Source organism: Harpia harpyja, chromosome 23 (assembly GCF_026419915.1).
Source record: "Harpia harpyja isolate bHarHar1 chromosome 23, bHarHar1 primary haplotype, whole genome shotgun sequence".
NCBI classification, from domain to species: domain Eukaryota; kingdom Metazoa; phylum Chordata; class Aves; order Accipitriformes; family Accipitridae; genus Harpia; species Harpia harpyja.
The window spans coordinates 13,421,697-13,492,858 of NC_068962.1; the positions used below are offsets into that span (position 1 = coordinate 13,421,697).

A 71,162-nucleotide genomic window follows, 5' to 3' on the forward strand; every position below is an offset into this window, starting at 1 on the left:
CCAGGGCAGCTGAGGGCAGTTTGCTGCCAGTTATTTCTCCAGCTGAATATTCCCTTGAAACTACAAAGTAAGTATGTTTTCTCTTTCTTTTTCTTTTCTAATAGTGCCCATGCAATCTATCAGAATCTAAAGCCGCTGGTCAGCTAGACTTACTGTAAAGCCACGATTATATTACAACTACATGCAATTTGCACAAAAACTATCACCACACTAAAACTGCACCAATAATTTAGCAGTGCCGTGATCTTGCAGTTATATTATGCACGCAGTTGAAATTCTGTGCTGGGAAACTGAACCGAGGTCTTTATGAAGTAGGAAATTTTGACATATGCAGGACAGACAGGCCAGGTTAGATGTTTTCCTGCAGAGAGGACTCTGGCTCCATCTAGTGATTCTGTCTATAATTAAAGCAGAAGTCCAGCCTGCCCTCAAGCATCTATAACCAATGTTTTCACACGAAGAGAGTTATAATCCTTTGCCAGCATTAATCAGTGGATCTTGTAAACCAGATGAAAATTAAGCTTTGGGATTTGGATATCACGTTGTATTTGTCTGGACAATACAAGCATTGCCTGTCCCTGCACAGATCTCAAGTGAAATTTAGCGCTATGAGCTGGGTATCAGCAGGAAGCTGTACAGCCCAATGATTTTGAAAAAATGCCCATGTTTACATCTCCCTGTCTCACTTCTCACCTCCTGCCTTCAGTTTAAAATGGCTGGAAACATAAAAGCTCAGATTCTTAGTTTTTCCCTAATGTACAATTCAGCCACAGGACTAAAGGCTGGTGGACTACAGACTATTACAGATATCCAAGATGCCTGGGAATCTGTAAAATTACATTTAATTTTGTCCTCAAATCATCAACTTCCCCACCGACTATTGTTACTTGTGTTGGGGAGAGAATCTGTTTGTCCTTGACTTACTAGGGTCAGCTGAACAAACGGGGGGGGATCTGCTGGGGTTTCTTGTTCCGTCCGCGGGATAAGGCAGCTGCAAGATCACTTGCCCTTCCAGACCTGTGAATAAACTAATATTCTGACATACATCGCTACTTCTATTACACAATCTCACCTCAGGGCAGAAAACAGATTAAATGAAAGGATGGTGGTGGTACTGGATTTCCACAAGAATTATTCTGTATTTATTAAAAGCTAAAAAAAAATCTTGCAATTGCTTTGTAACAATGAGGCTGCAAACAGCCTCACAGTTAAGAGGGGAGGTCATCAGAACGTGGTTGGACTGCAGGTAGTTTTACTGTAATAATTGCTTACTGCAATGATGCCCCTTGGCCTAACTGAGCAAAGTCACGCTGCATTACTTGCTGCGTTCTCTCCACAAAGTGCTGGGATCTCACACGGACCAAAGCACAGCAGGCTGGCAGGAGTTCTTTCCCCGGGGGTGCCCACCTCCCGACAGTCAAGACATCTGCTTTGTCACATCTACTTTGCCCCACAAGGACAGCCTGTTTCACTCCCTCCCCTCAACCAAAGGAGACGGGAAGTGTGAAAGGCCGGCTCCTGCCTTTGGCGATAGCTCTGCTAAAGACTGTGAAGGGAAGACGACAGGCAGTGGTAACGCTGTGGAAGACAGCAGCCTCCTGAACCGTACGAATACCTGAAAGGAGGGTGTAAGGGTGAGAGAGCCAGGCTCTGCTCAGTGGTGCCCAGTGACGGGACAAGAGGCAATGCACACAAACTGAAACACAGGAGGTTCCCTCTCAACATCAGAAAACACGTTTTGACTGTGAGGGTGACCAAACACTGGCACAGGTTGCCCTGGGAGGCTGCAGAGTCTCCATCCATGGAGATACTCAAAAGCCATCTGAACATGGTCCTGTGCAACCAGGTCTAGGTGGCCCTGCTTGAGCAGGGGGCTGGACCAGATGACCTCCAGAGGTCCCTGCCAACCGCAACCCTGCTGTGATTCCTTGATGGAGCCAAACCTTCAGCAGGTTGCGCAGGACGAAGGATTTAGCACGATCTCAACAACGCAGATACAGGAAGCTTGTTAGAGAATATAAGTATTTGCCTAGCTGGAGAGGATCTCTGGTTACCTTCCTTGCCCTTCATACGTGATTTCAATTTCTTGAACTTAAATTGCTATAATTTGTCACATTTCCTTCTTTGTTCTTAAATTCAAGGCGTTTGAAAAATGAGAAGGCTTTTCTGCTGTCCATCATAAGCCTGTTTCCACAGGATAACACCAGAAATGGGTGGCGCACAGCAGCAGCATGAAAGTGTGAAAGTTCAAGAACTGCTACAATACTGTCGGAATATTACGGAGTAATGGAATCTCCTGAGAGAAGATACAGCAAGGCATTACAGTCCACATCTACGCTGTTTTTAGAAAGGAGATCTAGGAATGAACTATCTTCTCAGCCATTCCTAGATTTCCTCCCAAAGACACCACACTGGGGAATGGGGCAAACTGTATGTATTTTGTGTGGACACCATGAGAACCAGCTATGAGGAAAGAAACCTTGTATCACAAGTTCAGGAAAGCAGAATGGAAAAATATTTTAATGGACGGAAAACTACTTCATTTATTGATACAGGATCTGATGGCATCACTATCTGTATATCATTCAGTGTTGCAAATTCCACACTGCTTAGCTCAGGAAAAACACTAAAACTATGTCTCAGGTGAAAGGGCTACTATCAGCCTGGCATAAATACGGCCAGTAAGAACTGAGGTTTTTCTAAAGCTCTGGGAGACCGCAGAGCTCTTTTTCAACTTTGCCTTCTCTCCAGGGCATACTCTGATTGTCACAGTCGTAACTGTAATCGAGTTACTAAATGACAAGAAGGACAGTTATTCTCAGGGATAGGAATTACTGTGTTAGATATGAATTTCTTCCAGGTTATCTCACAGCTCCAAGTAGGAAAACTTGTGTTTTAATAACTGAATGTAAATGGCAGGTTTTGTTAGTAAAAAGGCAGCATCTTAAAATGATGCAATATTAACACTTTAAAACTTGAAAGAGCTTTATTGTAGTACCAAATTTTCTATTTCAGGTACTAACGAAACTTTTTCCTTACAGACGTCTGAAATTTAGCTCTGAAATAAGCTTTTCAACTCTAAACCAGCATCTAAATAATGATTTTATCTTCCGAGATGGTGAATATCAGCAACTTCCAGGTAAACCAATGGGATAAGCTGCTGCTCAGGAATGTTCATACTGCACGATTTTGCGTGTAGGAGCCACCTATTTATGGGTTTAGGTATATAGTATTATGCTTCTAGATTTGAGAATGTAATCCAAGGTTTAAATAATAAAACTTTTATTTGAAAAGTCTGTTCTGTATTTTAGTAATTTTAGAAAACTTACAGAAGAAATAGCTAGCACATGCCTAATTTTAAATTAATCTACAATAAAAGTCTATCTTATTTTCTTTGAGACTTAAAATAAGTTATTTTTTTATATAATCAATGGAATTATCAGTATAGATTTGGATAATAAATTGAAATGTTTTAGACCTAAATTGTCAATCGCACACAGAGAAAGACAGACAAATTAGTTCCTAAAGTTGAACTCACAGAAGCTTCCTTTAGGCTTAATTTGAGTTCTGAACATTAAGAAAATAGCAGAATTTGTGGGGTTTTTTGTTTGTTCATTTTAAAACAATGGTGAGACATTACCTAAGAATAATGAACTTTCATACAGTCATATTGGTATTCACTAGAAAAGACTGATACAATCAGGAAAAAATCTAGTTTGCTAGATTTTTGCTAGAAGGAAAAAAGCTTCAGATTCTTGTATAAATTTAATTGGTCTTTTGGAGAAAGTGAAATTAAAGCATATTAATGAAAGACTTCATGCCTTGGATATAGAATAGTAAAATCTCTGTTGATTAAATGGACTTGAGCAAGTTTCAAGATAAAACAAAGAAAAATTATTATTAAAACTTTAGAACACTTACAAAACAGGAAATATGCTATACGTAAGTAACGGTACACGTTAAAACAAGGAATAAAAAAAATGAAAATTAAGCACAAGGTTTAGAGGGAGTTAGGAACAAAATAATAATAAATCTAAAGCTTCGCATTTTGAATGAGCAAAAATAAATGCATTAACTTATAAATACCAAGTTGTACTAACTTCACAAACATCAAGACTTCTAAAGAACCATCTTTGTATAACATCTTCTGACTTTATACATTCTATTCAGAACATTCTGTCACTCTAGGAAACAGGACTCAGTACATGATATGATGCTAGGTTTCTCTCAGCACCTAAATTAAGCAATTGTGATTTCAAATATTGGCTTAGTATGAATTTTAACAGTTGTTTAACTGACACATACTGTTCTCCTTGAATTCCAGGAACAGAGTACATCACAGTTTTGGGAAATTCGGTATTTAAAAATAAGGCTCCAAACCTTACCAGATACCATCTTTAGCTTAATATTTTCCCAATATGGGTTTTAACCACCTAGAATTTCACTTATTTTGGCATGTTAGCTTTCTCTAAGGAGCATAAAATAATGGCAACAAAATTATTGTCAAAGAAAGTTGTCTTTAAAGTTATGTAAATATGACTTTTTTGCTTAATTCATTAGCAAGTATCTTCAGAAGACAATATGTATTTCAAATCCAGTTAGGTGGACATATGCATGTTTGTAAAGTGTTTTTTGATAAAATAAACAGCTACAAAAGCAAGAAACATCAGTGATGCTCTCAAAACTACAAGACTGATACAAGCCTCACTGCATACAATTCTGAACTCCCAAGGGGGGTGCCATCTTGAATAATCTACAAATAAGCATATAAATATAAGATTTATGGGGAGTACATACATTTGAAGTAACTAAGAAATATAAGTAGAAGTGTAAAATTGTAATACATACAGATAATTTTATCACGTTCTGGATTTCCTGGAAAAAGGGAAAAAAGAAACAGAAACAGCCAGCCATGACTTCTCTTTCCTTAAATCTTTACGAGCTAGCTAAAACAAACTCATCAGATTTAAAGTTAATAGAATTTGAAAAACTCTGAGAATCCCATTGATAAACGTCACAAATAAAACACAAGCTAAAATGTTTTGATAAAAACTAAACCCAATACTTCATAATATTAATGTCTCCATAAAGCTATTACTGTTTATAACAATGACATCGATGGGGGAGAGGGACGTATTATACAGCCCCTTTATTTTCAGTTTGAACCCTCTCTCCTTTGTCTTTTTCAAAATAATAAGTAGTGTTTAAATATTCAGAATTTACACATGAGCTAGTAAATACTATGAAACACAATTTTATGAATGAGAATAGGAGACAGACTGTTTCCTAAGTGAGGCCTAACCCTGGGATCAAGTATAACTGGGTATTCCTTTTATCTGTTTTTCAGAGGTGTCTGCTACCTAAAAATTAAGACCTACAGGATTGCTGAATGTTTTTAAAGCTATACTAACAAATATATTGAGCAAATACAATAACTAACTGTTAAACAAAACCCACAAGTCTTATTCCCAGTTTACTAAATGAAACTTAAAAACATATGTTCTAACTTTAGCCACAGGAAACTTCCAGCTTGTGACTTCCCAGTAGGTGGAAGTTGTCAGGTCTAGAACTTTCTGAAGAGAGACGACCTACTGTCTCTTAATGTTTCATTCCATCAAACATGATGCATACTTAGCAATTCATGACTCTAATTCATTTTCTTTACAAGAATAGAGTTAAAAGAATTACCCCATTTAAGGAATGAATCCTATTTGCCATGGGGAAAATATTTGATAGCTAGAGAATTAAATCAGTATGCAGTCCCTTTTCCCACAGACATAACCAGGTGAGAAAGACAATGTGCCTCTGTGAATAATTTCTTTTATAACTCTAGCACGAATTACAGACCCAGAATGACTTTCCCACAGTTACCGTGACTGCTTACAGAGTGTATAAGCATCAGCTATACTGATGCTCCAATGTAATTTTGCTGTGGCTGCACAAAACAGTCACAACAGACTCAGTAACTGCAATTTAAATATTTTAGTCTAAATACAAGTGATTAGTAGCTTTGCAGTTTCTGAAGGCCTATGAGAATACTCAAGAGCTGCTGCTAAATGCTGCTTTCAAAAGTACGTAGATGCTGATTTCTTTGGTATGATTAATGAAGTCAGTGGAGTGCAATAGAAACAGTAATACTTTTAACTACATCATGAATTATACCTGTCTATAATCAAATGAAGACTTCATAATGGTCAGAGGCCCACAATCAGTAAAACATGAACTATCTGTTTCCTGAATGTAAATGGCCTTAAGAATAGTTCTAAATTAGTTGTGAATTGGACCTGAGTGAGCACCATCAAGGAGTAAAACAAAGCTTGCAGCATTCTTTATCAAGTAGATGGTTGTATTATTTCATTTTACATATTGCATTTTACATTTGCTTTTACTTACTACATAGTTTATTTTCACAGGTGTCCCCTTTTGCACAATTACTGCATGATTTTCCTTCTATATATGGTCTTCTTAGAACGTTACCACTACAAAGGAAAAAGAAAAGTTTCATAGATAATTTTAAGTGATTTGTTAAATATCTTAAATCATTTGTTGAAGTAAATACACTGAAAATATAATAAATGCCTGATAATTCATTAAAAACATCAGAATAATTTTCCTTCTTTTAATTTTCATTGTTCTGTCCCTGTGAAAGAAAAGAATCTTAAAAAGCTATTATTTTTCTTATGGGAAAATACTCGGGCTTTTTATTCAAATTTTACACTGGTATATGAACTACTAAAACAGAATGTTCTGGATGGAGCTTCGTTTCAACTGAGGTAAAATGAGGATTTTAGAGTGGAAAATTTTAAAGCTGACACACTCCCAAATAGCTTGAAACCAACTATTTAGCAAAAAAAGAAATCTTATGAGCTTCATTCCACAAAACACAAATGTCCAAGAGTCAGTATGCACTCTTAGTGAAGACACTGGGACCCTTACATGCTTAAGTATTTCATCCAAGCAGAGCCAAAGTTTTTAAGTATAAAGATCAGCCCACAGTACTTCCACTGCACATTCTCAGAAAGGCTCCTTATACACATAACTGCTGAAAATGATAATGCAGATAACCATCATCCTGGCTGTCTATACTCTACTACTAGGTCATGGGAAACACAGTACCTAGTCTATGCTGCATCCATTCAAAAAGATGAAGCAATGCTAGGTTTCATAGCCTAATCCTGGGAACACAGGGGCAGATTTAGTCCCCTCAAAGGACTGTGGGCTATTATAGTTAGGTTGGTTTGTCACTCTACTCACCTCCATAGTGGGCACTCCTCAAAGCAGATAATTTGCACCAAGACTTGTGATAACGTTTTCAGGATTCTAAGTCTGTATTTACACCCTGTATCATCTATGTTTATAAAAAAGAGCTACCCACCAGACATACAGATGTAAGGGTTGGTATAATACTGTTGTACAAGTTGGAGGGAGAAGAACACACCGAAAGATTACCTGCAACTTACTTGCTACTATTCTTCTTTGAAATGTCTTTTATATACATTGTGCACAGGTACACTGTTGGCCTGAGTTTTATCCCAGCAGCATCTACAGTGGCATAATGCATAATGCAACCACATGCCCCAACATGCAGTCCAGGCAGTGATAAAATGGAATGGGGATCTTCTGATCCCAAGAATTGAACATAGGTTTTGACCTGGTCAGAGAACAGTGGCAAAGTAAGTTGTTAATATATGTATGTATACATAAATACCTCAAAAATAAAGTTACAGGTTAAGTAACATATCTTTTGGGCGATTGTCCACATATACATTCATAGCATGTGTGATTCCAAAGAGCAGACCACAGACTTATCTTAAAAAGGGTCTCAGAATCCAGAATAAGAAAGACTGAAGGACAAAACGTTGCTTCTAGAAGTTCTGGCAAGAGCATAATGCCTCATAAGGGTGTGAAAGCAGACCCACTTGGTGACCATGCATGTTTCAATTGCAGGAATGCAATACAAAGAAGCTACAGATGTTGCCTGAGCTGCAATTCAGCAAGTCTTTCTTGGTATCAAAGGCTTCCACTTTAAGTGGTAATTACACTACTACTTCACACAGTTCATAATCCACTGTGAAATCCTCTTTCAGAAGACTGATAGAACTCTCCGCCACAGATTGAGAGAGATGAAAGGCCTTGCCTTTTTCTCTGAGAGGCCTTATCTTGTTATTACAAATAAGTAAATCTATCTATCTATTCATCTATTTACAGATCAGTTAACACCAAGGTTGTAGAGTGCTCCCTCATTGAGAAGGCATAAGGAATGGGAAAAAAGTCACAAATTAACTTCTGGAGGGAGAAAAAAAGTCACTCTCACAAGGAGCTTCAGGTGGCTTCTGAAGACTATGCTACTTAAATGGAATAAAATATATGAGAGACTATCATATGGGCTTTAAATTTCACTTGTCTTGCTGGTTTAGGCAATAGAAACTAAAAGGCTGTCTCCATGAAAAGTGACATTATTATGTTTTATGTTTTACTCTTAAAGAGTAATCATTTAATTTAATTAATCATTACTACTTTTTCATTTGCTTCTGACAGCTAGCGAGTATTGAGCTGACATCTTCCATGGTTTTATAGGTGACCGCCTTTTCCCCCATGTGTATCACTTCATATTTACTTAGAGAGATTTCCATTTACCACTTTATTGACTATCCACTGAGGTGCTCTAACATTTTAACTCCCACAACTTCTTCAGGAGAAATTGAGTCCTAAAAATGGCAGATACAGCCACCTGTCGGGGACTGATGCCACTTATCTTTCTAAAGAGGTGGTGGAGACCTGGAAGGTCATATTCATGGAAAGGTACAATAACAAAAAGGCAATGAGATGTTATTTGTATTCCCAGCAGCATAGAAGTATCACGGATTATCATTTTTTCTTACAACAGAAGAACTGAGAAGCATCGAGTGAAGTTGGGAAAAGGAGGTAGTTTTTCCACATCTGTTGAAAGCCAGGACACATCTCTTGTTTTGAGGATGCCATGATCTGCCGAACAGGAAAATGGGGATATCCTGTCCCTGCCAATATCCATGACCTCAATGAATCCTCTTTTGATGTGAAAAGGTAAAATGACAGTATTTGGATTCACAGCACTTAAAACTCATGAAGTACAGGTACTACCTGTAAGACAGACTGATAGGAATATCTAAGAAGGTATCTTGCTGTTTAAAGGCATCTTATTCTTTTTAAGAGTGCTGGGATAACCTCAACCACTACAAATCCTAATCTGAAACCACAAATACAGCTGTTTGAATTCTGTAAGATCTGAATGTGTCATCATAAACTCACAACAGAAAGCAGTTATAAGGTTGTTTGCTCTAAAATAAGTGGAAACTTACAGCTCCAAAACCAGAACAGGTTTCCCCTTCTGCTAATGTAGACTTGTGATAAAGTTTCCTAAAGAGCAGTAAAACAGTAGCATAAATAAGAGCAACTGTTTGAATTGAACTGAATAAATCTTAGCAATGACATCTACGGTCCATCTGTCTCTGATGGTGTTTGGTATTTCTAACCACCTTGTAATATAGTCATCCTGGTAATTTTTATATACAATTTCCAAATGTGTGAGAGAAAACTGAGCATGAAGATGAAGATTCACCTACCAAGAAGAAGGTAGGTAGAAGAGATGAGAAGAACAGCATGACAAACAGAGCCTGGTAGCAAGCATGTGGCAGCTAACTTTAAGTATGAGAATGATGACAGGACAGGGCACATTCCAAAGTATGGTAAGCTTCTCTTTAAACAGGGGGAAGTATAGTCTGGGCATCTCAGAGATGGATGGTCCCAGCAGCAGACCTTCAGAAAAGAGCTATAAAAGGGCTACACTGTAAAACTGGTACACTGAATAAAGTAATTTTAGCAAGGTGGTCCTTAAATTGGTGCATCCTCAATTCTGAAAAGAAACTGCTATCCTAGCAGGGTAACTGAGCACTAAGGGTCCAAACTTCAAGGAGTCATGAAGGTCAAGTTGGAAAAGGGTGTTCTAGTATCTGGAGCGTGGTGATGATTGGTGGCAAGGTTAAGGTTTACCTATTTTTCCAGACAGTTTAGGAAAGCAAAAGGCTGTTAGATGATGCTCTGTCTACTCTAACTCCACTTGTTTCTGTGGTGACGTAGAGATGAGCATTCTTGGTATTAAGCAGTGGACAGAAGAACAATGGCATGTTAGACCTCATCTCAGACAGCTATTCAGCTTAGCTATCAGTTCTCCAGGATGTGCAGAACAGCACAGCAAACCAACATGGTATGTTGTTACAAATGAGAAAATTCTCAAGTGACAAGGCTTTAAAGACCACTGTGGATGTCAGTCATTATGCTGCACTGGCAACTGGAAACACTTCAGTTCAGATTTTAAAAAGAAAACAACAAAGTTCCATACCCCAGCAAGTTTCAAAATAACATTTCAAGTTCAAGTCCAGTTTTGTGGTACTGGAAGAGAGATGGGCAGGGCTCAATGAATTTTTTAGTTCAGGCTAATTTAACTCCCCAATAGTGGCCCAGGTTTGCTAGAAGAAAAAACAGTTGTCATGCAAGCTCACAAGCTCACAAGCTATGTTATGTTTTTAAAATGACAAACAGATTGCATATGCATGTGCTTGATTATGGACTGTGCATTACTATGAGACAAAATATATTATTTTAAAACTATCTGCCTGTTTTCAACCTCCTCCTGCTTTAGGAACAGCACTGGCTGGGACCTATGTTTTTTTAGAATATGAATTTAAATGTAAAATCACATTTTGCAGTTAGCTTTTTCTTGCATTGATCATTTACTGTTTTCTAATGCTTAAATAGCATTTGGTATAATCACAGCCATTAAAGATGCAAGAAATGATAAGTAATTTTATTTTACTCAGTTACACAGAAAGGAAAAGCAACTGATCTAACAACTGTGCTATTATTTCCATCATTTCTAAGGAAAAAAAAAATAGTGTAAAAAGCTAAAGTGCAATTGAAAAAAATCTATAAAACTGCAAGAGGTAATTCCAGCTCTGACAGCAGTTGCCTGCAGCAACTTTCTCATTGATTCTGTTTCATATGAAAAAAAAAAAATCAGTGAAGTGGAGCATGAGCTAATTCTGGGATTTGTTTGTTTAAGACTGGCACAGAATGAGATTTATCAGTAAAGCTGACAGATTAAAAAGCTAAGCAAGTACATGTTCTAATGCTCATGGCTGTCTTGGTAACTGAATTAGACAACCATCGTTTTCTCTGATTGCATTTACAAGGCTACCAATAAATAAAGAACCCAATTTACTTTCAGCTAAATGTCATTACAATTGCTTTCATTTTTTTATTACATTTAAACCAGCAACTTACCCTGGTGAATAGTTGCAAACAAAATTTACTGCATTTCGTATTCCTGCAACTTTCCTACATAGAGTAACAGCACAGCCTATTTTATATGAATTGTCCCAAACAACCTAAAAAAAAAAAAGCTTTTAAAATAAATTAAAAACTACACTCAACAGTAACCTAGTCTAATATCTAGAAAGTTTCCGTTATTTTCAGAGAGCCTACATAATATTTTCATTTGCAGCATCTGACCTTTTTACACATTTAAAAAAATTGCTGGTAAGCAAGCTTTTTAAGATGAACTTCTAAATATTCACCCCTCAAGATGAAGTGACCTACGCTGCAAGTTTCCACAATCTTCTACAGAACAAGTTCAGTAAGAGTCACTGAATTCGTGATAGATTCCATGGAACAAAAGGGAAATTAGTGGCAACTACCCAACAGCTCCTTAATTTGAACATTCATAACTTAGGTCTGCAAGAAGAGCTTCTCCTGTTGTGCTAGAAGTGGTCTGGCTGATAACTACTGTAAACTTAAGTCTGAAAGCTTTACCACTGCGCATTGTCAGACTAACGAGTGTTATCTGCCATACTTAAGAGAAGATGGTTTACTAACACTTACAGCCTGGGCATCTGTTTTTTCTTGGGAGCAGGAACTGGGAGGTGATTGTTCCCCTGTACTCGGCACTGGTGAGGCCGCACCTCGAGTCCTGTGTTCAGTTTTGGGCCCCTCACTACAGGAAAGACATTGAGCTGCTTGAGTGTGTCCAGAGAAGGGCAACCAAGTTGGTGAGGGGCCTGGAGCACAAGTCTTATGAGGAGCAGCTGAAGGACCTGGGGTTGTTCAGTCTAGAAAAGAGGAGGCTGAGGGGAGACCTTATCGCTCTCTACAACTACCTGAAAGGGGGTTGTAGTGAGGTGGGTGTTGGTCTCTTCTGTCAGGTGTCTGGAGATAGGACAAGAGGAAATGGCCTCAAGTTGAGGCAAGGGAGATTTAGGTTAGATATTAGGAAAAATTTTTTTACTGAGAGGGTTGTCAAACATTGGAATGGGCTGCCCAGGGAAGTGGTTGATTCACCATCCCTGGAGGTATTCAAAAAGCGAGTGGACAGGGTACTCCAGGGCATGGTTTAGGGGGCATGGTTAATGGTTGGACTCGATGATCTTGAAGGTCTTTTCCAACCGAAATGATTCTATGATTCTATGATTCTTCCTATACCTTCTGCATATGACTAACCAAATGGTACTGAATTCAGGTAAAAATGTTTAACTATATACCTAGAACACCTGGATGATCATACATTCCACTTCTGGAAAATTTAAAGACATAGTGGATTACTCTCGGTATCTCCCCAGTACGAAAAGTACAGGTCTCAGACCAACAGACTGATTTGAACATCCCCAAAAGTTCCACCTCTTCAACTGTAACTGCAAGAAGTGGTTATGTTCAACAGACATAACCTTTCTTCGAAAAGGACCTTAATGTTTAATGTGGTGTTACCTGAATCCTGGATTAAGGACTAAGCATTTCAGGGGCCTTCATGTAACAGCTTCACATAGCTTTTTGAGATTTCCACCATTTTGAGATTTCTGTGTCATGGTTCTCTTAGCAGGTCTACACAACCTATCCATTTATGATTTGTAAATTTTACCCATTTTCAATTTTGTGTCTGAGCCTTCAAGTCCATCATGGCTCCTGGATAATGCATGGCCTTTGATTATCAATTTGGATGACATATGTACTTTTACATGTTCATTGGTGTTTAACCCTGTCCTGGTTTCAGCTGGGATTGAGTTAATTGTCTTCCTAGTAGCTGGTACAGTGCTATGGTTTTGAGTTCAGTATGAGAAGAATGTTGATAACACTGATGTTTTCAGTTGTTGCTAAGTGGCGTTTAGTCTAAAGTCAAGGATTTTTCAGCTTCTCATGCCCAGCCAGCGAGAAAGCTGGAGGGACACAAGAAGTTGGGAGGGGACACAGCCAGGGCAGCTGACCCAAGCTGGCCAACGGGTTATTCCATACCATGTGACATCATGCCCAGTATATAAACTGGGGGGAGTGGGGATGGGGGGATCGCTGCTCGGGGACTGACTGGGCATCGATCAGCAGGTGGTGAGCTATTGCACTGTGCATCATTTGTATATTCCAATCCTTTTATCATTACTGCTGTCACTTTATTAGTGTTATCATTATCATTATTAGTTTCTTCTTTTCTGTTCTATTAAACCGTTCTTATCTCAACCCACGAGTTTTACTTCTCTTCCAGATTTTCTCCCCATCCCACTGCGTGGGGATTGAGTGAGCGGCTGAGTGGTGCTTAGTTGCTGGCTGGGGTTAAACCACGACAAACCCTTTTTAACTCTACTTGTTTTTTTCTAGTGATTAGTTTCCTTTGTAATTCTGCCTGAAATACTGCCTGAAATGCATGAACATTTTGATACTACTTAACTATGTGTAACACAAAAGGAGCAAGCAACATTAATCAGGGGAAAGAAAGCTTAGAAGTGAACATCACCCCAAGAGAAAAGTGCAAAAAGCTCCAGAATTCTATGTAGACAAGGTTGAACAGCAAATCTTAAAATGCTAGGAACTACCTTGCTACGTAACTTTTTATAATTTACTGTGCCAGAGAAAAAATGAAAAATATTTTCCAAAGATATTGTCTAGTTCTGATCTTCTAAAGATTTACTGCCCAATGAACAGCAAAACTTCAATCCTCCAGCCTTGCTTTTGAGTTTGTTACAGGCAGAACCAGGGGCACGAAACAAAAATTAACACTTGAGGGGAAATAAGTGAGAAAAGACATAAAAGACGTGCAAAAAGACCCGAACAAAAATGCTCTGTAAATGATTCTGGTAACTTTAAGTATTTTCATTTCACAATCCAAAGTCTACTCAAAAAGAACCTCGCAGCTACTGTTGTGAACGGTAACATTTTCACGCTAAGTATACTGCACAGTATTATCAACTGTAATTTGCACAGAGAGCAATCTAAGCATCTTTGAATACTGAGATAAGAATTTAAAGAGTCACTTTTACTAGATAAGATCTACCTGATGTTAAAATTATCATCTGTTTCAGATCAGTGAAATATTATGCGTTTGCTCATAGATGAAACTAATTCTACTGCAAAGCTTATTTTTTAAAGATGGGAATGAATAAATCCATTTAAAACATTAAGTATTCTAAGAAAATCTTTACTTTCTCAGCAGAATTAAGTTTGTCAGAATTACCACTGAGAAATCAGAAATATATCATAAATTGCCTCTTTTGTTGTTGATGCTCTTTTTTTTCCCTTCCTTTTTTACAAGATTTGCAAAGAATACAATTTACTTTGGCTGGGTTTTGTCCTTCTGTTAACGTTTCTATGAAGGAGTACCCACAGACATTCTGCAATTACTGTGATTACTTCGAACAGCATCTCCAAACTTACAGAATTCAGAACTGTGTGGCTTCGCAGCTAGAGAACATTAAATGATAAAGTTCATGTAGTACTGATACAATGAAACGAGGAGCGAGGCTTTCAGTGGGGCCAATATTGTGGACATGAAGAATGGATTATTATACAAGACAAAGAGGTGAACCAGTGCAGGGGTAACCAGCAGTACAGCCACTGCTTGAGATTACAAAAGACGGTAAACTGCCAGTCACTACAAATCATATATACAACCCTGTATTATTTACAGCCCCTACTGATTCATCTGGTAGGCACTATACAGGATATTTAACCGAAGATAACTCTTACCTGAATGTAATGACCGCAAACCTTAGTACACTTCTGCACTGCAAAAATATAGAATCTGACTTCATTATACCACGATTTAACAGCATCAGCAACATAGAATGCTTGATGACTTCCAACCCAAATATTCTCTCCAATAGATGTGAAATTAGGATGGCACTGATGTTTCTGACTTAAGTATACATTATGTTCAAAAATGCATTTATTTGCCCATGCCCTTGCAGTCCTTGCCAAAGCTGCATCCCAAGTCTGCAAAACATGAAAGGTGAAATAGTTGTGCAATGTTAATTTACAACCGGATCATAGATAATCAGACAAAACCAGTCAGGCAATAAAGTACAGATAGATATCGTATGCTGGAGTTTCATAAAGAAATCCTTTCCCTTATTTAGGCAAGTACCCGTGTTTTAGTTTCATTGACTTTTCCTGTTGCAGCACAGAAATATGAACTAATTTCATTAGACGAGTTTGTTTTCCCCCTTCACTGTTGAAAATTATAAGAGCACTTGCTAGCAACTGAAAAGATGTCTGAAATACACTTTTATCTTCAGATAAGAAATTACTGTCACATTAATTAAACATTAAACTTTTTCTGGTAATTTTTTTGTTGAACAGGTCACTAAGGATTTCTATTTGGTACATAAAAATTAATTCAAAGTAAAAATGCACAGCTCCTATAGATTCAGATGTATAAATATTTTAAGTATTTTTAAGAGAGCCCCAAGAAACAAATATTTACTCCTCCTACGATCATTTTACAAAGGCAGCATCATGAGGTAAACATGCCAATGTTTGGCCACTAACTCATTCTGCTACCTCTTCTTTGCAGTCTGCCACCATTAACAAAGCTTCTGATTCTTGAACATGAACGATCTTTGGTATTTGTCTACCAGTCATGATTGTTTTTCAGCATGTTTCCTCTACCATTAAAGTACCTAGTTTTATGTCTTATGTAAAAGATCCTGTGTTTTATTGCCTAGGTTTATTGGTGTTCGTACATTCCAGTTCACACTCAGTCTCTATGGCTGCCAATACGGTTTTCTCCCTAAGGTCTTTATTTTTTTCTAACCATATTTCTACATGCATACCTTTATTCATAATTTTTCCTGGTTTCCCTATTCCTGAGTACTAAAACTGGGTCTGGTGTCTTTCAGAAGCTTCTTCACTTCCAGGGTCATACCCCCATACCTGCCATTCTGGCTGCAAACCCACCCAAGCAAACGGCATTCTTTGCCATCAGTATCCCACCACAGCACGAGCGTGTTCCCAAGCCTTCCTCAGGGTACTCATCCTTTAGCTGCTCATTGCTCACAACATTTTCCTCTTGCGATATGAAGTGGACTAAACATCAAACATCCACTTTTTCTGCATCTTCTTCAGCTTTGCTTAAACTTCTCCAGCAAAAATTTTCACGTGCAGTTTGTTTTGGTTATGACAAGCAAAGATTCTTCCTTGCCACCAGAAATCCCCTTCAGCCCCAGGACTGCAGTTTACATCCTTCATTTTGATGAAGAGCCTAACTCTTCTGGATCAGTCCTGCTGCTGGACCACTGCTTCTTCCTAAGCAGAAACTCCTTGGAGTGAAACGTGAACATCGTCGGCTGCCCTGTGTCACTGCATCACGCCTGCTGTTCCGAGACTCACCTGTCTACAACTGACTCAACTCATTACCATATTTCCTATCAAATAAACGTGATGATATCTGAACACCAGCCAGTGATGCCAGCCTGGTCGCCTCACCCGGGGACTACCGAGAGACCCCCGGCCCACTCTCCCACCCCCCCGGCGGGGCTGTGGAGCCACCCACGCCCCCCCCGGGGCCTGTCCCTACCATGTACCGCATGTTGCTGGCAGCCGGCTGGACCTTGGTGCGGAGCTCGTTGTGGACGCGCACGCAGGCCTCGATGAAGGCCTGATCCACGGTGCTCGGTAAGGCGGGCGACCGCCCAGCTGCAGCCCTCAGCACCTCCCACAAGGCCAGCACCGCCACCCACGGCCTCATGGCCCCAGGTGCCGGGGTCTTGCGTGAGGGGTCCCTGCCCTGCACCCCCCACCCCCTCCCGCGGCTTCTTCCAGAACCTTCTCCGGCCGGGAACTTCCCGCCCGACCCTTGGAGCGGCGTGACGCTGGGGAGCCCGCTGGGGGGCGCTGCGCCGCCGGGAGGGGAGCGTCAGCCGCGCGGGCGCCTCTCCTTCGCGCTGGGCGGCGGCTCGTTGGTAGGTGAGGCGGCGGAGGGAGGAGGCGGCGGCCATGGTGCTGTCGGCGGTGCAGCAGGTGGTGGTGTCGGTGGTGCTGGTGCTTTGTGTCTTCGTCGTCATGCCCAGGATGTTCGGGGGAGGAGGCGGGAGGGCCGGCCGGTCTCCGCGGGGCGGCAAGGCCGGCCCCGGCCATTACGATCCCCGTCAGCACCGCAGAGGTAGGAGCCGTGGCGGTGGCCGCGGCGGGGTTGTGCGTTCCCTGCGGGAGCTGCTGGGAGCCGGTCCCTCTCTCGGGCGGGCTCGAAGGGAGCCCCCCGGCAACGGAGAGGGCTGTGCCTCGTCCGGCGGGAGGCGCTGGGCGTTGTACGCGGGCTGCGAGGGGGAAAGGCCGTGTCAGACGGCTCCGGGCCGGCGCCTGTGCTCTCGCCGCCTCGCCTTAACCTTCCACACCCCCTTCCCGCCCCCCGCCTTCATGTTCTGCTTCTCTAGTTCGTTACTGTGTGGATTTTTGTCTGCGTTGTCTTAAGAGCATCACTTTTAAATGCAGATGACGCCCTGTTACTGGAAGTGTATCTTATCAGGGCAGTTTGACGAGTAGCGCCTGCAGGGACAGGCATGGTTACTCCAACAGATGAGTAGCTGTGAGGTGTCAGAGGAAAGAATTCACCGCGTGTTAGAATTGCGATAAGGGAGCCAAGTGTTACTGTTAGCAAACGTTAGCACAGAATCGTATGAGATTTATCAGGTAGTGTATTGGAAAGAGTCCAAGATGCCTCTTTAGAAAAGATATCATTGAATGGGCTAGAGCCTTACCCCTTGTGAAAGCTTGAGTGGTATAAATGTATGTTAAACTGTGTCACTACGTCAGCTGAGGATTTAGCTCAAGGTCCAAAGGTCCGCTTCTGTTCTGGAAAATTACAAAAAGCCTGCTTTCTTGAGGTAGCTCTGAGATTCATTGGTGATGCCTTCCAAGGCATTGTAAACCAAAAGGTAGATAGTTGCTGTAATCCTCCAAATTACGTGTCTGTGGTTTTCCCTGGGAGGCAGAAAAAGTGAGGCTTGAGCTGCTACCATGTTCTTCCCAGCTGATGTCGAACTTACTGTGCTTCATAAGCTCTAGCCTGATCTGTTTTGCTTGATTACTTTTAATTTATATGGTAGCTGTCATTTCCTATAGATAAAATTCTTTTAAAACCAAACCTTGAAAAAAGCAACGTTTCACATGCCTCTGCTTCTACTGATGTATTGGCCCAGCACTGCATAAAATAAATTTCAGGCAGATCTGCTGTTCTCACCTGTCTGGGTTCTTCTTTTCTCCTGTTTGGCCAGTACTCACTCTGCTCTTTCTTCTGTGAGATAAATTTGGTGCAGGACACTGGACTCCATTAGGATTCAACGTTCCTCCTCTGTGCCAGGAAGGTGGTGTTTCCCTTGACCACATTCGTATTCCTATGACCTGTGGAAATTTTTTCATCTGTGATACTAGGTATTTTAGTAAATCTCCTCATTTACATTAAAAACAAATAGAACTGAAAGAAGGAAGACTACATGTGAGATCAAACGTGATTTCCAGATTCGTTAGTGCAGTTTTAGTAAGTCTAAACCTGCTTTTGTTGAAAGGAGAATGTCTGCCTGAACTTGAATTAAATGATTAAGGTAGCTTGAGTTCTGCTTCTGTGAGCCAGGGTGTTTAATTTTTTGTGTAACTGTCCAGTTCTGCTTCGAGTTCCAGTGAGCAAACATACAGCTAAAAGGTCTACTCCAAATGGGCATGTTGCAAACTGAGCAATGGGATGTGGAAGAACTTGCAGTGATGCCTGGCATGACTTGACTGCCGAGCTGATAGTAAATGTCGCTACAGTCAGGGTCATTCCTGGAAGTCTGAAAAACTTTTCTGGCTAACTCATTTTAGACAATTCTAAACCACTGTTCAAGATCTCTTATCACAAAGTACCAGCTTAGTTTAGCAGAATTAGATTCCTTTTTCTCTTGTATTTGGAAGAAGCTGTAGCCGAACAGTTGTTTCACTGGGAGTTGTAACTTATGTTAATTTTTTTCTCCACCTGATTGTGGCTGTCTCTTGCACACTTGAGTTATGTTACTGTAAATTCTTGAAATGCCACTGTTTCAGTATTAATTGACAAGGAGTGATTGGCATAATGGTCTTCCGTTTGCGAGTTTTTATATAATGTGAACCTTGTTTTACCCATACTTAGTTCTGGGATATTAAATTATGAGGAACTAAATGTTCAAGGGGATTTTAAGGTATAAGGCTAAGCAGTCAGTTGAGACATCAGTGTTAAACTTCACAGCTCCCCAGTCACCTGCTGTCTGTCTCTGCAAGCATCTGCATTCTTTAGCTGATAGCACTGTTTCTCATGTGCGTGTCCCATGACCCCAGGTTTAACTACCAAATAACCTAATTCCTAAGTCAAGCAATGACACTGGCTGTTTTATCTGCTGCCTGTTTTGGCAGGCAAATTACATGGAAAAATACTTCAGACTTCCAAGGTTGCATCTCTTTGCTATTGTGTAATCTTTCCCTGCTAAATATTTGATTTGCAGAGGTACAGCACTTCTAAGCCTGTGGGAATATCCATGTAACACTGAATTTACTGTCAAAATAATGAAAGCAGCAACACAGCATGTGTATTTCAACAAAACTTTTTATTTTCTGGGACTAGACAATTCAGTTTGTACTTAAATCCTTTCTTTGTTACAGAGGAAAAATACTAATTTGTAACATTGTTCTCAGCATTATTAATAGTTTCTCTGAATATGCTTTAATTTCAAGATGTAAGTTGTTTCTTGTTACGTCTACCTTTCTGTGGTTTGCTGTGGGTTTGACAATGTTGTTGTAAAGGAAGAAACTTAAAACTTGCATCTTAAAGAAAGATAGAAACTTAGTTTGAGGGTCTTTGCTACATAGATTTAACTTTGCATTCTATTCATGAAACAGTGATTTTTAATTTTTTTTTTTTTGTAACTTTATTTGGATGCAGGACTGACCACACCATCTTAGAATAGTGATGAACAAAGATGATCACACAAGAAGGAAACAATTTAATTCCAGTTGTGAAACTAATTGGACTCTTAATTTCCTTTCTAACTTTGTCTTCTTTCTCTCAATTTAATTTTTTAAGGTAGTCCTCAGACAGTTCATCAAGTTCACCTGAATCCAGGAAATTCTGAGAGTAATACTTATCAGAGTATTCAGCAGATGAGAAATGCAATGGAAAAAGAGATAAAGAGTGAGAGAACAAGAGGAAATGGTAGAGAATTAGCATTCACCCTCATGCCGTTGTATGCTCTTGGAGTGGGAGTGTTTGCAGCATACAAATTTCTTAAGGTAAGCCATAAGAAAAGCATTAAATTATTGAAATTAGAAGGAAATGTAACTGGTTTGGGTTCCCCCCCCCAATTCTGAGTCCATGTATGTGGTTGTCCAAAAGCCATTTATTGCTAGGTTTGACTTTGAATGTGAGCTCCAAAGTTAAAATTACAGCATATCTGATTCTTCCTAATGAAGGTTTCTGATTGATCTTTTTTTAGACACTTAAAGAAGTAAGAATCTTAACACCTCACCTCCCTTCCCCGCATCCCCTCCTCCCCCCCTCCCCCCCAATAAGAATCTGAGAACCTAAACAGTGCTGTTACCTGAGGTTGTAACTTAAGCCTCATCAGTATTTCACTTCCTTTTCATTCTTCAGAATGAGATTGAGTATGGGAAGGAGATAGACGACTCCTGCAGAGTAATAGTCTTAGATTAGCAATTAGATAGAATAGTGAGTAGTCTAGACCTTTTATTTAGGACTTCTCGTTTGGTCATGCAGCTGCAACATAGGCTGTTACCTGTGACATGTGATACCTTTTCTATCATTAGTAAATTAAAAAAGTAGAACACATGATCAGTTGTGGGTTTTTTGCTGTTGTTTTTTTTTTTTTAAATATCAGTCTTGCTATTTATTGTTTTATGGTAAGAGATGTTACAGCACTTGCAGTGCTGAGAGTGCACCTGGAACATTGTTGCTTGCCTTCAGGGAAAAAAAAAAACTTAAACCTGAACAGGACCGGAGACAGCATCTTCATTTCCATAGTCAGTTTCATATCATCTCGTATGTGAGAAAAATACAACAGCTTAGCAAGATGAACATAGAGGCAGACCAGTTTGGTTTTAAAAATTAATTAGTTTGTAAATAAGATTTAAACATCATAAAAACAATACTTTGGGTGTTAAAACTCTTTACACTTGTGGGACTGAGATGTAATTATTTCTATAATAGCATCTTTATTACTTTAAGAAAGAAGTTTTACCTCCTAGTTAATGATAGGAGAGTGGATCCAGTAACCTAGAAGGTTCCTTCTGTTCATTTTTGAAAACTGGAGTTGAAATAGCAACTGCTTTCTTTTACAACTTTTGTCAGTCATGTTGTCACTGCTTAAAATCCGAAGTGTTAGTTTAAGATAGGAAGAAGGCATGGCAGAATAAAAGTTTCATTAATGGAGCACATTTCTGTGGTTGCTATTTAATTTCAGTAAATTTCTAAATGCATTTTTATTCTTAATATACAAATAGTGATGAAGTCTTCTAACATGATTATATTTATTAAAGATGAAGTCACATGAAGAAAGTCTCTCCAAAAAGGAAAAAAGTACAGAAGACAAGGCAAAGGAAACGGGTAAGATAGCCATTCAGAATGCATATGTTCACCAAAAATGCATATTTCCTGCTGGAACAAGCTACATATTTTTGTTGATGCAGTCTAGCTAAATGAGAACCATCTTCTAAGTTCCTTACGTGCAGTTAGGAACCTACAAAAAACCACTTTGTTATTCTGTGTACTTGAAACACTTGGTAGAGGTTTGTTTGAAATCTCCAAATGGTAATATTCTTTAAACTAGCTATACTAATACAGGATGGTTGTCTGCCTTTTAATGTCTGATGTTTTTCTTACTTAAGACCTGTTCAATTTTCTTCAGTATAATAGGATGTTTAAATAGGATATAATACTCTTTAGAATTAATAGGGTATTTAAAAAGGATATAATGATCTGCTTTAAACTGTATTGATAGTGGAACAGTATGGATAAACAATTACAGAGACTGTTGAATTTCTGGGTCAAATTGGAGACCTGACAAAAACATTAACTGTTTGTAGAAGAGGCAGAATAAATGATACTCTCTTTTTCTTCATGATACGGAGCACTCTTGGCTGTCTGATTCAGTCTATTCTGCATGTGCCAAGAAGCAGGCTTTCCTTTGGAGAAACAGTCAGGCACATCAAAGTTGAGCTGTTTTCATACATTTTTTGCCCCTTGTACAGACACATTTTTAGTTAATTAAACAATTAGCAGCCTCTTTTGGTGTCTCTGTACACCAGAGCTGTAATCAGGTTCAGCAGTGATTTTCTACACTGCCTACTTGCCATCCTTGCGTGTTGCATTTTTCTTTCTTCACAGTTTAATAGTATTTTAGGAGGAGTTACTCCTCTCAACTCTAGTGCATTAAGTGTTGAATGTATTTGCGAGGTGTGAGTGGGCAAATTCATGACTATATTAAGTATAAATACACTATTTTTACCTCAGGAAGTCTTGGAACTGCATAGTTCTTGAAGCTGGGAAGGTGAGAGCCATGTTATCGCTCAGTTTCTGCCAAGGTGTTCTCTTTTTGCGCACTATTGGAGACAAGTTATTGAATGAGAAGGACTTTTGGTCACACGTAATAAGGCTTCTGTTCTTACCCTCACCACTCTGTTTTCATATTCTAGAATTTTATAGAGGAAAAAACCTTCCTGTTTTTGAATCTGCCCAACCAAAAATGTAAATTAGTATCGTTTTGGTATTGTAAATACATTTCTTACAATGTTCTCTCCCTCTTGCCCCCACCCCCCCGGCCCTGCCTCCCTCTTTTTTTTTGCTTTTGTTTTTTGTTAGAGCATCAGCTTTTAGAACTGGAGCAGCATTTAGCACAGACAGAGAAAATGTTAAATTCTTTATTGACTCAGTTGGATCCACTGTCAAACTGGTGAGTGTTTCTAAAACATCTCAGTTAGTATTGTTTTCTGTGAATTGAAATTCTCCAAAATGTTGACAGAGAGTTCTTAAAATGTTCCTTATATATAGGTAAGGAACAGTGTTTAGGAGCCTTCTTTAATTACTTATTGATTCTGTAGCCTTTTGCAGGTAATAGTTTTCTTCTGCAGTTCGTGATCTTTTCCACAGACATCTCCTGTCTCTTGTTCACCAAACATACATGCAAAAGCTCAGACTTACAATCATGCTACTGTCACTTAACAAGTTAAACTTGAATATTGACCAAGGAGACTAATACTGAAAAAACACTTAAGCTCAGTAGCATTTGAAAGCCCATGTGGGAATTAGATTTCTGGTATCAGAAAGAGTTTCCACCTTTTGATATAATTAGAAGACAAAACTAGTTATCAAGGTATGGCTGCTTATTTTTGTGTTTTGAAGTGTTAAGTGTTAACATTGTTAAGTGTTAACACTGTTAAGTGATTGCGTGTGTTTCAGGGAAATATAACTTCTCTGTTTAGTGTAACAAGGGAATAAGTAATATAACCTCCTTGTGGTTTTAGAGATGATCTTTTCTTAAGAAGCTAGGGCCTTACCCATCTATTGGAAATAAAAGTATCCATGCAGTCCATTTTGTGTAGACTGACATCCTTCATGAAGCCGAGTTTAAAACATGCAGAATTTAGTGATTGTTCCTTTAGTGTGCTTCTGAACTTAATGTGTGCTGAAACTATTAAGCAGCAAATTCACTGACCAATTTGCCTAACAAATTTCTAGTAGTGATGGGGAGGAGAGAGCGTAAACAAAATCTGAAATAAATGAGAAAAGCCTCTAAACTGTAAAGTTCTGTATTAGGCATTGTTGTACTAAAAATAAAATCACTTTGGATAATTGTTTCTTTCAGTACTCATTACTCAACCTTGGCCATTGGGGCTCCAGTGTTAGAATTCAGTGACTAGATTATTCAGTAGGTGTATGTGATGGGCTCCCCACTTCTCAAGAGACAGTTCTCAAAGAAAAGCTTGAGCTAAACGTATTGCTAACTTAACTAAGGTGTTTATCCACGGAAGGAAATACTGCAATCTTGAGCATTATTATCAAGCACTCACTTCCAAGGTAATCTTTCAGCTGGTGACATCTGTCTTTTTTTCTAGTGTTAATGCTTTAGCTTGTGAGCAGAAAGATGAAATAATGACACAGCTCCAATCAATTAGACGACTGATGAAAGAAAGTGGATTGGATAAATCAGAAAACAAGATGAAAGGTACTTTGATTTCCAGCAGGATGGATAACTAAGTAGTTTATATTTTAAAAGAATAAACAGATCTTACTATAATAATATTCAGCTCCTGCATCTTAGGTAATGTGTGTGGAATTAATTTTATTCTGGAGGAGTACCATTATTCCTGTTTGAGGTGTATCTAACTTCAAATTTTTGATACATCATGATTTTTTTTAAGAATAGGTGCTAAAAGACATTGAGCTAGGATAGACCACACAGTCATGTTCTGCTTTGTTAAAATGGGCTTCTTGAATGTGAGTTCCTTAGCAGTCTGTTAGTATTGGAGTAACTGTAGTCTGCGGATTCCCAGATGGGAACCTCTGAGGCAGTGGGTAATGCTTGCATAATGTACCAAACATCAAATTGTGTATTAGTTTCAACTGGAGATTTCCAAGAGGTGTGTAGTAGTCCAAGAGAAATCTTAAATGTTAAGAATGGTTCAGTAGAAATTTGGGGAATTTTTGCATTAGTTGAGTCTTAATAAAAGAGAGAAAACAAACAAATTCTGCTTCTAAACTGACCCTTGAAATTTTGAGCCTTTCTAGTAATTTAAACTTACTTTTTTTTTTTAATTATAAGATGTCAGCCACATTTGTAATGAGAAACTTGAAGATCTTATTCAGTCATTCGCTGAACATTCTCAAGAGAAAGAAATGGATGACAGAGAAGATGACAGTAATGAAGATTTGCTTGAGGATATTGATAATGATTACAAAATAGAAGAGCATGAATTATGTGATGAATGTGAAGTACATCAGTTTGAGCCAGATGTGGTAGAAGACCAAGAAATGATACACAAAGATGCCATTGAATCAGAAGAGATAGGATTGAGGAGACGTAATAGATACGAATGAAATCTGTATATGTAAAACTTTCAAAAGCTTATGAATTATTTTTTTTTATACTGTTGTATGCACTTTAAACTGTTTCAAATGAAGTTATGTGCACTGCTGTATGCTTTAAAAAGAGGGGTGAAATTCTGCCTGTGCTTGTATCTATGACAGTTCTGTAACTGACTTCAGTGGCAGCAGAATTTCACTCAGGATGTTTACATATTTTTTTCTATTTATTTTTTTTCCTATAAAAATATTTCTGTACTCTGTATATAATGCACTGTAATTATATCTGATGCTTCACTAAAATATTAGAGTATCTTGTAATTAAGACTATAAAGAATAGATGTTTCATAAATGTTTTGTAACTAGTAAGTGTGGTGCCACTTGAACTGTGACTTAATGAGTTCATTAAAGAGCATGCACTGATGAATTTAGCTCTTCGTGGAAAACTTTTTTCTAGGGGGGAATGAAAAGCAGTATGGGTTAAGTCTTAGGGATACATTCATAATCAAGTTTCTTTATTTGGAGAGAGAAACTTAGCCACAGACGCCATTTTAAAATAATTAGTCCGAGTTTTCTGTCTCTTCAGGAATGATGTACTGTTTTGTATGTAAGTTTAAACCTTAGTGCATTACACTGGATCACTTAATTGCTTCACCACCTGTCCCTGGTTAAGCTCAGCAGCTGCCTAATAATTAATTGATACCTATTAGTACTATATCCCTGTTTCATATTTATTTTAACACAATAGAATCTGGCCTTTTGATTCATTGTAATACAGTTTTTCTGACATCGGTATTAACAGATGTATTGCTATGTATCATTCAAGAACTGTGGGGTTTCTTTTTTTGACATGTTATACCAACTTGATAGTGGCTTTTTTAGGTCAGTGTTAAGAAAAGCATTTTCTTCCTTTGCCAGAATAACTTTTGTCTATATCTTTATTTTCTGCTAATTTTTTGTTCACCTAACGCACATGCCTATGGAACTGCCGCCCTTTAACGACAGGAATTACATTAGAGGTAAGTCTGACAGTACAATGCTGTTAAATTTTCTGTTTTATAATGGCATGGCTTTTAAGTAGGCCAGTTACAATGCCTGAACTCTTTTGCCATCTTTATTCTTGCAGGAAAATAACACGTGGATTTTTTTTTATGGAGGAAACGTACTGTAGTTGAAGGGACCAAAACTGTTACTGTGTCACTCACTGAAACGGAGCAAATTGCTCACTCTTGTGTGGAAACGTGGTATGTCTTTGTTTCTAAAAATGGATCACACAGGCTTGGAAGTAGCAGCATCCAGGAGTACATCCTTAGGGCCAGTGTATTAGTAGTTTCACAGTGGGATCTTTGCCTAACTTTGGAAAAGTGATTGACCAAAAAGCCAGGGTTTCTCAAAGAGGTGACAGATCTTTCCCCAAGATGGAACGGATGAGTCAAAACTGGTACCTGGCCGCAGTTTGCTTTTTAAGAATGACTGGCCTAGGTCTGGTCATTCAGGACGACTGGAACCGTTTAAAAAAACCGTGATTGCATAGAGGCTATCCTCCGAGAGTAAATCTAATTAAAGTGGACTGAAACTAACGTCAGAGCTTCGCTCGGAGGGGAGCGGGCAGGGCGGAAGGGGCAGCAGGCGCCCTGCCCTCCCCTCGCTGTCGGCGGCCGGTCGGTCCCGCTGCCCTCTGTCCGTAGGGCTTTGAGCTGTAATTCTGACCCAGGGCCGCCGCCGTTCACCCTTCTGCTGCTCTTGCGAAGTCTCCGACTCCAGCTGCCCGGGGGGGGGTGAGTTGGGGCCCCGGCTCCCTGCGACATGCCCAGCTTTCCTCACCGGCGGCTGCGGGGAGCGCAGGTGAGCGCCGGGAGGGCCGTTCCGGCAGGCGGCCCTGCCCCGAGTAGATCATTTCCTCAGGAGGAACGGAGAATTCCTCTTCCCGCCTCGGGGGAAGGCGGCATCTTGCCAAACCTCCCTCCGCGCCGCTGGACCCGGCGGGGCGCAGGTAGGGCGGGAGCCGGGAGCGGGACGGGGCGGCTGCGGCCGTGATGGCGGGGCGCCGTCACCGTGGGGACGCGTGGAGGCGGGCGCTTTCTGTCAGCCCTGCGCGGCCCGGCGGTGAGGGCGCTCCGGGGGGAGCCCAGCGGGGCCCCGGCCTCTCCTGGGCTGCTGCCGGGGAAACGCGGCGTTTCTGTGGAGCTCCGTCTGAGCCCGCGGTGTTTATTTCTCCCCTTAAAGCGTCGCACAGTTACTGCGGCGCGTTAACGGTTAAAGGCAACAACGCTTTGCTCCTCTCGCACCTTCGACTGGGAGGGTACGACGTTTCGGCCAGAGGCTTGAGGTTCCGCGAAGATGGCGGCTCTTCCTTTTAAGCCCCCTGAGGTAAAGGGGGTACGGCTAGCAGGCCGTCCGGTTGGCGAGCAGCTGTGTGGCCGTCTCCCGGCCGGCCCTGCAGCTGAGCGTCTGCCTGGTGAAGGAGAGGACACTGGGGAGTTCCGAGCTGCTCAGCAGGTAGAAACGCGGTCAGCCGTCGCGGATGGCGGGTTGAAAACAGATAAAATCTTCAAAACTGGCCGTGCGGAAGGAGAAGCCAGCAGAGCAGGAGATGGCACGCTGATAAAATGTCGCTCTGGAGGCCGGGAGGGCCCTGACGCCTTCCTGAAAATACCTGGTCCCAGGGCAGGGTGCTGTTGAGAGGCAGGCAGCAGCCGTACGTGAAGAGTGAAAAAGGTTGGATGTTGTCAAGGGATAACAAAGCAGTAACGCTGGCGTGAGAAGGTATCGAGAAACGTAAGGGAAAGAGGGAGTTAAACTCGAGGCAAAGACGTAAATTTGAACAGGAATCTGGTGAAGCATTGGTAAGGAAGGACTGAAATTAAGAGGCAGTGAAAAAGGGAAGCCGGCAATGTTTCATAGCTCGCCAAAAAGAATGCCCAAATTATTGGTGATAGACACAGTCTTTCTAATGCAGTAATGTTTTTTTACAGAAGTACTTATATAAAAAATACATGATTTTCTCAAATCAGTTTTCCACTTTATTCTGAAGGCTGTCGTTGAATTTGCATGGATTTAGAAGTTAAAGGAGTCGCTGCATCCCCTCGAAGGCAGGCTCAGCTGTCATCGAGGGGGAAGAAGAAATGTCAGGTATGTTAACAGAAGGCTTGTGGTTGTTTCCCTTCCTTACTTTGACATATTAACAAATATTTTAATCATACTTCAGAAGGTTCTTAGTTTGACATTATAATGCGTTCTGTAGAGAAGGGAACTTTTAAAGAAATTATTTTTGTCAGAAAGTGATAGTTCAGCATAACAGCTTCTCACATGAAGGTGAGAATTTCCAATAAAAACAGCTGTCCTAAAATAACTGATATTCTGGGTACTTAACTGGGGTGTGGAGAACTTGGGAAGGAACTAGCGCTTGCAATTAAGAGCAACAGAGGCTTGAACCTGTGCTGTGTGGTGTCTCAGGCCCGTGGTGAAACTGGTAACAGATGTGTCTGGTTTTGTTTTTCAAGACAGCAGTGAAGTAAAGCAACCCCCAAACCATAATTTCAAAAGGCACGATTTCAGATTGATGTGTAAGATGAATCTCAGTGCTCTGCATTCAGTACACAGGGGAATTTTGTTTTCCAGCTATTCCTAATAGCCTGTGTTTTGAGATAAGGAGGTGTGCAACCCTCACAAGATCACTGTAGCAGAAACTTTCAGGCTAACTTTTGAAAGCCTGATGAGTACCAATAAGATCTTGGATTCTGAGGGCCATTGTTTTTATTATAGCTAAGGTAAATATTAATATCATAAATAACAGTTGATTTTTCTCACAGATACTGTGTACTTTATGTCCATGAAGTAAATTGCTAATCTTCCCTCAGGCCCCAAGCACCCATTTAACTTCCTTGTTTGTTGGATGACCCCATTAGGAATTCTTGGAGTTTGACCTCCAAGTAGCTGTTTTCGTTTTTTTGTTTGATTTGGAATGAAAAAGGACCTTTTGTAAATGATGTAATATCTATGTTATATTGTTACCTTTTAACCAGACTTTTGAGAATGAAATACCTGTGTACAACAAGAACATTTGGGGCATTTAGTGTAGGTTGTAAAAGTAAAGAAATGTCCATTTTTCTCTAATCTCTCATCCCTTTTTTTCTTCTCTTTCTCGTGCCCCTCAGTTTCCAAATTTAGACGCCCTAGTCCATATGATTCTTGGTAGCTTTCAAAAATAAATCGCAGATTAAAATTAGGTTGAAACTATGTGCTTCACCCTGTAAATGTGGACAGTCTTCAGATTATTTTTGTTTGCTTTCTTCCTGATTCAATAACTTCTGGAAAAGGAATTACATTAAGACTTTAACATCTAGAATGTGGTATGTTCTTTATCTTATCACAGTTGAGATGATACAGAAAAATTATATACTTGTGATGTAATGCATTGCATTTTGTCTTAAGAATAAAGCTACACTGTGTTAGACCTCTTGACGGTTTTTTACATACTTGACCACAAGGTGGTGGTGTTTATTATGTGTGACCTTACTGGACAGAAACTATTTTTTTAAACCTGAATACCCTTTTTTGAATACATTAGAGGGTGGTGTTGCTGAACTATGAACTTCTTTTTCAGGAGCAGGCTACAAGGGTGTGTGGCAAGAAAGGACTTAAAAGTTTTGTGACTGCTCTCAAATCGTGAAAGGTGTTAGGTCGCTCCTGGAAATAGGATGTCTGCTCAAATCAGACTGTGATGCTGAGATCTCTGAGCTGAAGAGTGTGAAAACAAAGATACCGGCCCTGGTTCAGAACATCCCCGAACCACGTTTTTTGGTTTTTTTTTTCTTTCAGATTGGGAGGCTAGTTGGGGGAATTGTTACTGCGTGCTTGCCCCAGTCAGTCTTCCCTAGGGATTTGCTGTTGGCTGTTTTCAGAAAGCCATAGTACAGCAGATGGAGCTTTGGGTCGAGTCTTTTCTTCTTGCCACGTTCTTGCTCAGTTGAGTTTGGAGATCTGTGTGGTACACAGCCATGCAAAATAAACAGTGTGAGCACAGGAGGTGCCTACTCATCATCGTGTGCTGCTATATGAAAGCTGAGATGATACAGTTACACCAAATACCAGGGCTTCTTTGGGGTCTGAGCTAGCTCCTTGTGAGCCAGCTGGCTGTCGGTATTGTGGTTTTGGTTTAAGGGTTGGCTGAGGGCTTGGTTCCCGACCAACAAGGATGATGTGCCCTAGAAGCTTGTGAGCAGTGCTTGTACAAACCCTCAGGAGCATGGATTATTTTTAATGCATTGTTAATAGTTGATGTGGATGCTATCTGGATTCTGGATTCTTTGTGTCATGATGAATATTCAGTCTTTTAATCTCGTGATCTGTAAGAATCAACTTTCAATGAAAAGGGTTTATTTTTTGTCCTTTTGTTAGTAGCATCTCAGTCAAATATGTCAGACAGATACTTTAAGGCATTGATTTTAAATATTCCAGGGGAAGTTGAAAGAGAGAACTATGTATTTTAATCCTGATCGCTATAGGTGTGTAATAATGTGTTATTCTTTTAGGGCTGGAGACCAGATACACGGGCTACTCACGGTCCTCGCCCACCAGAGTAAGTCTGTTTCTATTTCTGATCAGTTTGTTTAATTGTGCATTAATAACACAATGTATTTGCATTTGTATTGATATGCAACTCAGTGTTCCATGAAATTTATCATCATAGGTTTGTTTTCTGTGGTTTATATTTAGAGTAGAATATTTGATGCATTATTTACATTGGAATTAAGTTGATTTACATTTGGTTGAGCTTAACAGTAGAGTTGTGCTCAGAGCTTTCATATTTATACCTAATCTTTCTTGAATATTTTTAATAGTCTGCAAAAGGAGAAAAAATTTTTTTAACTATTGGCCTTCTTTGCAGGTATTACAGTAAAAATTACAGAGAAACGGTTGTGAAGGGTTTTTACAAGCAATGGGAAATTTTGTACAGTGGTTATAAAATTTAAAACCTTACAGTGACTTTGGCAGATAAGCTGTTATTTCAAGAACCATGTTTGGTAGTTTAGGGCTTTTTGTTTACTGAAATGCCTTACAGCCAATGTATCTTTCTACATCATTTTACAAGTATGTGTGACCATGACCTTGGATTGTTCATATCGAAGTCAAAGAACTTCAATTTCTGTGTACTGTCAGTCATTCTCTAATGAAAACAGTCTGGAAATTAAGGAGCTCTCGTATTCCAAGAGCAATCTTGTTATAATAGGGTTGTTTGGAAATATTGGTAGTAAAATATAAAAAATATGTGTTCATGGTGCTCCGGAGTATACCTGGAGTAAAGGCAGAAGGCAGAGAGGTGCTTTGATGAATTGGAGATGTTTTCATTTCTTTAAGCAGAATAAAATACTGAAATGTAGTTGGCTTCCACTGTGTTAATCTCTTCTAAAAAGTTCGGAAGGTTTGCATCTGCAGGAGCTATTGCTTCCCTGTTGCCTCTCTGGTGACTGGTAATAGAGGGATGTTGACACAGACCTGCTGTAGAAGATGGGAATAAGGAATCCCTGATTTATAATCTTGTTGCACCAGCTCCCGTCGGGGAGCGACGAGAAGCCAGGGTTGGCTTGCTGGGAGTGAAGAAAGGCTTTGCGGGGACCCTTCGCAGCTGCCAGCATACTCTGCAACTGGGGAAGAGGAAAAAGCTCAGTGGCCAGTTCCTGAGCTGAAGCAAGAGGGGCTAATAGGGATTTGCCAAGTAGGCCATCTCCAGTTGTAGTGAAAATGTTCATAGCAGGGAAATTTTTGTGAAGGAGCTAATAATGATAACTAATAGGCAGTTTGCTTTTACTGTAACTGAAAAATAAGAGAACATATTGCTATTAAAATCGTTTTAACTTCCCGCAGGGTGCCATGCCTAGATCTAGGGAGGCTGCGAGATTCTGATGGAGAGGTAATTATAAATTAATTCTGTCTTGAATAGCTTTTAGAATTCATGTGTTGCAGGAGTTTATAAAAATATCACCCTGAGTATAAAACAACTACGAGTGCCTGTCCTTTTTTTTTTTTTTTTTCTGTAATTTTAGGATGGGGACTCTTACGTACCATACAGTAGAAGTTATCGTCGTACATGCCCTCTAGATCCATCTTCAGATTGGAGAACGTCACTACAATTGCCATATGCACAGCATCATCAGGGTCAACAGGTCAGTCTGTTGCTACAGATATCTTTAAAATATGCCTCTTTAGCAGTAATTAGAAAAGCATATTTAGCTTTATTATACAAGTTCTCTTTTTTTCTTTTGGTTAAACTCGTATCTCCAAGTGGTATTGGGCCAAAATATTTTTGGTAAAGTACTTTTTACTGGGAAGCCTCTAGAATATTTAAAAAATCCTATTTTCTTATATACCTTAGCTCTTCTTTGTTGGTCGATACACTCATCCTTTTCATTGTACTCATTTTTGAAGAAATATATTGATAGCTATCTTTATTAACAATTTGTCAAAGCAACTGAAAAATGTAATACTTTTGAGGTAGCATGTAACAAAATAATAAAGATAAGATCGATAGTAGTCAGTAAGTGTATGATTGAAGACCAAACCCAAGTTTACAAACAGTAAGTATTATTTCTATGGAAGAATAGTTACTTTTGGTGAAAAGGAAGCTTTTGGAGTTACGTGCAGCCACTTCATAGGTTTTTTTCTTAAGTTTCCTTCTTAAGTTTTTCTTAGGAACTGTGATGTTAACTTTGGAATTATGTTCAATTTGTCAGAGCACTTTTATTGCAAAAATTTCCTGATCACATACCAGCATTTTTTTTTCCCTGGATGACTAAGAAACTTAATCACCCCTAATCTTCGGTGCTTTATAAGGAAAATCAGTAGTCCAGATGCTAACATTCTGGTTTATACTACAGTACAGCACTGTTCAGGATCAATATCCACTATAACAATTTTAAGAATTAATTTAATTCCTCAGATACTACAGTTCCCTGAATGCAGGAGAAGTTTTCTTTTGAACTCTTATATCTGAATTAAATTTGAACAAATTAATGTGACAATTTTTTAGTTGATCATGATACATATTTAGTTTCTCTTTTCCTTTAGTTTAAACAGGTGTCTAGAAAATCTTGTCAGAAGAAAATAGAGGTAAAGTAGCTGAAAAAATACACACTGACAAAATAACGTTAGCAATTCAGTAGTAGAGTACCATAGTATATAGTCTGAAAATGTAGTATGTTTTAACTTCTTTTGTGTAACAGGAACTAGCTTATTGGAGAGACTATTTTTCATCTGCTGTCATTCCGTTAGTATTTCGAGTGTTTCAAATGTGATAATTAAAGGGAAAATGCTGAAGTATTGCAAACAGTAGTCTTCTGTTTGTAGTCCCTATATATTTAAAAGTTTAGATATCTAGAGCTTTAAACTAATTCAGGAAGAATGCTACCTACGCGGTTATTTTCTGTCATAATCGTGCACCATACATAATCATGGTAAAAATCTTACTAGTAGTAGTACATTTTTATTTGGTTAGGGTGCAGGAAATATCCTAACCTATCAATGTTACCTCTTTTTGGAAGAATTGGAAAATATACTGTTTAAAAATCCATTATTTCAAAAATATTTAACTTATGTAAAGCTAAGAAATACTCTAATGTGTTTAAAACAGAAGTGTAGCTAGAGGAAAAAACAATTATTAATTAATTTGTACATAACCTGTGCCCCTTGAAATGAATAACATAGCGCCTTGTAGGGCAGGACTCCAAGTTGGCTGGAGCCCAAAGTGAATCTGCCAAGATCATAATTTTATACATTTCCCTACACAACCAGATGGTTTCTCAACTTGAAAAAAAAAATTGCATTTAAATAAAACCTGAAATGGTTAAGTGGTTTTTTTTATATAATGGACTAAGAATGTATTATTTCTCAGAATATCTATGTGCCCAACATAGTATTTATGCATGTCTTAAGATGTAACTGTAAACATGTAACTACGGATAGGTTATTTCCTCTGTACTGCATTGTAAGTGTGCAGTGCAAACATACTGGAGTTGCTATACTCTTTTTTAGGTCTGGATGCCTATAATTTCACAGCTTGCTTTACCATTTTTTTAAAAGGTAAAAGTTCATACATATAATTCTGTCTAGCTGCAGGAAGGCTAACGGAAGGTTGGTATGGCTTTGTCTGTTTCTCAGGGTCTTTCTCCCTTTCTTCTCTGCTTGCCTTTATCTCTTGTTGCTTCCTTGCTGCCTTCATTATGTCTTAAATACTGAAGTGCTGAACGTGCAGGAATCTTATCTTCTGTTCACTTACCCTCTTTTGCTCTTCCTCTCTCTCCCCCCCCCCTTTTTGCCTGAATTTCCCCCTTCTTTTCTGTGGAGAAGATATTCAAGCAGTTCTAAAATACTTTAATGTATTCCTCTGAGCAGCCTTTATTTCTGCATTGCTTGCTTCTGGGGCCCTGACTGAGCATTCCTTTAGCAAGATATGTTCCAGCTTCTTCAATAACAGACTGTGTAAGTAAATCTTCCCAAAATAGGTCACTTTTGGAAGAATAATTTGAATATAGTCTTATCATTCAGGAATTAACCAGGGAAGGGATGTGGATCCTCTTTTGAAAGAGAAAGCTGCCCTTTCAAGAACATAAATCTTCTGGGGTTTTGAGGAAAATGGTTTTCTAGAACAGAACTGTTACACTGCTGTTGCAAGATGAGGTGTGTCAAGTAGAGATGCTAGGTAAGGCTGACTTAGTTTTGTTAGTGTTGAAGGAATATCACTTAAACATTGAAGGTGTTGGGAGAGAAAGAAGAACGGAGTCTTGGCTTTCTGTCATTGCTGCTGTTTCTACTGATCCAGCCTCCATTGTGTAGAGCACTGAAGTGGATGTAAAGTTAGGAAGGTACTTAGCTGGGTTCAAAGCCTTTTCAGCTGATGCTGTTCTAGGGAAGGAAGTCCCAGTACTAATACTCAACTGCCATCCAAGAATATTAGAACTTCTGATTGAAAATTCCATCAGACCATTTTTAGCCATCCAAAATCAAATGTCAGAATTCCATTTTTAGTGATCTGTAACGTTATCTTATAGGGCAGAACCACTGAATCTGTCTTGGCTTCTGTCTTTAAAAGTGATGTAAAACCATTTGGCTGTGTACTTTTTAGATTAAAAAATGGCAGAATATGAAGAACTCAATGAAAATTAGGCCTGAATATGCAGTCATATTTGCATTTTTTTCTTAATGTGAAGCACAGTGTCAAGAAGTTTCAGAAGTTATATGGGATGGGATTTATAATAATGCTGTTCTCATTCAATAGATCAGCCAGAGGCTTTTATATTGATTACTCTTTGCTTTAGCATTCTGTTTTGGAGCAGAAGACAATACCAGAAAATCTGCCATCCCCAACAGACAGATATAAACTGAAGTATCGTCAGTATGAAGCAGATATGAAGGAAGAATATAAGCAATATTCTCAGAGAATTGCAGAAAAGAAAAAAGACCACCTCCAGTGTCCAGAAGCTTCAATAAAGGTAGCTGCCAAAGAAGTAATTGCATTTTTAAATAGCAAATGTACGTTGGTATTTCATTACAGTGTTTGGAGAGGTTTGCATGTGTGTGTAATTAAATTATTCTACGTTTTTATTGTAAAGAAATAGAAATGTCTGATTTCAGCATCTAATGTTGAGTAGGAAATAAATATCGGAAGCTTCTTTCAGTTGTTCCAGAGTGAGAAACTGAGGTGCTCTGAGAATCTAAGTGTGTGCGGATTCTCTGGTAAGAAATGTAACCTTTGCCCTCAGAGTGCACCTCTAGCCTGAGCATGAAGATTAGTATGAGTGACAGGGAAGAGTTTGCAGCCTAAGAAGATGAGAGACAGCGGGAAGATCTTGCTAAAATGTTATTTCCAAATATAGAAATGCATTCTATATTTTTAAAATATAGAAGTATATTAATTATTCAATTATGAGTACATATAGGACTTAAAAAAGAAGTGAAAGATGTAATCTGTACCTGAGAGAACTATTAACACTGAAAATGGAAAGGAATATGGGGTTAAAATAATGAAGGATATTATCCGTACTTTTTGCTTTGATGTTGTATAAGATACAGTAGAGTTGGACTGCAAGCTGTATTAATTCTGCCAGGTTTCTTTTATGTTTTTAAATTAAAGCTAAGATGCAAATAAGGGAAGATCGGTGGGCAGAAACTGGAAAACAAAGGGGTGAAAAAACCCAACTTTCCTCTTGTTCTGGAAGAAATAGTGGAGAAGGGTGGTTGCACAGAACAAGATACATCATTGTAGGTGTAAGGAAACAGGAAACAAAAGTAAGCAACAGCTGTGAGGACTGGTCAAATGGTAGACTGTGCTGAGGGTAGATGGCCATTTAAGAATCTTAATGAAAAGTTATGTTTCCTCAACATCTGCATACTTATTGTGCTCATTGCTTTTCAGAGAAAAGGTTTGTGATGAATAACAATGACTTTACTGATTTTACTTGCTTAATGTTCAGTAGTTTGAAAAGGGAAGGTCTTACATAAGATGAAGATTATGTTTCACATATTGTTGTTACTGTTTTACACATATTGTTGGTAGTTTTAAAGGGGCTTTCTCCTCTTATAGTCATGCTTTTAGTGTTCAGATAAAACTTGGAGAACCTGCAAGTACCTATAAGTAAACATTCTGTGAGTAAAAGAGTTGAGTGAAAAAACCAGTTCTGTTATTTTGTTAAGTTTAGTTTTATGTTTGGTGGCAGTTAAGATTGTCAGTTCTGGGGATTTGTTGTAGTATTACTTTTTTTTTTTAATTATTCCACTCTTATGTACCAGTCTGACACCGTCATGTCATCTGTTTTCCAAGGAGTGGCTCCTTTATATGCTGTACTGCAAGCCCATCAAAAGGGTATTTACAGGAGCAGCGAAGTTAATCTGAAACTGAAGAAATAGGTGGCGAGTGTATACTGGGAGAGAAAAAGCAGGAATGGCTTATTCTGGTGATTTGGGGTTCCAGAAAGAACTTGCTAAGCACTAGAAGCTATGTGTGTCAGTTCTTATGACAGATGTTAATGTAATGTCTAGCAGAACAGTTTTCTGCCTTAGATATTACCACCACCTGATTAAATAAATAAATCAAACCCTTTTCAGATTTCAAGATATTTACTATTTTATCTTATTAGTGGAACTTGTAATAACTTTTCTTCTCTGAAAAGAAGCTGGTCCTAGAGGAGCATAGCTAACAAAACCTGCTCTTTTGATTTCTTTCCCATGTTCCCTCCTTCCTTACTTCTGTAAACACAGTCTGCTTTGTCAGTTTTCTTCATATCCTCCATGTAGGAGATATTTCTGTATTACCCTCAGACTGATTTACATATCTCTTAGACCCAGTTCAGCAGCATGCTTTGGCTTTTCTCTGTCTAGACTGTATTTAACTTCTTTGCTGGTCAAAAAGCAGCATCTCTGCAATGGTGAACTTTGAGCTATATGCATAATGGTGAATCCGCCGCTTTCTCTTTGCTGTTCTTGAGCAGAACAGAAAAAGGATGAGCTCTTGTCTTCTTCAGAGAGGTACTGTGTGAGCTGACATAGGCAGGACGCAGGACCAACCACAAAACCATGGATGAAATACAAAGAATAAATTTATTTTAGTTACCTTGTGAACTGGGGGATTGCTGAAGCAGCACCCGGGCCAGAGGCACACAAGTGGGAACACAGGCACCACAGACCTCGGTCCTCGCTAGAGGATCACTGAACCTGCTGTTTGCACCTGTTTTTCAGGGATTCATGCAGGTGTAGTTTACCACTGTGCGTTGATCTTTCCCACAGCAGGGCAGGAATCTCAAGCGTGTTCGATAGGGTGCCTCCAAGTCTATCTATGTTATCTAAACACAGATGTTCTACTTGTCAAACACACAAGACTAAACAATGATTAGTATGATATATGTATTTTTCAACACCCCAGCTGCAAGTCACTTGATCATGTTTACAATCCTCCTCGCCAATCTTCCATTATTTTCCCACAGGTACTAGCAGTCTACCTTCTCTGACTTGCTGCTGATTTTTCACAAAGCTTGTAGGAACACAGTATTTTTGAGGTTTTTTTATTTCAATGTGGTTGAAAGCTGGTAAGTATTCAAAAGATGTAAGGAAAGACTAGAGAGCAAGATTTGTAAGTTCAGTTTCTGTAGAAAGCTAGGCTTAAAAAAAAAGTATTTTTTCTAATTAGCATGAAGGGGAAGAAGTAGACGCTTTAAAAAATAAAGAAGAAAGAAAGAAAAGTACTTCTAAATAAATTGTTGAGGAAAATGTGTGGGGTTTTGTTTGTTTTTCTTACAATTAATTAGATTTGATTTATGAAAAGAATGTATTTTTGTGTAGGGTATACAGCTTGAAGATGGACATAAAGATGATCTTACAGCTCTTGATGAGAAAGCTCTCCTGCAACAATGCTACACAAGCAAGCCCTATAATATGCAGCACAGTATAAGGAAATCAGAAGCTGTAAGTATTTTGGCTGGTATTGTGCTGTTAACTGTCTAGACTTGTAGCATGGCTTCCCAGGTGTTCAACAGAAGTTAGGCCTCTGGTGATTTGGTCCTAGTATGTAATTGCACCCATTGAAATCAGGGGAGTTTAAACACTTGTTTCAGTGGGAGCTGAACTGAGCAATCCAGTGAGCACTTTTTTTTTTTAATCTTATCTGCAAGGCTTATATTTTATGCAGTAATGTATATAAATGAGAATGCAAATTATGAATAACAAAAATATGTACATACAACTAAGATTAACTGAGTGGGTGGAGTGAACCCGAGTATAGTGTTAGATACAACTCTTACTCTGACTTGTTTCTAGGGTAAACAGGCTGTTTTCCCTCATTAACTCCTGAAATGGAGTGTGTGATGAGAACTGGCTTTGTAAGCTGTATGGGCTCTGCTGCTGGTATTAGATTGGGTCAGCCACAGCTTTGGCTGAGTCTTCAAGGTCCAAGGATGGAGCTTCTGCAGCATCTCTAGGCAACATCTTCCTGTGATATACTACTCTCCTTGTGAAGAAGTTCTTCTTATTATCCATACCAAGCCTCCCAAGGCTCAGTGTGTAACCTTTGCCTCCTGTTATACTGTTGGCGGCTGTCAAAAAATGTTTGGTTCTGTCTTCTTTGTAACTTCCCTTTGGTTGTAGGATGTTTTCAGAACACCTCGTAGCTGCTGGTTCTGCAAACTAAACAAACCCAAGTTCCCTTAGCCTCTCCTTTCAGTTGCTTTGGCTCTGATCCTCTGTCAGATGCTTTCCAGGTTCCTCTCATCCCTATTGATCTTGGGAAGGAGGGAGACCTGAAAACTGGAAACAATTATGGCCTCACTAGCATGCGTAGAGGGGAATTAAAACTTTTCTTATATGGATGTACCCAATATGTTTCTTTAATTTCTTACATAGATATGACTTTTACTCTTTTTAGGACTGAACAATAGGAGTCTTGCCCACCTAAGGCTAAGCCTTGAATTTAGGATTATTTACAATGATGAAGAACCTTGAGATTTGATATTGCATGATTCAGTATTTGCATATGCAGGGATGGCTTTCAGAACTGGTTTTTGAAGGTATTACAGAATAGAGTTAACATTCTAACTTTCTCATAAAATACTAAGCCATGAGAAATTTTATGAGATTGTAAAAGTAAATAATTTTAATTTATTTTGTTTGCTCATCACTATGCACTGAATTTTGCATCATTGCAAACATTTATTTGATTTCTGGTCTCGTCAAAGTGAATGCGGATGTTGCACTACTGAGGTCCCTATTCATTTTCATGATAAGAAAATCTTTTCAGAAGGCACTTTTGTGAAGAACTTGAAGAACCTCCTGTTTGTTGTTTTTAGAATGAATTTAAAAATCTATACTACAGAGTGAAGATAATGGAAAAAAGTTTTGAAGTATTATTAGAGTAACTACTTAATGCTAAATCAAATAAGCTGAAAACACTGCGAAAGGGAGCAGTGCAGGACCACAAAATGACAGGTACGCTGCAGCTGGCATGCTTTAAAAGGAAGCCAGTAGGTGTCTGAGCAAGGTGTCACTGGGACCTTTAGAAGCCCTTTTGTTATTGATTAGCACTTGTGGTTGCACAGGCTGGCTGTCTCTTTCTAGGAGCATCTCTTAGGTTCTCTCAGGTTCAAGCTTCTGATAGTGGTAGGAATAATGGGAAAAATTGGAAGTAGTAACTGCATACATATTAATTCCTTTTGTTATACGTTGCCTCAATTGTTGGCATTTGATTTTAAGGTGTTTTAAAAATTTGCCTAAGAATACACAATGTTAAAATTTTCTTTTACTGTAATCATCACTAAAAACTCTATGGTAAAGTAGAATTTATTTTAATTTTTCTATAGTTTGGGATGAAAGTTCCCTTATTCAAGACAGATTATAGTACATGTGTGGTTCCAAATAGATGCTATATATAATAAAAATAGGTTTTTTTGGAAGAAGGTTGGTTTTCTCTGAATAATCATATTTTTTTTGAACAAGAGTTACTACTTTTTAACCAGTGAGAGCTGCTGCAAGTTCAATGTTTGCCTCAGCAATTTTGTAAATTCATGGTAGAGCTTTTGTCTAAGAGCTGAATGGAGTATGTTCCATGGAAGAGTACATTTAGTGACCTAGTATTCAATTGAAATTCAAGGTCTAAGGTTTCTTTTTTTAAAATCAGGTTCTTTTCAGCATGCTAGCTGGTTTGGCTCTATAAGCTGGGGTCCAAGGAATATGTTGTGTTTTAACAAACACTGCTCTGTATTATCACTGTGTCCTCTTTACATAATGCTTTTTAATATAACTGTTCTGACAGTTAATGGGCAAAGATTCAGTAACTCTGAGTAAAGCACCTGTAGTTCTCATAGGTGCAAAAATTAAATATGAAAGCAGACTAAAAAGCCCTCTATCTCCTATAATTCAGAAATCTTTTAAGGCTTACAATCAGTTTGGAATAAACACCAGCTGGTCTAGTGTTACATTATTTATTTGGGGTTTTTGGTTTTCAGTTTCCTGTTTGGTTTTGGTTTTGTTTTTTCCGGCTAGTGCCAATCAATATTTACTTGAAGGTTGTGAATTATACCATAACATCTCTGTGGAGTTATCCCTTACAGTTACCTGTTGTCTGGAACGAACTTTTGGTTCTTCTTCAGCCATGGGAAGGCTTGATCTATGTAGAATTTGGTTTGCATGCAAGAATTGTGTGGAAGAAATAACCAATCAAAAAAAAATCTTAATTCTTCAGTTTCAGAATACCTACAAAGTTGTCAAAAAGGTTGCATAAACCCTCTCAGTAACAATAATCTCTGTTTTCTCATATATAAAAATTTATTTTGGGGGGAAAAAAGGCAAATTTAAGGGCGGTGAAAAAGTTCAGGAATCTAGAAGATAAAGCGAAGAGAGATGCTGGGGCCTGGTTGTTGCCAATAGCCTCCATGCTGTCCTGGGGCATCCTCTTGCGCTTTGGTTTCTCTTTCTATGAAACAAATGATGATCGGTGCCTGAGGACTTGACAGTGAATGGCACAAGGTTATGGTTCAGTGTTACTCTAATAAAAATAACAATAAGATCATGTTAAATCCCCTTCCCCCTTAGGATGATCTTTCCTGAAAGGTTTTTTAGATTGGCCTGTCTCAGCAGAAAATTATTGTGGCATGCAGCAAATAAAAATTGTGCATTGAGACTAAGTCTTAAAAGAATTTTTTTGACTAAATATTGCTGGAGGTAAAGTTCCCTTCTCTGAGTTGGAATCTGTGTCAACCGTGAAACCTGGAATAGTGCGAGTTTCCTCAGGCTCTATCATACTTAAAGAATTTATTGGAAACAATACAGAGATAATGATGCTGTCTGTCAACAGAAATACTAGAATTCTCATATTTATTGACAACTAATATGCATAGACAATTTGAGTGTGTAACAGAGAATATTATTTGTCTATTTGTTATGCAAATAGAACTCTATTCAAAAAGATGGAAAAAAATTAGTTGTGACATTGGTAATTGTGACCTCTGAATGCTATCTTAAAGGGTAATTTATTATTTGAAGTGTCTGGTGTTATATATTTCATTTGCTCTTAGTCAGTTTTTCATTACAGGAGGATGTTGCTGCAGAGAGGAGAAAACAGGCTGTAGTAGAACAAGTGATGGTGGATCAGTTATCTAGGTAAGTGAATTTATAATGTAAAATTTCAGTTTTCCCTACAGAAGAATTTAGATCTGTGCGTGTGTGGCTTTTCTTGCCTAGGAGGTGTTTTGATCATCTTGTTCCAAGTCTTATGGAGTCATATGTAGTGTTAGTATTTGCAAAAATTCTTTAAATGAAAAGTCTTTTTTATTTAACTTAAAAGATCAGTTTAAAGTGCTATGTGTAAGTTAATTTTTTTCTGAGAATAATTTTTAATTTCATACTTGAACCTAATTTAAGGGCTTTACAATAGAACTAGTTCTCAGAAACAACCGTCTTGCACCTCAGCAAAATAGACAAATGCCTGCTGTTACAAATTACACTCCTTCAGTGTTTATTTTCTTTTCTAAGAATCTTAGCTGTATTACTATTTCTTTATTAATACTGACGCACATCCCGCAGGAGTAAAGGAGTATTATACAAATGTTGGACACGTAGGAAAAAAAGGCACAATGATGAATCGAGTTGATCAAGGTTGGACAGGAAGGCTCTCCTAACTTCATTGCTATCCCTTCAGCTCCAAGAAAGCATTGCTTCTATGTAGAAAGATCCCTTTATATATTAAGGGGGAAAAAAAGTAACTTACAGGTAAAGATCAGTATAGAAAAAACATCTTTCCTTACTATTATTCCCATAAACTTGTTCTCATTTTTAAGCATGCTTTAATACTTCAGAGGTTTATCCAAGTTGTCTGGTTATGGCAATATAGGATGGTACAAGCTAGGTTCGTATAGTTTCATGTTACCTTACACTTGCTAAAAATTATCTGTGGGTTGGTCTACAGCATGTTGCATTCTGTGTTTAGTTTACAATCTCTGTAGTTATCTGTATTGATATTATAGCCCATCAGATCTTAAGACTTTGAGGTTGAAATGTTGCACTTCACCATTTTATTTTTTGTTCCTGTTCCAACTGCAGTTTAAATGACCTATATTGTTTAAAACTCTATTAATGCTTTTACACTATTTAAAAGCTGAGATATCAAGGAAGTTGCATGAAGGAAATGAGATTGTCATGAAACACAATGTTAAATTCCAAGTGTCATTGTAGCAGGATTAAAAATATGGAAGTGTTCAGTGCAGCAATCCCCAATTTTCAAAGAAATGCTTGTCCCATGTCATATCTCTACAAACATGTAGGTAAAGCAGATGATTACAGAAATCATCTTAAAAATGCGCTGGTTGTATTGACGTGTTTCAATCCTACTGATGTTGGATTAAACATACACGTTTGTTCGTCTTGGATCATGCATGTTCATTCTGTGCTTAGGCTCCTTCAGCTGCTTTGCCTTATTTTTTCCATGTATTCCTTCTCCTACTCTGAATTCTTTTGTTGATGATGTCAAAACAATATTCAGTAGTGTTGCAGCTGCATCAGGATGAACTTTTAATTTAAAAAATCTGTTTATGTTCCCAATATGACTGTGCCAGTACTGCCAAACAAATTGGTATCAAAGAGCAGGATGTTAATTGGGGAAGATTAGTTCAAAACTGTTGTGTGGAAAAAAATCTATTAAAGGAAACACAAAGGTGTTTTGATTTTGTTTTGATTTTTTTTCTTAGTAGAGCCAATCTTGCAGTTAAATCAGTGTAACTGATGTGTGCAAAGATCGATCTGCATAGATCAGAGAACAAGTTTATAAAACTATATTAGCCATGCAAAATTATTTTTTTCCTTCCGATTGTGAACCATTTCAATAACGTTAAAAGAATCTAATGTATTTTAAAGGGTCTCTTGTTTACTTGTTAAACTGATACAGAGAATATCAAAATGTTTGGAAACCAGTTCATCTATTTCTTGTCTGCTTGATGGGACTTTGAGGTCCTATGGGCTTCCTAGGGGAAGTGGTAATGTTTTTGTCGGATGATGTCGCTGGCCAGTACTAGTAACTGTTGTCACTGATTGTGGATGGAGCTGTGGATAAAGAAAGTCAATGATGGAATTTTTACAAAAATAGTGGAAATGAGGGGAAAAAAAAACCCAAACCCCTTCGTAATCCTGATTTATTTTGTATATACATATATAAAATATACTTAAAATAATATGTATATACATGTAAAGTTACTACATAGTAGTACACTACCAGAATATTTTTGCATATATTTGATTTTGAGTAATAGACTTCAGAATTTGTAAAAACAAACAAAAAAATAAGGCCACGAATTTATGCGAGCTTAATGGGTAACTCTAAGATTTTATTGCTGTTCTTCTTGGGTGTTTTCTTTCCTGAGTAAGAATATCCAAGATCCGAGATTCAAACTTACTAATAGTCAGAGGGCTTCTCTCTGCTCTTCTTTCTGGTCAGAGCTGTTATAAGTGACCCAGAGCAATCCATGCGTGCTGATGTTTGTGAGGAAGCTCGTGGGCTTCTGGGACTTGGGACAGCACCAACGCGTTTTAGAAAAAGAATGCTTCATGAAACCAAGTAAGTTTTCTCTAGCGGTCATTTTTTTAGAACACACTTTCTGCTGTATTTTTTTTATTATTTTTGGCTCTGAGGTGTCTGTTTGCCTTTCCAGATGTTTTATTTCTGGCTTAGATCCACCAACTTCATGTGAAGCCTTTTTTGTAGCCTACCCATACTTATAATTGCCTAGTGGGACCTTTTTTTATGTGGATTCTCTGTGTATAATGATTGATTCATAGAATTTATAAAACCTAGGAGGACATTCTCAAGCTTATATTGATATTGTTCATCACAGGGTTTTGCCAGCCTTTTCTGAGCTGTTGAATGCTTGCAATCTTGTCATATCCTTTTAGAGATTCCTATCCTGAGGTGCATAAAATTGCATAAATATGCATCTGTAAATGCTAATGCAGTTCTTCACCATATAATCATACTTTTCTTTCATGTTTTGATTTCTGCTGCAATAATTAAACATACTGGCATTTAAGTGTCATTCCTGGCCTGTGAGCATTGAAATAGTAACTCCAAGGGCTTAAGAAAAACTGAGAAAACGTTGTGATCCATAAAATTAAATGAATCTGCAGGTCCAAGTTTTGTTCCGTTAATCTTTCTCAACATGCAGGCAAACATCTCTGCTTTGTGCATTTTAACATCCTGCTCTAAAGTCTTTCTAAACAAATGTCATCTTTGTATTCTTAAAAAAAAAAAAAAAAAAAAAGGCAACAAAACCAGTCTCAATCTCTTTACACCCATCACATGGACAAATCTCCATTTCTGGAACTAGTAATATGGCCAATATAAAACATCTAGGTGGGTAAAGAAGCTCCAACCTGGGTATTTTTGCAAGAAAACACATTGATTGGTGGAAGTATGGTAAGTGGTAGAAGTTTAATTCTTGATACAAGTGTATGTAAACAAAATATCCCATTCATAGCTATGCCTTCTGTGAATGTACTCTCATATGATGTAGTTACAGAACACTTTCCACATTATAACTCTGAGTTCTTTCTAATTCAACTACAAGGAATCATCTCCTCAGCCAGTTGCCAAGGATACCGTATTTCATATATTTTGCTGTTTTGAAACAGTTGATTTTTATGTAACGTTTCTCTGTGAGCATATAGGTGTTGTTAACATGCTGCATTATTTTCACAGAATAAGGACCAAATCAGGATTAACTGAAAACATGCTCTCTAACAAGCTACGTTTTGATAGTAGGATTATATCGAGGTAATCACAAGTTTTGTGAAACCTTTCAATTCTGTGAATTTATGAATGATGATCATTTTACCCTCTTGAAATTAATTGCACTGAACCTTTCTGTTCCCTGTTTAGAAAAAAGTATGTGCTGTGTGGGTATATATATGCATACCTGGATAATACACATTTTGACATGGCTGATGGATGGTGGCTTTACAGTCCCATTGTACAGTGTTAAGATGCATATGTTACGTTACCATCATACCCGTAGCTCTGCGCAGGACAGTTAGCACAGGGGCTGTGTAAAATAGTGCTCTTAGCCATTGTACCTCAGCTGATTAAAAATTAATTTAGTCTTGGGTTAGTATGTGGCAACCACTGTGGATGGAAAGGATGTCTTTGTGTCTTTGTAGCTCCTTGCATATTAAACTTGCAGGTTTAGGGCATCTTTGAAACTGTTCTGAATTGAGTAGCAGTGACATAAACATATTCTTCAGCTCTGAAAGTGGCGCTTTTTCTGAAGCAGTGAGCTGTATACTTGTTAGGCATAGCTGAGGATTCAGCCACGTAGCTTCAGATACCACAGTGAATGCAGTAGTCCTGGTGTAAGTAATCCTTTAGTTAATGAGTGAAAATGACATTGGTGTACTAAAACATGAAGCCTTGAAAGCTGTTTTTAACATTATGGAGAATGGAATGTTGCATTAGAATGTGTCCAAATCCAGAAGTTGAATTTCATGGTGGTTTAGAGAAAAGAGTCAGATACCTTTTTCAAAGAAAGAGATTGTACAATGTGCAACATTAGAAATAAAATGCATATTCCAAAATAAATGTTATTTATGTTTGGGTTGAATTGGATTTATATAGATGCAAAAACTTAAAGGTGCTTTTCAATTTTCTTTCTAGAAATGGTCGCGATGCTTGTAGAGAGTTGATTGGATTTTTTTTTGCATGTGACAGATCCCTTACTGTGTACGAATTTCGACAGTTTGGAAAAAATAGGTAGGATAAATTACTTTTTAAAAAGGTTTTAGAACCCATCTTCCCACTGTATCTAAAACTTAAATAAATTTAATTGTTTTAATAGCAGTTTTGAATTATTTCACAGAACAAACGCCTTGCCTTTCATTCAGAAGGGAGTTTATCAACATCAACGTGGACGAAGGAAGGGAAAAGCTTATGATCTTAGTGACTTCTATATTGTAAGTATTCTTCTGCTGAATGTAAGGCAATTTTGTTGGTGTTTTGGAAGTAATATTTAGATATTCAAGTTGAAAATTGTGATCTAGCTTTCAGGGAAGACCAAAAGTCTTCCCCTTCAGTAACATTTTCGAATTAAAGATTTTCAGGAGTTGATTATTTTGCTGTCCCACGTTTTAGAGATTTCATTTGTGGCTTCAGATTAAGCTGTAGTTTGAAATTTTCCCACTAGAGGACACAAGACTGCAGACAGTGCAGACCTTTTTGTAGGCAAAATGAACAACTAGGGAAGGAGAGTCCTGAAGATGAAGTAGATGAAAGTACTTGCTAAAAATTAATAATCTTTGCAAGGTCTGCTGGCATTTTTGACACAAGACAATGATTAAATATTTTTTTAAACATGAGGAAATTGCAGGTTAATTGCTTTTAACCTAAAGTTTGAAAATGTTTACCACCAGATGTTTAGAGAGAGCTTTTGAAACAATGGTAAACTTCATCTACTAACTAATCTGATGACTGACTACAAATCATACTGCATCTTCTGTACTGCTGTACTTCTGTACTGGGTTAAGTGTTCCTGGTTTATAAATACTTAAGCAATTTTTCAAGTAGAGTGTTTTCACTGGGTTCTTCACATATTCCTACAAATCTTAAGTTTAGAGCAAAAACCATGTTCAAATGAAGTATTGCAAGTAAAAGAAGGCAACATTAGTTTTTAGAGTGTTTTGTCTAATCACCTGCCTAATCCTAACTGTTTACATGTGGCTATAAGAGTTTCCACGATGAAATAGATTACTTTCTTTAAGGGTTAAAGCTATTTTTTAGAGACTTCTTAATTTTTTTTTTTTTAATTGTCATGTGTATCTTTGCAACCTGCAGATGGAAATGTGTTCTGAATAAAGATGTGTCTTAAAGCTGTCCAGAAAACATACCCTACCAAGTTCAATAGTTCTTTGGAATGATGTCGTATTTGTGAATCTCCATATGTGCAAGCAGGGTTTCTGGACTGACATTAGGATATACAAACCTCTCAGAAAGTCCAAATGATTGAGACACTTGCACAATAACAGTGTCTCTGTTGCCTTCCTAATTTATGAGTTCTGGAGTCTTTATAACCCAAGTCTGCATGGATATTACAGTTAGAGCTACTGCTTTTTTTTTTTTTTTTTTTATTCTTATTGGTATTCTTTGCTTTTAGTTTGCTGCTTTTCTTTCTCTCCCCTTCCCTATTCTACCAAAACAAAAAGCATCTTTAATTTTGCAAAATACATAAGGTGTGTCCTCTGTCCCCAACTTGGAGGGAAGGGGAATTTGTAATACTCAGAAGAGACTATACTGGATAATAGAACTCTATGCTACTAATAACATATTTTTATTCAATATTTATTTGTGAAATACAGCAATTTTAAAGAATAACATTATAATTAAACATTGCAGGAATGATTTGAACTTTGAGAAGGCTACTTTTTAGTTGTTTGTTTATCTCAAGTATGATTTTAGGTTATTGAAAATAACTGTGGAGGGTTTCCTCTAGTCTGAGAGAACTTCGCTTTCATGCAATCAGTGTGGCACCTTCTGTGACTCTTTTCTGTGGTCCAGTGAGTTTTGGATCCCATAAGGATGAAGGGACAAGAAAAATTGAAAAGTAGTGCCTGGCGGAGGGAACAACAATCTGTAGTCTCATGTTTCTCAGCTGTAGATCAGGCAACAGTAGGCCCTCTTACTAGACAAACCTCTATGCAGATAATGTGGATATCCTCTATGAGGATAATGTGTCATCTTGGAGCCTGCAGCTCTTTTTATTTAGTACCAGAAAGGCTCTGTTAAGAAGGTTAACTGACCTTAGCTACACCTTTCCATTATTTCATACCAAGGCTTTTAACAATCACTTGAAAGTCTTGCAGAATGTATTTTATGAAATACACAACCTAATTGGAAATCATTGTATGCTTTACCAACAGGGAGCTAACCTAACTTTCCAAAGTGTTGATCATAACCTTCCAGAAAGTGTTAAGCAGAACCCAGTTCTCACCCTTCGTGTGATAAGTATTGATGAAGCAGCTATGGATTTTCTAAAGTAAGTGCAGCTAACTGTTTTTCAAATTACCTTTCCTTCCTTAAGAAAAAAAGATTTTTTAATAAGAGCTTCTAACATCTTATACTGCTAAAAAAAAAAAAAAAACCATCTGTCTTTAGGCTGTTGTTAGGAGAAATTAGTAATAGGTGTTAGTGGATGTTCTGTAATTCAGTAACTTCCTAGAATGATAAGCAGGAATTTTAAAATAAGAATTAATTAAATTATGAAACTGTCCTCTTTGCTTTGTTTGAAGTCAGATGTTTTTATATACAAATCATATACTGAAACTTTTTTTGTGATGAACCAAAATACTATGTTTGGGGGAACAATGCTTTTTGGTTTTTTGATCAACTTTATTATTATAAAATCTTTTGTGAAGCTTATGTTAAAAGCTTGTATTGGTCACGGTAATGCAAGTGTTTGAACACAGGCAGGGGAAGGATTAGCGTTTTCTTTCTCTGTTTTTTCTTTTTCATTTTCTTTTTCCTTCCTCTTCCTATCCCTTCATTCTTCGTTCTTCCAGATATTGCACCCTGTTGAAGACTTCAGGCACTGGGACAGGATTTCTGCACATATTCTTTCAAAATAGGTTTCAGTAAATTAAGGTGTTTGCAGTCTGAAAGATGGGAATTTCTTTGAACTTTTTCAAATGGTTAAGTGAATGGTTAATCTTCAAGTATGTGTTTATTTTTGAAGGTAATATTCTCATCTCAATATCTATGCAGAAGTAAACTGTCTAGGGAATGAAGCATCTTTGTGTGGGGTTTCTGGCTTTTATTGTGGATGTACTGATTCTTAGCACAAATAAAATCTTGGTATAAAATTTATTGCACTGCTGTGTTGCCTGAACACAGAAGTTACCTAACAGTGTTGGAAATACAGTCAGAGTTTGATTACTCAAATTTTGGTGAGGAATGTTAGCTGATAGCAGATGTTACAAGGTAGAAATTTTCATAAAATCATGGAATCATAGAAAAAGGGACCTCAAGAGGGTCCCTAGTCCAACCCCCCTGCTCAGAGCAGCGTTTACTACAGCAGGTTGGTCAGGGCTGCATCCGCTTGGGTTTTTAATATCTCCGAGGATGAAGACTCTGCAACCTCCCTGGGAAACCTATTCCGGTGTTCAATCAACCTTACAGTAGAAAAGTGTTTTCTGATGTTGAGATGTGCCTGTTGCCTCTTGTCCTGTCACTGGGCACCACTGAGCAGAGCCTGTCTCGGTCTTTACTCCTCCTGTCAGATATTTATACACACTGACAAGATCCCTCCAGCCTTCTCTTCTCCAGGCTAAACAGTTCCAGCTCCCTATATTTCAAATGCTTCAATCCCTTCTTGACTAGGAACAGCAGTAACAGAATCTCAATTAAATACGTTGAGTATCTAAAGACTACTTTTGTTAGCACAACTTAACTGACTATTATTTTTCTTTCTGCAAGCGTTTAGACACATGAAGCTTGTTCTCAGTTATGGTAATATTCACTTTAAGGTCCCTTTACACTGAAAGCTTTGCAAAGGAGCAATGGTGAGCTAACAGTACATAAAACAATAAATTCAAACATAATTGGTTATAGAAATGTATAGTTGTATGATGCTTAGTGCTAATTGTTCCCTCTCTGCAAGGTTTCCTTGAAATAAAACACAATGTAGTTTAATTTCATATAGTTTATGTAAGACATATTACATCTCAGAAGCCTATCGTTCTGGTAAACAGCTTTTTCTTTCATTTGTTGCTAATCTTATACCTGTGAAATTTGGAGTTGATCAAATGTTATCTCTGAAGGCTCCAGAAAGAAGACCTCCTCACTGGGGATTTTGGATTTTCGGCTACCTGTGGTGGAACAGATTTTTTCTTTTTCATACTCTCTCTCTGTGTTCTTTCCATTAGTGACTAAATTTCAGATTGTGAAGTCTGTCTTTTTCTTCTGAATGGGGGTGTTACTGAACTCAGTATTCTCTGGTGCAAAACTCTTGAACTGAGTCCTCTTACCTCCATTACTGTACTCACAGAGAATCCTGTTCAGGTACAGTCCAAAAGGTCTATTGCAGGTTTTCAGGAGCAGCTATGCCCTGCTGTTACAAGCCATGAAGCTTTTGTTTTACATGTGTTTCAGAGAGAGTACGCTGTCTTCTGTAGGTTGTTGTTGACTTTCCAGTTTAGGTGGTTTGATACAGGCAAGCTTTTAGGGACTTCATAATGGGAGGTACCCAAAGTGGAGATGAAAAGTCTTAATAGACAGCAGAGAGGTAAGTCTTTGGCCTCAGAAAGCAGAAGGAGGAGTACTCCCTGGCAAAGCACTGGTGAGCAAGCAGCTCAAAGTTGACAGTAATGCTTTTCCATTTGCCTTCCTATTCTGATTAAAATAATTAAATAATTATAGGACCTTTTTTTTTTTTCTTCTTTCATCCAATAGGTTCTTCCACAGTATTTTTTATCAACCTTTATAATAATCTCTGATGGGGGCTTCTGGGAAGCCCTTCTCAGAAGGGAATGTGCCAGACAAAACAAAATTTAACCATAATTCCTAGATCACACCTAAGATATGCTGATCCAGCTTTTGGTCTATACCCTTGCTATTTCTCTTCTAAAGAGAGATTTGTAGCTACTTCATGTTATTTTCCTGAAGATTAGGACTGTCTTGAAATAAATTTCTGGAGATTTTATGCACAGGAGGAATTATCCATGATTAATGAATTAGTAGAGGAGCAGCTAATGGAATATTGTCAGAAAGGAATTTTTGCATATCTGCAGCTGGTCAGCAAGGACTTTTGTGCGTTCCATCTGAAACTCAAGCAATTGGATACTATGCTTGTAAGGGTAGTATAAGAATTAAATATAAAGTTCAAAATGTTTTTTACTACAGCTGTTTTGAATTCAGTAATATTACATGTAATTTCACCAATCAACACTGATTTTTATTACTTTAGATCTTCTTCTATGGAATTCAAGCAAGAGTGTTCCAAGCAAGTGGTCGATGACAGCGAAGTTTTCAAGAAGATTCAAGGTTTGTATCTACCAGAACCCATTTAATTTTATTTTCAGTACCTCTATCTTTATAGCTCAACACAAAGAACAATAGTGATGTTAGAAAGATTTTATTTGTATAAATGAAATTAAACAAAAGTTACATATTTATCAGAATATTATTAGACTGATACCAGCATAAATCAATCATAAGAATACTTTCTCCTTTCTCTTTTTTTAAATAAACAGTCTGGCTAAAGATCGTGGAGACAGTACAGAATAATTGTGAAAGTAATCAATAAAATGTTAATCTGTGTCAACATAATCTCTGAAAAATGCCGAAACATAATGCTGATCCTATGTTGAACTGGCATTAAATTAAAATAGTTATTGGCAAAATGTACAAACACAATCTCATTTCTTCCGTTAATTTTGTGCTAGATCTTTTGGAAATTATTTCTATACCTTGATACGGTGGGGTTTTTTTATAGTCTTTAATATTATGCTTATTAAAATATGTGAGTATAATTTGAGTAGTATATTCTGGAGTATGTAAATAAATTTTACCAGGTTCCTACCTACAGCCTTTAGGACAAAGGCATAGCTTTGTGTTTAAAATTATGGAAAGATGTTTATGCAGTGCTATGTATTATCTTTGTAACCTGTGGTCAACAAAAACTATTGAACTGAACAGCTTCCAGCTTGTAGAATCTCCACTATTTACTGTCATTAGCTAAACCTGTTTTAAGTAGGTACTCTTTGGTCATTAAAGTCTGCTTAAACATTTACTTTTAGAAAAAATGTTGGAATAACAATTAGGGATATTTTTTAATCTTCTAGTTATTCCATTTTTTCCCCTTGCATAATAGACACAAATTGATTTCTCAATTATCTGACTACATCTAAGGTTTGCTGGCATGACCTGGAAGAAGGTTACGTGTATATACTTCAAGACATCTTTTAACATACATCTGAGTTTGAACTTCACTGGAAAAAACTTCCTTCTTTCACCCTCCCCCCTATCTTGCTTTATAATTGTAGACACAAGTAATTTGAAGATATAATATGATAATAGCAGATGACTTCTGTTAACAGAGTATGCTGAGAAACCTGGACATAGCTGAAGTAAACCTGCTACCTAAAAAGTTTGATAAGGCTGTCATTTTTACCATAGAAATAGTTTTCTGCTTGTCATTTTGGAACGATTTTGCAGAATTACTTTTATTTGTTCTTGTTTCCACATGTATTTAACATGTCTGTGCAATGAAGGAGCAACTCTGTGTTCCATAATGGAATGTTTGTATTACCAAAGTAGCATTCCTAAGTTGCTTTGTATGTTGAATCATGGTACGTGATCAGTTCTAGCAGAAATAAGTGGTTTTATAATCTGAGCATGTAGAGGGCAATAGCCATTCTTCCTTTCCTTCTGTGATCTCTTTAAAAGTTTTGTTAGATGTTGCTGCTGCTTTATATGACTTCTCAAATGTTAAGAAACTGGTAGTTTCATTTGAACTGACATTCTCTCATCAAAGATAAAGGAGCCTGGATGCATGGATATGTCATTTTAACCAGCAGTATCATAAGTAGCTGCGGTTTTCTTTACTTTTATGTGAGCACCATGGCATGTGGCCCACTTTGGGTAAACATTGTGTCCTTTATTTCTCCAAATCCTCAGGTATATTCAGAGAGACACTAAGTAAAAGAGGAGTTCGGGTTATAACAGGCTTAGGAAAGTATTTCCGACAAGTAGAAAAGAACAGAAATGGTTTTCTCTCTCAGGCAGCCTTTAAAGAAGCTCTGAAAGTGTTCCATTTGGAAATGCCTGAAGGGGTAAGTCTAGCTGAAACTGTAATCATGGGTATTATCTTACTTTAATTTATGGAATCACTTCTTTTCTTTGCTTAAATCTATAGTTTAATAGCTGTTTTTTGCAAGATGGTTTTGGGGTTGGGTTTTTTTTCCCCTTGTGGTATATTGGCATTTATGCATTCAGGTCTATGAGAAATTCTTAAAAATAAAAGAAATTTAAAAACATGCAAACTTTTTGCATCATGAAGAAGCAATCCATTTTTTTCTTTTTTGGCCTTCTAAAAATAATTTAGATGATGCTATTTACTTATCTTGTTTCCTTGTTTTAGATATTATGTTTTAAAAATAGCCCACAGCTGTCAGAACTGCAAATAATGTGAATTATGGTCATCAGTGACCGATGATGACTTACATTATTTTGACAAATCTTTGAGTCGGTTTGGATTTGGAAGTTGTTTTTTTTGTGAGAATACTGTAATTTCCTCTTATAGCAATTGTTTTATTCTAAGGCAGACATAGTGAAGAACTTTGGCAAAATATTTTTAAATTGCAGGACTTTGAATCCTTATGGCTTATTCTTGATGATAGCAAGAGTGATAAGGTCGACTATGGAGAATTTACTCGTGCCGTGTTTGGAGAAATGAATGAATATAGGAAAGCATTTGTAAGAAAAGTAAGTTTTGTTGCAGATATTCTAAGTGTAGATATTTTGCAGTCTAACTTTGGAGTTACTTATTCGTCATATTCTGGTTGTTGCTTTTTGTTGTTTTTCTTAAATTGTGCATCTGGTAATTGACTTTTTACACTTTCAGATCAGTTTATTAAAATAAACGTAAATTGGAGGACTGCATGCTGTTCCAATGTTGAATTAGTTAATTTTAAACTCTAGAATTAATTCCTTTATTATTTTGAGTTTATGCATATGTGTGTTATTCTTACAGTTCAATCCAGTGTATAAAGCATCTGGCACCCTGAGACTACCTGTTCCAGAAGTCTGTTTCCTTATTTTGGCAGGTCACTATATCTGCGTGCAGATTTTTTTCCGTTAGTGTCTGAAATAGGAGACAATAGTACTTGCCTCCTTTGAGACCTACAATTAGAGTCATCATATTTGTAAGACTTCTTATGTTTGAAATGCCATTTGTTATATGTCTCTAATGTAGTGGAGCCGTTTGCAGTATGAAACACTGATTACAAACCAGCCAATAGAGTAGCGACTGGGTATCAAGATCAAGAAAAAATGACATGTACTTTCATACTTTTAATCATGGAGGATCTGACTCTCCTAGTCTTATGTATCAAGCACGTGTATTTGAGTAAACTGAAATGAAAGTGAAGCTGCAGTTAGCAGCGCTGAAGAGGCTGTGTTGAGGCCCCTGTCAGAATAACACAGGAAATCTTAATACTTGGAGAAGGCAGAAGGGAAGTGGCTTAACTTCTGATTCTAAGGTTGAGCTAGAAATTTTGGAGAGAAGACAAATTTTTTTGAGTTGGTGAGGGTACGACATTTGATGTGAAAGCTGTTGAGATAAAATAATCATGAAACTCCATAATCTACAATAATTTTCTGGTATCTGGTGCTTTGCATAAAATAGGTAAGTTGACATAATCCATTGCACAAGATCTAAAAATATGTGCTAGGTAATTAAGTATATTTGATCTTTTACGTCTTTACATTCTTTTTCTTTTTTCCTTATATGCTTATATGAAACTCTTTTTTCCTTATAGGCTTATATGAAACTAGATTTCAACAAAACTGGGAGTGTGCCTATGGTAGATATCAGGAAATGTTACTGTGCAAAGAAACATCCTCTAGTGTTGGCAGGTAATTCACATGAACAAAAAAAAAAAAAAATCTGTAACTACTGAAGTAATCCTGTTAGCAGAGATACCAGATCCAGAAACTGGTTGCAAATACAAACTGTTTTCCTGTTGGCTTAGACTTCAGCTGTTAAGGAGACCTTTTTTTCCTCTGATGACCTATAATGTGTTTATCTGGAATATGACTATAAATAGTAATGGAGTTCATATACACAATTTTAATACTTGCTTTTTATCAAGCTGCAAATACTGCATATATGCAGAGTAGTTCCTTCCCCTACCTGAGTAGTTCCTTCCCCTACCTGTGTAGGACTACATTTAAGCAGTTATTTCTCAGGTTTGGCGTGCAAGTTATCAGTGACACATTTGATATTAGTAATTTTCACTTAGGAGGATTACTCTCATTTTCATATTACTGTTTTCCATCAAAATAGGCAAGGTTTCCAACTGACACTGAATGTACTCAGCACTTGAAGTTCCTTCTGAATAAATTATTCATTTATTTCTGGGACAGGATTGTCATCCTTTACAGAGGAAACGTTGGTATCTTCATTATTTTTTCAGGATTCTCAAAAATGTTTAAACTCTGCCATGAAAAAATAGGAGTTTAAATATTTGTATGTCAGTTTCTAAAATAACATCTCCACGTACCAAACTAGTCATTGTGAAAGTCTCCCTAGTGACCTGACCCTTTGTTTTACCTATAGAAGAGAGGATGGTTTTTGTATTGCCAGTGATTTTAATGGTAACACGTGAAGTCACATGGTGGTATAGGGATGTTACACGTGCAATTTTTTCCAATGCTATAATGCTATATTTTTTCCATCTTTTTTTTCTCAATGCTATGAAATCATCTTGAGTATAATCTTTATTAAGTCACTAGAACACACATGCAAATTGCAGAACACTTTTCGAATGCAAACTTGCGTCCTAAGGTTTTCCTAGAGCTTTGAACTTGTATTATATTAATCATATGCTTTATTACAAATAACTTGTGAATTACCAAAATTTTAGTTTACAAATCCATTATTCAGTTTCTGCAATCATTTGAAGAAAAAAATCTTCCTGATCTCATAATTCATTGAAATTGACTGTGGCCTCATGTTTCTGTTGATACTTAATGCTATCACGTGCTATTAGAGTAAGGTGATTTCTGCAGCTGGTATTAAGTGAGCCAATGACTTAATTCTGAAATCAGAATATTGAATTTCTTCAAGAAAAAATTATTTGGAGGCTAAAATTGTAAAGTTTCTTGCCTGAATTATATAAATGCTATATATTCACTGATCTTGAAAATGTATTTAATGGAAAAATATACTTTTACAGGCAAAGCTACAGAAGAAGAAATTAAATCGTCATTTCTAGAAACATTAGGAGAGTCCTGCAGCAACACCAGTGAAGTGTCCTATTCTGAGTTCGAAGATTACTATGAAGGATTAAGTATTGGAATCATGGATGATGATGATTTTGTTAATATCTTAAGGAACTCTTGGGGAATTTAGAGTGGAAGATGACAAAAATGAAGAGGAGACATTTTCTAAACAAGGAGTGAGCTAAATAGGGAGGATTTAGTCTTGATGTGCATTACTTCATAATTAGTGTCTTAAACTGATTCCAGGGACTGAAAATTTTTGATGCTTTCAGAATAATACATGGCAAATTTCTTAGAGTGTCTGTTGAGCTATGCTAACCGCTCTTTTTTAATATAAATGCTGTTCATTCCTTTTCATTGGAAATAATAAAGGCTGTTCCCCATACCAAAAGGCATCATTTACTTGATATTAAAGTGGCCTATTTTAAAATAAGAGGGAGTTAGAATACTAAAATGCCTGAAGGAGTATATGCAAGAGAAAATTTAGTTTATGATGCATTGTGAGAAGCTTTAGATTTGACTGTATAAATATCAATGGCAGCTTTTCTTCAGAGTTTTCTTCTTATAAAAGTAATGTGTTTATTCTTATAATGTTCTTTTGTCTCATTTCTTGTTTCTTATACTGGTACTTAGCTTGAAAGCAAGCAGGTCATCCTTTTCCAATTTTGAGGATGTCTGCAGTACTGAAAGCACAGAGATGTTCACACCAATTAGTCCTTTGGCCTGTGGACCATCTTGACTGATCTTATTTTTTTTCATCTTGGTCAGGCATCTGAAGCTGAGCATTGAATCCCAAAGGTTTTAATAAGCACACATATATTTTGTAATACACTTCTTCTTTTCCTATATTTTGCTAAGTGGTTTTCAAAACAAATAATTTATATTTAAATATCTGGTTTCTTTGCTTTCTATTGCTGTGATTTTTTTTTTTTTTTAACTAAAACTTAACAATGATATCCTTTGTCAAACTGATATATAGCATTTCTTATCTACTCTGAAGGTGTAAAACAGAAAAGTGTAAAAAAAACCCACCACAACCACATCTGTCACAACAAAAATTAAACCATTAATTAAAATATTCCTTGCTACTTCAAATATTCAGCCAGATATGCTTGTCAATGTAATACATCTTGTTAATTCTGTGAAATTATTTGTGTTAAGAAATAGAAAATGTATTATTAATTAGAGAGAGAGAGCGCGCGCCTTTGGTTTCAATATACCTGTCATTAAAATTAACTGTATGTTGAACTGCATTTCTTAAGCCTATGCAACTAAAATATATTAGTTTCCTCTGTGCTTGGTCTGCCTGGTTTTGAATTTATAGTCTGTGGTTAACAGAACCTTCCTCTGAGATGGAATTTGTTTCCTAGGAATTTAAGGGCAGTGCTGAAAAAGGAATGCTGAAATGAGGGACTTTGGTCTCTCTGTGGCTGACTGGTTTATTCTAGATATAGCACTTTCTTGTTCTAATAGCTTCTGCGTTGTCATGTTTTGATTGTTTGTACCCTGTCCTCAATTGTAACTAGAACTGCAGTTTCTGCTCCAAATCCTCAAATGAGGGATTTGGGGAGTTTCTTTTGGGGCTGAAAAGTCTGTATTAGTTTACAGAGAAAGGCAAATTCTGTCAATGCTTATTCTAAGCAAGAATTCTGATGTGACTGATTACAATTTTCTTACTCCCCATCCCTGCTGGAATTTCTCTTGCTGGAAAGATTTTGTTCATTAGTGTTCTTGGAATTGGTGATTCTGAGAAGGGCAACTTCAGCTGGTTTTACAGGGATCTGCTTGTTAATGTGTTTGAATAACTGAAAAATACCAAGTGGCATTTTTATTAGTTTTTCAAAGAATCACCTGCTCTATTTAGACTTCTTCACTTAGGAGAGTTGTACCAACGTTATAAAATTGTAGCTCAATTTAATAAATGTGGAAGTGATTGTGAAATGAGGTATTGACATATTTCTTTTTGCAGTGCTTAATTTTTTTGTGATGCTTTTAGGAAGGTCATTCCACATTATCCTATGGAATGGAAAAATTGATGACAAGTGGATGTATCCTTAGTGGGCCTGCTTATCAGCAGAAGCCGTATAGGTCACATCTGCTGCAAATTAAGCGTTCTTTATTTTGTTCTTATCACTAAAATGAGGTGCTGTTATAAGAACATTATAGCTTTGGTAGTCATGCATTATTTTTTTTTCTTAATCTGAAGACAGATCCGTAACAGGGTAATCTATGGTAAATTCTAAAGGTCAGAAATTGCCTGAAAATAAAGTAGGTACCCTGATAATTACGTAAAACCTGCTAGGTATATAATTTCTATTAACTACAATGTCAGTTTTGCATCAGTGGCTGCCTCAAAACATCAGGCGTGATGTCTATGGTGAATTTTTAATGTAGTTCACCGAAGTCACTTTCCATCCGCCCACTGGTTTTCATTGTCTAAAATTAAGCTGGTGACAATTCAACCCAACTTCTACCCAAGGCTGGCCCACCATGCTTACAGTTAGTAGAAAAATGCAGAAACTGTATTCAAACCAGGGACTGTGGTGTCTTTCATTTCATTGACAGTCATATCAATGCCCTGATTAATTGCATTCTGATTTGCTCTTATTTACTTGCAAACATCTGAGGAACCTGAATCCTCCTCTTTGATCAATGCTTTGTAGCTTTAAAACTTTCTGGAGGTGTCTGCTGGGGTTTCCTGCCTTTTATATGTGTTTCAGACAAAATTTTTCTACACTTGCTACCTTTCTCAGAATTGCCCATGTTTCCTGAATTAGGACGTGTTCTAAGAAGTGGTGTTCTCAGAGAAGCTGGCTGGCTTCTTTCCTGAAACTCACTGCTTAATAAAACTAGTTGTCTTCATGCCACCCTGATTTACACTTCGGCAAAAAAGTCTTAGCAACCTGCCATAATTGAGAACATCAGAAGTGCATTATGCGGCAAACGTATTTTGTCCTATTAGATGCGCACGCTCCCAGAAGACAAGTGGAAGTTAACGAAGTGATGTAACTCCTCAGTTCTCAAGGTCTATGACCACTTCATCAAATGAATATGCACTTGCAATGTTAGCTGGAATGTTTAAGAGCATTTTTAAAAAGCAAAACACAGGTGCATGCACGAACTGTCAGTAGCTTCACTTTGTCAGCTAATAGAGTATGGGATCCTCAGCTGGGATAGCTTTGCTGCTGAGCGGAGGTATTCTTAGTGATTCACACCCACAAACTCATTTCTTTTCCCTAAGAGTCACTGCCCGCTGACCAAATTTTGTGGGTCTTTGGGGCCAGAAAACCCAAAAGATTAAAAATGTATCTACCACTCTGTGTTTGTATGGAGGTGCTGGTTAGGTTTGGGGTTTTTTGGTCTTGTGGGTATTTTGGGGTTTGGTTATTTGGTTTGGTGGTGGTTTGGGTTTTGGGGGTTTTTTTGAGCATGCTTTCTCTAGATAGTAAAAGGAAAAGCCTAGAACTGGTTTCTTATGTGTTGGTCTGTTAAGTCCATAGAAAAACAAAGCAGATAAGTTTCTGTGGCAGAAAAAGGGAAGGTAGAAAATCACACACTTTTTTTCTGTATATTACTCTAATAATTTATCCTTCCTCTCCTTCATACTCAGCAATTTAGAGACCAAGATAATCCTGTGCTTGCTTTTCATGTTGATAACCATCTTGTCTTTGAGAAGCTGAGTCAGAAGGACTCTGTGGTAATCATGAGGCATCTCCGGTGATGAAAGGGGCAAGCAGTATTTCCTTTCAGACCTATTTAGGGTATTTTTTCCGCAGAGAACATTTCAAAATATTAACTGAACTGGAAGGTACTTAGAAAAGAAATGTATTAAGATGGTACCGACATGATGACCTGATGAAATACTTTGTTTTGTGGCTCCTGTACTTCTGTTGCTCCCCTTTTTGATTGTGGGGAAGTAGAGGCTTAAAGGTGATAGAGAGAAAGTACACTTCTGTGATAAACAGATCTGTTTTGGTTTTTTTTCCTCTGATTTCTTAATGTTTACTATAGCATCTGTTGTGTTTACCTGGAATTTATAGTATCTGGGTACCTGTTTTCTGGCTTTTTTTCTCCTCACTCATGTGTTACAGTTTGGATGGAATTAATTGGATTTGTGCATGGAAACTTCTGTGTTTATTGCTACCGGCAGAATTTTCTGTGTCCAGCATCCCCAGAGAAGCAGCTTCAAAATAAGAAAAGTAATAGCCATTTCTTTGTGGTTTGATTTTTTGCAGGCTGCGTTTTCATGAGAAAAGATGTTTAATATTTTAGGATCTTTTGCTGGCTTGTGTATTTTTTAGCTCGTGTCTTCTGACCTTTTGCTGTCATTTTCCCCTCCCAGTTTTAGGAGCAAAGAGGAACCTGAGAGACTCTGGAAAAGGTAGAAGAGATGGTATTTAGAAGGTGTGCTGTCTAGGTATCTAACTAATGAGGATTCTCCCTGTAGAAACCTGACACTGCTTTTGAACTGCCCTTTTGAGTCATCTCAAAGAACCTCTTTGGCGGACTCCTTCCAAGCAGACAAAGACCTGAGAGGTTCTCCTCTTAGACAGCCGAGGTCAGCCCGCGGCCCCTCACAAGCCCCGGTGAGAAGGGCTAACCTCGCCGCTGGGAGAGGACGAAGGCGCTTCTGATGTCTGCGGGCCCTTTGATAACCCCCGCAACCGTGGGCTCCGTTCATAACCCTTGTTGGGAGAGGCTTGCGCGAAGGAGACTTCTGGCAGACATTTGGCTACCTACCAACGTGCCAAGCTAGAACACAAGCACTGTCCCTCTGGTGGAAAAGCTGCTCTTTATAGCAAGTTTTCGAAACATCAGCCGCTTGGTACCATCTAGCTGCAGGCAAGTGTAATGGAGAGGGCAGAGGCTGGACAGAGATGGACTAGAGAGAAGGCACGAAGAAAGGACAGGCAAAGACGTAAAATGGTAGCACTTAAGGGGGAGATGACAAAGTAGGGGATGGCAAAGAGTTCCTTTGCAGCAGGAATTTGTGGGGCTTCTTCCTCATCTTTTCCCCATATTTCTATTTTATGCTGCATCTTGTATTTGGTTGTAAGTTGGGAGTGAAACTTGGCAGGAACTGATTAATTCAGGTTCAGAAGGGCTCTGTTCCAAGGGCAGCTCCTGGTGCTCCCGTGTCCTGTTTTTATCTATTCTATTTTTAGGGTGGTTGTTGGTAATTCTGCTCATGTTCTGATTTTGAGAGTTCTGGCCAAGGCCCTCACAAAACTCGCTTTGGGAAGAGCATGCCATGGACAATACCTGCTTTACACTACTTTACGCTTCACATGGGGAAACCCCAGGCTGTTAAAGGGAAGCACAGGTTAAAAACAGTGGAAGCTAAAATAGCAGCTTTAGGGGTGTATCTTAAAGCGATATTCCCTTTTCTTACAACCTCTGTCAAGTAAGTGAACACTTAATGACTCCTATGACTAATTCTGGGATCCTATGATTTGTCTTGGCAAGAATTAAATCCTGCACTCACACTGGTAAAATTATTCCCCTGAAGTCATTTCTTTTGACAATAGTATTTGCCTTGCAGATGCTCGTGATCAACCGCAGGTTTCAGTTGTGAATACTGCAGTTGTTTTCATCCACTAGATGTTCTTGAATTCTTCTCCTTTCTCAGTGTTTCGTGACCAGAGCGAACAGCAACAGAGGTCAAACCAGTGCTGCAATTTAACTTTTGTTTTTTCCTTTAAAGCCAGCATTTTGGAAGTGCCCAATATAGCAACACAGTTTAAACTGAGTTATAATATTCTGCTTTTTATGGGTTTAATATGCTTTTGAGAAATATCTGTTCTAGAGATTATTGTTGCATAGACCCAAGTAACCATAGGGAAATAAGCACTCAGAAAAGTTAGTTTGTTTATTTATTAAAACCAAGACAGCGAGAAGGGAATCGGTTGTCGGTGCCAGATAATTAACTTTCCATATTCCTTGTGTTTCTTTTCCGATACCTTAGCCCTTCTTTCAGACTATGTATTTTCCAAGTTCTCTTTCCAATTTTATCTTGATATGCCTCCAAACTCTTTTCTTTTGGGAGCATCCTTCTTGGAAACGAGCTTCTTCAGTAACAGCCATAATGCTAAAGACTTTTTTCTGAAATAAATCAAAATATGAAGTAACATCCCACAACAAAAATCCCTGGGAGAGAGCATAGGAGACGGGGCAGATACAAGCAAACAGTAGCTATGATGACATCACTACTCATTAATATTTTTTGTTCATTCATATCTTTTGACTCTTCCTTCTGGAATGCCAGCCTTGAAGAAAAGCCTACCCAGTACTATAGGTCAGTTTAAATACTCTTCCTTCACATACCGTCAGAAGAAATCAGTATCAAGATTTCATGAGGTTGTCTAATCCATTATCCTATATTACCTGGAAAAAATAGTGTGTGTGCCGCCTTCTCATCTGTGATGGAGACTCCACCATATTCCCAGGTAATCTGTTCTATCACTTCAGGGCACTTCATGTTAGAAGAAGTTCCCCGCTGATTAACCTGAATCTTTCTTGCTACAGTTTAAGCCGATTACTGTTTCCGCTATCCCATCCTTTCCTTATGCAACAGCTTTGAAAACTATTACTACATCCCCTTTGATCTGAAGTCTGCTAAATATGACTGTTTAGGAAAATTACATTAACTGGATGTGTTTATTCCATTCTCATTATTCTCCCTGAAGTGACAGTTGGTGCCTTTCTTGTGCTGAACGCAATGCCCCGCGCTAGGCACAATGCTCTGGTTAAGGTCTTGCCGGCGAGGTACTTGGCTTACAGATTTTATTTGTCGGTGTGTGTCTCTCCTCAGCAACAACCTGATGTTATTAAGTATTGCTGAGGTTGTGATAAGTTTTAACCCACAAATTTTCTTCATGAGAACTGCTTTTTCTTGCATCATTTCACTTGAGGAACGGTGAAGTTCTGCCACGCTATGAGATATGGGGATGTTCATTGGGGAAAACCTGGCCCTGAGCGTCTCAGCTGCGTGGGAGCTTTGTGCTTACGCTTCTTTTCAGATTGCCAACATGCTTTCATCAGCTTTACCTGAGACTAGAAGAGTTATTTCTCCTTCCTAGTTTTGCTTCGTAGGATATATGTCAGTGAAATCCACAGCATCAACATGGAATAATATAATGGAAAATAAAGAAGACCCACACAATGATGGGGGTTTTTTAATTAATTTTTTTGGAGCAGAAGGGAGGGTAAAGGGAAGCTGAACCAAAACATAAGGTGTTTAACAGCAGCTCTTTTCAGACGCTGTATGTAAATGGTCTCTTAAGCAATTAATAAATGTAATATAATAACGTATGCAGGTACTCATTAGAGTAGGTTTTAACATTGCTTATTTTCGATGTCATAGGGAAAATCTTTGTCTCAGCTGAAACATACCTTTATTAGATTTTGATGTGGGTGCTAATCCCTGCTACTGTCTGATGCGTAGAAGTGCAGGGAGATCACCTTCAGTCTACAGTTACTTTATTGTAATTCCCAAGGCAAACCTTGCTTCTATTCAACAATGTTCAAGATGTAGGACTTCTTTTCTGCTGCTCTGTTTTTCCTTCTTTTACTTAAATTAGGCTGTCTCTAACCTGGTGAACTGAAAGGTTTTGTTTGGTAAACATAGTGAAAGAATGCTATTACCAGGTGAGATATTTCTTCAGCCCCCTCATTCACTTACTGCTGTATTAATTTCTGCAGTGCCTTCCCCCTCCTCCTCAGTGAATTTAACTACCATGAATAATACATAAAATTATGAACTGCCTTTCACCCCAAAGGAGCAGACCACAAGGTTGCTTTAGACACTAGTCAGGATTATGTCAAGATTACTAACTTGTTAGTATTCTTCTTGGCTTAATCACATTTTTCTTTCACTAAAATGAAAGGAGTAGTAAAAACAGTAGCCATATTAGTTCCAAATAATCATGGACTTCAAACTGTTCCTTTGCACTTTTACTTCAAAGACAGTCTTTTTGATAACGTGTTAGATTGAATTGTGCTCTTGGGCTGTAGAGAGTGTTTGATGGCAGCAGCTAATGTAGACTGTGCATTCATAACTCGTATTTATGAGCAGTTTAAAAGTGGAAAAAGATGGTTCTGACACTTAAAAAACCAACCCAGAATGATAACAACATAGCAGTGCTCAGTTTAGACTGAGTTTTAATTGCCAGTTCCTAATATCTATCCTGATAGAAAATGTTCAGAAGCATCAAACAAAAACTGGCATGGTGGATGTCAACTTAGTGATCTAATAAAATGCAAGTGGAGGCTGGTGACATATCGCTGTGCTACTGCAAGTGCTTTATGTCAATTCTGTGCTGTGAAGCTGAATGTCCTGTTGCCAGAGGAGGACACGGCGATGCTCTGCCTTTAGGAGAAACGACTGACCGGAGGCCTTTTTGCCCGTCTGTATTCTTTAACGCGTTTTGCCTACAGGGAGGGTTGGGTGGCTGTAGGATGGGAGCTGACACCTGGAACCTCCTAAGCAATTTTCAGAATTAACATTAAAAGCCTAAGCCAAGGAGTTATTAAAAAATGTAAATGAACCTGATAAGTAATGGTCTTTTCTTCCAGGATTAGTGTAATATTCACATTAATTATGGTACTGCTAGATTTTAAACTAGAGCTTCCTTTCCTGGAGGAGGAGTAGCAATCTTTCAGTCACAGCAGTGGGAGAAGCTTAAAGGTACACTGAAGATGGCAGCTCTCTCTGCTCTCAGAGCATCTTTTTTTTTGCATTTTGTCTTCTACTGTGCCTCTCCTTTTGATGCTGAAACTTTTTGAGCTGGGACATATGTCAGTTACTGTTTCATTAATGTGCTTTCTAGCTTTGAAGTGCCTAAAAACTGAATCATGTGCTGAGCTGGGCACTGTGTGAACTACTATGTTGGGATATAATCTTTGTCTCAGAAAATGTAAAATCCGAGCTGGAAAAGGTATGAGAGAGAGAAGAGCTGAGGATGGGAGACAGGGAATATTATGTTAACGATACAAGCAGCTAACATTTAACATAACCACAAACATCTCAGGTTGCCTCTTGCTTAACAAATATCAATGATAATTTGCAGAATGAAAAGTCAGAGCAAATCCTCATCTCTGCATCGGTTAGCAGGAAAGCTAAGGTAGAGCTCTAGATAGGTAGGGGTTTGAAATATTGTGAGGCTTTTCTTTGTTTTGGCAACTCCCAAATAGAAGATCTTTAGAATCCGTTCTTTTTTAGAAAGGTCGTTTGAATCTCCCGTGAGATTCTTCTTGGCTGCGTAAAGTTTTGTAAAAAATAATTATTACACGATATGGGAATGCTTCTTCCCTTTTGACAGTCAACATTTACTAAAGAATATAAAAGGAACAATTGTTGTTGTTTTTGTGTGTGTATTGTTGTTGTTAACCTCCATCTTGAGAAAAAGCGGGTGAGAACCCGGGTGGAACGAAGTGGCAGTAAGGGACTTGCTCGTGCATGCCTTGCCAGTAGCTGTCTTGCATACTTAAATGGCATTCCTCACTACGGCAGTGGCAGACCGACTTCTGTCTCTCTGCCAGTCCTGCTAACTGCCGAATTGCGAGCTAAGTAGAAGGGTGAAGATTACAAAACTGACACCCTGAATTCCCACCGGAGGCTGCCAGTAAGCTCGTACCCACGCTGCGGTGATCTTGAATTGAAAATATCTTCTTAAGAGGGGTATAAAACTCTCGGGTAAGCTTAGCCTGCGTGCCTTCAAGGTGTAGGGGGATGAAGAAGGTGTTACAGCAACTCAGACTCAAGAAACGGAGCCACGGGTGGTTGTGGCAAGGTCTCGGTTAGTCGCTGGCAGGAGTGTACGGCTTAACTTTAGGCACCTCTGTTGTGCTGCCACAGTCTTTAGGCTGTCTGCTTATTCTGCAGAAAAAGCAGAGTCTTCCAGACCTTTAGAGGCATGTGTCTTTCTGTTGTTGAGTATGTAAAAGAAATTACCATAGCTAAACTAACTAGCAAAAGTTAGGAGGGTATTCGCTTTTCCTGTGGCACGCAGATGTCAAAAATCAATCCTGCTGTAGTTTGGCAGATCAGGTCGGTCCAGGACCTAACAACCGTCTCTGTTTGGAGTTCCTACTGCAAGAGGTACGCAAGACCTTAGGCAAGACTGCTGATGCCCCAAGGGCCCGTTTTCCCTGGTCCAGACACATCCCTCCACTGCTCCTTGACACCCTGGGTGCGCAGGACAGGTCCGTGGCCGGGGGCTGGTGTCTGGCTGCCCGTGGTGGACCTGCTTTCCCCGACCCAGGTGCTGTGCTGGGCCAGAGGGTCCCTTAGCAGCAACGGCAGCCCCCGAGCCCACACCTTCCCCCCGTTGCTCCAAACGAGCCCTTTTTGTCCTTTAAGGAAGGTGTAGAGCAACTAGAGCACTGCAGTTGGAAACAAATTGGGAAAAGATCTCAAGGGTATCTATCAAAAGTTGCCGAAACGTTCACGAGATTAAGGGTGGACGCGGCACGTCCTTTGACAACGAAGCGTAACAGTCAACGTGACCGATGCGGTTTTACCCTGCGCTTAAGTATAGAAGCTGACTCGCTCAAAGACACGCGGAGACTCGAGAAATCCACTTGCAGGTTTACAACCTTGTATTATTTTCCTTATGCTGAGATGGGCTACTAACTGAGCGTTAGTTAGACTGTTCCTGCCAAGACCTCTCTACCTCAGCATGACCTTGCACAGCTCTTTAAGGCTCGCTGGCACCTTGCCTCCGAGGAGGAAATGCTGACGATGCTACCCGCCATGGATCTGGTATTTCCCATCTGGCTCTCCCCTGTCAGGTAGGGTAATGGTCCGATTTACGGGTTATAGCAGAAATCTATGCCAGCACCTCTAACTTTTGTGAGCAAGATCGAAGCGCAAGCAGAGGAGATGCAGTGTTTATCTCTTGAGAATACTGTTCTGTTTCCATGGCAGTAGACAGCTCAGTCCAGATTTGGGCAATCTTGTCTGCAAAGTAGCATGAAAAAAATTAGGAGAGGAAAACTTGACTGCAGCTGAATGGAGGCAGTCAAAATTAATCAAGCTTGCATACACTGAGATTGGGTCTGCTATATGAGACTGCAGACACTATGAAGAAACCTCTTTGCTTCCTGCATAGCTAAGGCATCTGATTTAAAATCTGCCTGCATCAGTCAGTGAGACTCTGTGGGAGGCTTCTGCCGCTCGCACTCTAGAAGTTTCCCTTCTGACAGGTAAACTATAACTACTCACAATGGGCCGACACCGCCACTGCAAAACATAATTATTAAACTTGTTACAAAACTATTGTTCCAAAAATCTCTTCTACACACTGGTAGAGTGATCAATTAAATGCCTGTAGCTTCAAGGATGCCTCAAAGATCATCAGTGCAAATGTCTTCAGAAGATAACCTATTAAAGCAGACCCCTTGCCTTCTTGGGTTACGTGTATTATGGTCTTTTACTAAAAATTAATGAAAATCATGGAGTTTTTTAGTCACAGAAAGGAGGACAATGATAGATGAGGTAGGTTTCCAGTTAAACCCTGGTAGAACGCAGAAACTAGGTGGAACAATGCCAGTCATCTGAAAACCCTTGTGGTCCTTTGAGTGTGTTTTCATTGATTTTGATGGCATGTGAGAGAGGGTTTCCTGGCTTCCTCAAATAAATCACCATCATATGTGGGTTACGTATCGGATTTGAACTGATTTTAGGAGAAGATCAGTAAAAGCTGGCATTAAGTGAAACATAATACTGCTTCCAGAAAATTTTAGCAAGTGGACCTATTCTTTTAAAAGCACAGACTAGCTGTTCAACAACAGTTTGAATATCGATTGAGGTAGTAGATAGACCGTGTACCGGATGATAATATAATTTACCAAAATAAAAATGTAAAGGTCTTTTCCCAACCCCTGCTCCCCGCCCCCCGTCAAATTATGTCCAACTCAATTTGATCAGTTCAGAGACTTAGAAACTAAAGATTGCTTTAAGTTTCTTTGTAAGGCTTGTACAGTGCCCCTGTAAATTGGCTGTTTCTTAATGCAGTCTTTGCCAATGAAATGAAAATGACAGATGTTTCGGAGCAAGCTATGTTATAGATCTGGGTTTTTTTGTTGTGTTTTGTTTTCTTTTCTTTTCTGAAGAGACTGCTAGAATAGATAACAAGGCACTTCTGTTTAGACAGATTTAGTTCTTTCAGGGCATGCTTTTCTGTAGCTGAAGAAAACTATTTGTCCTGCATCTTCTAGGTGATTTTTGATTATTTATGTTATGGGAGTGCTTAAGACTTGCAACCAGATGAGGCCCTCATTATGCTGACACGAAGTTTATTATCAATGTGTTGCCCAAAAACTTCAGTCAAAATGAATGAGGTGGATAAAGAATAGAAAATTGCAGAAATGGTGGGAATAGCATTTCCCAAAATCTTCATGAGGCTTGTGCTCCTGTGCCAGGAGGTGAGTGGAGGCGAGCTTGTCTCTGCTGGCTCAGATAGCCACGCTGTAGGAGAAGATACGTGGCTTGGGCATTTCCCCATTTTTCCACCTCTCTCTGCTTTCTGATTACAAATGGAAAGATTTACCCTTCTGAACGATGGAAGCTTCTCCCCAAGAGCTGTAACTAGTTTGGAGGTACTGCATTCCTTTCCCTGTCCCTCAGGATTCTGTATGTTTGACTAGGTCATTCCAAGACCTTTATTTTTTTTTTTTTTTCAGTCTCTGGAAGTATATAGAGCACCTGGAAGAAGCTCAGTCTATGTATTTACATGCTACTTGAACTGAAGAGTTAAACACCCGTTGAGGAGCTCAGTACTGTTCTGACCGTTTAATTAGTCTTCTTTACAAAGCCACTATCTCGCTGGCAGGTGACAGTCCCTCAGAAGTGGCATCATGTGCTGGTAAGTTATGAATGAGAAAGACACATCACTGACCTTTAACTGGAATTGAAACAAATTTTCAGGATAGATCAAAAATTCATTCCAACTATTTCAGCATCGGGCACTAAAAAGTGTAAGTATGGACAGAGCCTGAGGCAATGCCTCCTTTCATAAGCAGAATGTAATATCCTGTATCTCTTGAAAATGTGCATCCCACAAATGTGAATCAGCACTGACAAAGCTACTTGAATTACAGCAGAAACAGGTGAGTAATCCTTCTTTCCACCACCTTGCATTGCTAATTCCTCTGGCATTAGTAACTGGAGGGAGCCAAAGGGCACCGCAGGCTCACGAATGAAGAAGGCAGTGGCTAGGAGAAGATTCTGGAGTGGCTGACCTTTGGGCAAAGGGTGTGTGGGATCCACTCCTGATTTAGAGGAACAGTGGAATTGGAAGCGGAGGGTGACAGTTTCTAAGGGATTGTCCCCTGTGAGAGCAAGTATTTTGGGTCTGGGAGTTTATGAGGCTGGTGGGAGGAGGCGATTGATCGGAACGGCTCCACTTTGCATTATATATCTGTTCTTGTAGCATCGTGGGCAAAACAGTCCTCCGAGCTGGGGAATTTTCACTTGCTTTATTTATTTTAACCACACGGGAGGCAAGTGCCAGGGCTCCTGGCTGGCTGAGGCTCTGGAGGGCAGGGGGGGCTGCTCACAGCGGGGCAGAGCCGGCTGGAAATGGGTGGGACTGCAGGCACCCTGCGGTCCCGCTGCCCAAACCTTGCTGTTTCCACCCAAGATGCTTAGTCAATACGATCGCAGTTGAAGGAATGTCTTTTGCTGCAGAGGCAACGCTAAGCAGGTTGCTGAACTTGCACGTGCCAGTGCTAAGGAGAGCTTTGGAAAACAGGGAAAGGTGGAAGGAA

General features: G+C 38.4%; 3 protein-coding genes across 7 annotated transcripts; 2 read left to right on the top strand and 1 right to left on the bottom strand.

Annotated features, from left to right (window-relative positions):
- Window positions 1-4,145: 4,145 nt before the first annotated feature.
- LOC128135704 (GLIPR1-like protein 2) lies at window positions 4,146-17,055 on the bottom strand. The gene is made up of 6 exons (XM_052774772.1): window positions 16,868-17,055; window positions 15,040-15,285; window positions 11,320-11,423; window positions 6,394-6,479; window positions 4,849-4,875; window positions 4,146-4,753 (listed from the first exon to the last, which is right to left on the bottom strand). The coding sequence occupies exons 1-6, from the start codon at window positions 17,036-17,038 to the stop codon at window positions 4,599-4,601; spliced, it is 789 nt and encodes a 262-aa protein (XP_052630732.1). The 5' UTR covers window positions 17,039-17,055; the 3' UTR covers window positions 4,146-4,598.
- A 195-nt stretch (window positions 17,056-17,250) lies between these two features.
- Window positions 17,251-25,818, top strand: CCDC107 (coiled-coil domain containing 107). Its single transcript, XM_052774671.1, has 6 exons — window positions 17,251-17,452; window positions 20,378-20,583; window positions 21,847-21,913; window positions 23,168-23,258; window positions 24,421-24,530; window positions 25,128-25,818. The coding sequence occupies exons 1-6, from the start codon at window positions 17,287-17,289 to the stop codon at window positions 25,400-25,402; spliced, it is 915 nt and encodes a 304-aa protein (XP_052630631.1). The 5' UTR covers window positions 17,251-17,286; the 3' UTR covers window positions 25,403-25,818.
- A 1,340-nt stretch (window positions 25,819-27,158) lies between these two features.
- On the top strand, window positions 27,159-58,676 carry CAPS2 (calcyphosine 2). Of its 5 annotated transcripts, none has more exons than XM_052774730.1 (19): window positions 27,159-27,380; window positions 28,422-28,519; window positions 30,922-30,968; window positions 32,255-32,300; window positions 32,434-32,553; window positions 33,455-33,496; window positions 35,701-35,874; window positions 38,717-38,839; window positions 42,456-42,523; window positions 44,850-44,969; window positions 46,107-46,181; window positions 47,058-47,153; window positions 47,260-47,353; window positions 49,313-49,428; window positions 52,354-52,430; window positions 54,066-54,220; window positions 54,753-54,872; window positions 55,928-56,024; window positions 57,347-58,676. In XM_052774730.1, the coding sequence occupies exons 2-19, from the start codon at window positions 28,439-28,441 to the stop codon at window positions 57,520-57,522; spliced, it is 1,827 nt and encodes a 608-aa protein (XP_052630690.1). In that variant the 5' UTR covers window positions 27,159-27,380; window positions 28,422-28,438; the 3' UTR covers window positions 57,523-58,676. The 5 variants fall into 5 exon arrangements, with proteins under 5 accessions (XP_052630690.1, XP_052630688.1, XP_052630691.1 ...); XM_052774728.1 differs by lacking the exon at window positions 27,159-27,380 and adding an exon at window positions 27,964-28,105; XM_052774731.1 differs by lacking the exons at window positions 27,159-27,380; window positions 33,455-33,496 and adding an exon at window positions 27,964-28,105.
- Window positions 58,677-71,162: the final 12,486 nt, after the last annotated feature.

Bases quoted from the DNA above. Each gene is read 5' to 3' on its own strand.
- LOC128135704 (XM_052774772.1), bottom strand. From the start codon at position 17,038: ATGAGGCCGTGGGTGGCGGTGCTGGCCTTGTGGGAGGTGCTGAGGGCT. The intron at 4,876-6,393 runs GTAAGTAAAAGC...CCCTTTTTCCAG, and splicing joins CTGTGAAAATAAACTATGTA to GAAATCCAGAACGTGATAAA. The intron at 4,754-4,848 runs GTATGTATTACA...GCTTATTTGTAG, and splicing joins AGAACGTGATAAAATTATCT to ATTATTCAAGATGGCACCCC.
- CCDC107 (XM_052774671.1), top strand. From the start codon at position 17,287: ATGGTGCTGTCGGCGGTGCAGCAGGTGGTGGTGTCGGTGGTGCTGGTG. The intron at 20,584-21,846 runs GTAAGCCATAAG...TATTTATTAAAG, and splicing joins CAGCATACAAATTTCTTAAG to ATGAAGTCACATGAAGAAAG. The intron at 21,914-23,167 runs GTAAGATAGCCA...GTTTTTTGTTAG, and splicing joins AGACAAGGCAAAGGAAACGG to AGCATCAGCTTTTAGAACTG.
- CAPS2 (XM_052774730.1), top strand. From the start codon at position 28,439: ATGGATTTAGAAGTTAAAGGAGTCGCTGCATCCCCTCGAAGGCAGGCT. The intron at 32,301-32,433 runs GTAATTATAAAT...CTGTAATTTTAG, and splicing joins TGCGAGATTCTGATGGAGAG to GATGGGGACTCTTACGTACC. The intron at 49,429-52,353 runs GTAAGTGCAGCT...TTATTACTTTAG, and splicing joins GCAGCTATGGATTTTCTAAA to ATCTTCTTCTATGGAATTCA.